The 72,089-nt window shown below is 40.5% G+C and overlaps 1 protein-coding gene and 1 non-coding gene across 7 annotated transcripts; both read right to left on the bottom strand.

Annotated features, from left to right (window-relative positions):
* Positions 1 to 21,541: 21,541 nt before the first annotated feature.
* On the bottom strand, positions 21,542 to 21,613 carry trnag-ucc (transfer RNA glycine (anticodon UCC)). The gene has a single exon. It is a non-coding gene; the product is annotated as a tRNA-Gly (tRNA).
* Positions 21,614 to 41,243: 19,630 nt separating this feature from the next.
* dapk3 (death-associated protein kinase 3) lies at positions 41,244 to 71,685 on the bottom strand. Of its 6 annotated transcripts, none has more exons than XM_069928529.1 (11): positions 71,585 to 71,654; positions 70,657 to 70,766; positions 70,212 to 70,318; positions 63,884 to 64,032; positions 56,063 to 56,423; positions 51,281 to 51,410; positions 49,553 to 49,601; positions 48,705 to 48,731; positions 45,143 to 45,295; positions 44,829 to 44,874; positions 41,244 to 44,142 (listed from the first exon to the last, which is right to left on the bottom strand). In XM_069928529.1, exons 4-11 carry the CDS (start codon positions 63,967 to 63,969, stop codon positions 43,600 to 43,602), a joined length of 1,395 nt encoding a protein of 464 aa, XP_069784630.1. In that variant the 5' UTR covers positions 63,970 to 64,032; positions 70,212 to 70,318; positions 70,657 to 70,766; positions 71,585 to 71,654; the 3' UTR covers positions 41,244 to 43,599. The 6 variants fall into 6 exon arrangements, with proteins under 6 accessions (XP_069784630.1, XP_069784631.1, XP_069784632.1 ...); XM_069928530.1 differs by lacking the exon at positions 71,585 to 71,654 and adding an exon at positions 71,472 to 71,578; XM_069928531.1 differs by lacking the exon at positions 70,657 to 70,766 and having other exon boundaries at positions 71,585 to 71,685.
* Positions 71,686 to 72,089: the final 404 nt, after the last annotated feature.

Here is a 72,089-nt window from a genome sequence, read left to right as displayed (position 1 = left end):
CTCACCCCCTGGAGTATCCTATTCATTCTATTAAACCTGGTGATTGGGTATTTGTTAAAGCTTGGCAAGATAAACAACTAAAACCTGTCTGGGATGGCCCCTACTGTGTACTTTTGATTACAGACACCGCTGTACGAACGAAAGAAAAGGAGCCACATCCAACGAATCAAACGAGCTGCTGAACCACAGACTACAGATCTTGAAAATCCACCCTCCACCTGGCGTGCAGTCCTTCATCCTGACTTGAAAGTTACACTACGCCGGGAAAAAGTCTTGTAATGTTGTTTTTATTATTTATTGTACTGTTTAATTGTTGCCTCCCAAATTCTGGGACATCACTGAAGTATTCAAAATGTATTAAGTCCTCCTGGAATAGGGGCAGCATAGATGGCCAGTATTTTACTTTAGAATGTAGACGGGGCATAGATATAGGGTACGATCATAGTAAGGTAGGGGTTAATATAGATTTCAAATGTGGTCCAGGGGAACAGAACACCTCTCAATATGATGATTTTAATGGTATTTTGGACTCTGCAGATATTAACAAGATCAGTTTTAAACGTTTAGCACAAAGCAGATGTGGGCACAAAGGCAGACAGGATAATTGTCAGGATTGTACATGTGGCAGAGAGAGAGTTGATACATATGCTAATGTTCGCAGGCAGGCTACAACTCACAGATTAAGTTACAAGAAACACCCTTCCCCAACTTGTGCTATTGTAGAGCATCCTTTGGGTTACACAGCCATTTCAATTCTTAAATACCACTACTTTAAGGGGAGTCCCAATGGTAAACAAAATAAACAGCTCCAGAATACTAAAGCTGCTGGGCATTTAAATCGTTTGTTCAGACTCCAGGCGGCTTTGGAGATCGTCGCCGAACGGACGGCGATGGCCCTTAATGTAGGGGCTGAAGAAAGACGGCAGCTACTAGCAACGATTCAACAAAACCGCCTGGCTCTCTATTGCTCGTTGGCTGCTGGAGGCAGCGTCTGTGCGAGACTCAGTACGGACAACAGTCAGGCGGTTAAAGACACTGCTTCAGGACTTCGACAAGAATCTGCCTATGCCTATGTTCAGACTTGGCAACCTTGGACTGATGTGGGATGGACTAGACTTTTTACTGAGAACTGGAGCCTGATACTCACAGCCCTTATAGCAGCAGGACTCACTATTCTGGTCAGTGTGGTGCTCCCCTACCTAAAGGCTGGTATTCATTTCATGATTTTGCGGACCCCTATTTCTATAACCCAAGGGGTGTGTGTTTCCCAAATGGATACTTATGACACTGCAATTCGTTTATTGACCCGCTGGGAGAAAGACCAACTTTAGCAATAGCACAGTTAATTTGACAGATCAGTATCACTGATCTAAAAGAGAAGTGAGGATTGTGAGAGAGGAGTAATCTTGACATGAAAATATGAAAGATGGGGAAACTAGTACAGACACATGGAGTGATGGATTAAACCAGTATGAACAGGCTAAGCATGGAAATTAGGATGCAGGAAACAGAGTCAGCCTATGTAAGATAAGAACCTTCTAGTCCTTTGGACAGGATCAGTGAGCCCACCGTATGAATAAGATAAGGAGAGGCAAGGAATAATAGAATGTAGGAAGTAGAGGGAGTCTGGGTGAGATAAGGGTCTCCTAGCCCTAGACAGAAGTACCAAGTTCTACATATATAATTAGTAAGCCTTACACAGATTTATCAAGTTATCCATATTAAATTAGTAAACCCTAGACAGGATTAGCGAACTCTGCATATGAAGAGACTGTGGCTCTGAGAGTCGGAAAGGTGTGAATGGGGACAAGGGCAAGGTTGTGAACAAGGACAATAAGGATAATGACATGATGAGACACCGACAGGATACCCCTGGTCCTCCAAGTTCACCGAAACTGCACGTAGGCAGGAAGGATTGCCTAATGCCAAACCCATCCAGGAGGCAGAAGAATGTAAGGGGGAGGGTATTCCTATACTGAAATTCACTGTATAAAAGTTGGGTGAGCCCCAGTGTATGTGTGTATTCCCAGGGTAAGGGGAAGCACCCAATTTTGCATTGTTGTAAAATAAATGTTCTTTGTTCTCAATTTTTGACTCGAGTCGAGCAATTTCTGTTAAGGTACTTCTATTTCTAACAATTGGAAAAAATAACATATAATTTCAAAAATAAAGTCACATTATTTGAACAAATTTGGGAACCATACGTGGAATATAACAGAGAGAGCTTGCCTCGGACCTCCACCCCCTAAAATGATAAGAAGAAAAAAAGATTTGATTCAGTGTGTAAAAACAAATGACACATTTTTCTTGTTTATTTTTCATTGTGTGAAGACATTGTTTTATGGTTTTATTCTATTGTATATGTTGAACATTTATTGGTTTTGGAGTGGGAGTGGGAAGGGGGAAAAAAAGAGAGAAAATGCCATTGTGTATATTTAATGATAAATGTTTGTATATATGTTGGTTGATATGGTGTAATGGAAGATTTAAACTGTGTTTTTTACTTCTGCAGCTGCAAGGGCTGAGAACCTGTTTGTTTTTTAGAATCAGCAGACATAATCTAATTTACTAAATATGCCCAGGATGGCATATTTAGTAGACCTAAATTCCACCATGAGGCCCAGGATGCAATTGAATCAGAAGACATTATCTAATTTACACTATGGGGCCCAGGGATGCACATGATCAGTAGACATTATCCAACTTCCACCATGAGGCCCAGAGATGCAGTTTTCTTTTGTTGGTCGCAGACTGTCAGGAGACCTTGAAGATAATTAAATCATTTGTTCAAAAAGATAAGATCTGAAATAAACAACTTTTGGGTAATATAAGCCATGGTCCCACTGCTGAAGTTTGAGACTCTCCAAGAGATGGCAACATCTCTCAGCAAGAAGAAGAACTTCAGGAGTCCAGCTAACGACCCGATCGAGGGAGGTGGAGAAGCTGCTACCAGCACCCTGACAACCTACTACAAGTGTGTAGTCGTTGCCTCGCTTCAGCAGTTGGGACCAGTCCAGGCGTTGATAAGTATAATTGGGAAGGGCTTGCATATTGTAGTGTGAATTCAGCTTTAGATTTAGTAATAAAGACTTGTATAAACAACTGCTCTCGTTGTGTGTGTGTGTCTATTTTCTTTCGATAGCTCAAACACTGTGACCAATCTAAAATGAACAAAATGAGAGGTATAAGTTTACCCAAGACAATTGGCGCAGCGAGCAGATAAATGTTTGTATATATGTTGGTTGATATGGTTCACAGTGTGAAAAATAAAATATTATTTAAAAAAAGAAACTCTTTGATCTCCTCAACAAGTTTTTGAAGGACAAACCTGAAATTAATCTCTTGCTAACAGATGGCAAAGCTTATGTGAGTTACTTAATGGACATTTTTGAGAAACTATATTGAACAAGCAACTCCAAGTAGCCAATATGATGCTCGTTGATGCAAAAAACAAAGATATTTGGATTCATGAAACTTTTGGAATTATGCCAAAGGAATTTCAGTCAATTCTATTGGTTGATAAGTGTGGAGTAACTAATGCTGCTACAAATTTCATTGTTGACCATTTGAAAATGCTGGTTACTGACTTCAATGTAGATTTTGCGATTTAAAGGCAATGGAAATGGATTTTCCCTCTTGGTTAACTCAGCCATTGTTGGTGGACTTATCTGAAGTTCCAGTCCAATACCAAGAGGAGTTATCCAAGTTGCAACATGATGAATCTGTGCAAACTCTGTTCAAAGTGAAAGGAACCATGATGTGGCTGTCTAACGAGATCGAAAAGAAATACCCAAACTCGACTACTTCAGCAAGGGAACTATTGATACATTTTCCATCGCCTAAGTTAGTAGAACATGGCTTCAGTGCTGTTAATGATTTGCTACAGGGTAAGAGAAATTGATTGGAAATTACAAATTGTGGAGATTTAAGGTTGAAACTAACAAAATTAGTCCCTCAAATTAAAAAAAAAATCTGCAGCCAGCACCAGGGGCAAGGTTCCCACTGAAGTGATGAGAATTGTTGAATGTATGTTTGAGATGATTGACATATTGAATACGAAATATGCGTTCCAGTGAATTCCAGACTTTAATTGCATTGAAATACACTTACAGTAAATGATTTAGTTAAAACTTATTTTGAATATATAACTTCTTTCCCCACTAATGGTGGGGCGCATGGTTTTTTTTTGAAAAATTGAAGTGGGGCCTAGGGCAGAAAAGGTTGAGAAGCACTGGTTTAAAGGGAAGAGGCGGAGGAGTGGTTGTTTGCAGAATGAGTGACTGCTTCTAGCAAGACACCTCAACTCATCCTCCGAAGCGTATGCACTCAACATATACAAGACAGAGCAAACCCCATTCTGCTGGAAGAACTTAGCAGGTTGGGCAGAATCAGTGGATGAAAAAGAACAGTCATTTCGTGCCAAGACCTTTTATCACTGACCCGCTGAGTTCCTCTGGCATATTGCATTGGGCCTCAGATTCCAGCATCTGTATCTCTCTGCAAGTCCAAGGTCCTCATCCAAGCTTCCCCCTGCTGTTGTACATTGCCCACCGATAGCAAATGTTTTCTCAATGGCACCCTGGAACACCCATAATCTCTGTGAAGGTGGAGATTTTGAGGGAACTCACTACTGCCTTTTGGTCACCGATCTAGAGAAAAGATGGGAGGGTGCAGAGAAGGTTCAGAAGGATGTTGCTGGGACTAGGAATCCTGAGCTCTGGGTTGAGCAGGCTTGGGCTTTATTCCTTGGAGCAGAGAAGAATGGAGGGTGATCTCATGGAGGGGTACAACATTGAGAGAGGAGGAATGGATCAGGTGAGACTTTGCCCTGAGTCGGAAAATCAGTAACCAGAGGAAATTGGTTTAAGGTAAGGAAAGAGAGAGATTTAACAGAAACTGAGGGGGTAACCTTTTTACGAAGAGGGTGGTTGGTGTGTGGAACAGACTGCTGGAGGAGATGGTTGAGGCAGGTGCTGTTGCAATGTTTAAGAATTGGACAAACACATAGATAGGATGATTTGAGAAGGGATATGGGCTATACGCAGGACTAATGTGGGAGAGACAGTTTGGTTGGTGTGGGCAGAAGGGCCTGTTTCCACGCTGTGTGGGTCTGACCTGCAATATTTCAGTAGAGGTCTTGGATGATCAAGGATAAGGGATGTTTGACAGTCGACTGGGCAGCAGAGATCCCTGACCACTGGTGCATTCTGGAGACGTGGACCACCCGTAGCAGCAATCAAGGCGCGCTCTGCAGAATGCTTCTGATCCATTGAAAGGATCAACGAATTAATGTCAGCATCCAACCTCACTCAGTCCCAAGGACCTTGTTATACTCCACCAGCCAGACATGGCAGGCTACATCATCAACACTCATGAAACAGACACAGTCTGAAGAATAAAGAAGTCAGCCTTTTAGAAAGAACAATTCCAGGCATTGGACTGTAAAGGGATTGGTGCAAGAGATACAGAAAGTAAACAGGGCGACAAGGCAAGGCAAATGGTTATGGTGGTTTTAAATCGACCGGGGGAGGGTTTAATGGAAAATCTCTCAGGCCTTCAGTAAGACTTCACTTGAAGCCCTAGAGACGGTTTAGATCATCACATGTCATGGAGCAATAAGCTGTGTTGAAGAGGGTTGTCCACTAATGAAGTGATTAAGCTTAACTGATATCCGCACTGGCATTACTAGGGGGGTGCGGACTGCACCAGGTAGCACCATCAGAGGGGGTGACACCAAACTGATGGTCTATAAAATTTTTGTGCAGTGTTTCAGCAGAAATTTATTATTTTTTAATAAAAATATCCGTGTAGTTAGGTATAACCATATATAACAATTACAGCACAGAAACAGGCCAGTTCAGTCATTCTAGTTCCACCTAATCCCATTGACCCATAACCTGATCTTAGCCCTCCACACCTCCCTCATCCATATATCTGTTCAATTTTTCCTTAAATATTAAAATCGAGCCCGCATCCCCACCCAAGGCCCACCGGTCCAGGCCAAGGCACGTCGGCTCCCACCGGATAAGTTCCAGATAGCGAAGGAAGGGTTCTCGCATCTGCAGGAGCTGTGGATCATTCGACGGTCTGACAGTCCTTGGGCCTCACCACTCCACATGTTCCCGAAAGCCTCCGGCGGCTGACGCCCCTACAGAGATTATCGACGGCTTAATAATGCAACAGTACCTGACCATTACCCGATCCCTTAAATCCAGGACTTTATGGCCAACCTGCATGGCGCGAGGGTATTGTCCAAGGTCGACCTGATGCGCGGGTATCACCAAATCCCAGTGCACCCCAAGGACACACCCAAAACGGCCATTATCACCCCCTTCGGCTTGTTAGAGTTCCTATGTATGCCGTTCGGGCTCAAGAACGCCACCCAGACCTTCCAACGCCTTATGGACACAATAGGCAGGGATTTGAATTTCGTATTCATTTACCTGAATGACATCCTTGTCGCCAGCAGAGACTGGGCACAACACAAGTCTCACCTGCGCACCCTCTTCTCCCGACTTCAGTCTAACAATCAATCCGGCCAAGTGCCAGTTTGGGAAAGAGTCCATGCAGTTCCTGGGCCATACCATCACGGCCGAAGGAGCCACACCTGCCGCTACGAAGGTCGCTGCAATCAGGGAGTTCCCACGCCCAGACAACCTCAAGGGGCTACAGGAGGGAGGAGTCACGTGATGGAGTAGTGGCCGGACAGTAAACTCCAGCCCTCTCCAGAAAAGTCGGGAAAAACAAGAGAAAATACAAAGGCACAGAAATAAAAGTTAAAGAAAAGTGAGTATAAAGGTGGAAAGAAGATGGCGACAAAAAAAGAAAAATCGAAAGCAACGGTAAGAAGAGAGGAAGAGAAGACAACGGAGGAAGAAGGTGAAGGCCTTACCTGTACGAAGAGGCCCGCTGTGGAGAGAGAAACCCGCTCACTCAGGTCGGTAGATAATGGACTACAAAAATGGCTCGCTGAGCCGAGTAAAAGTGCGCAACCGCGCATGAAAAAAAACACACCGACGGGAGGGGGGACCAGCTGGGGAGTCGATCTCCACAGCCGGCAACGACAGCTGCAGAACACCTGCAGCAAGAAGAGACCACAGAAGACAATGGAAACAAGAAAGAAGAGAAGAAAAAGGCAACAAAGAAACAACAGATGGCCAACCCAGAGGGAGAAGAAGAGGAAGAGTACAGTGAAATAGAAGAAGAAAAGAAAGGCAAGATAAAGGAGGTACTTTCTCTTATTAAAGGATACATGGAGTCATTTAAAGAATGGCAAACACAGGAATTTAATGATTTAAGAAAAAGAATAAACAACACAGACGAGAAAATGAATAAAATAGATATGACCTTAACAGAAATGGGAAAGAAAATGGACAAGATGGAAGAGCGGGCAGTAGCAGCAGAAATGGAGGTAGAAGACTTAAAAAAGAAATTGGAGGAATCTAATAAAAAAGCGATAGAGACACAAGAACTGTTAGCTCAAAAAATAGATATAATGGAAAATTATAACAGAAGAAATAACATAAAGATAGTGGGCCTTAAGGAAGATGAAGAAGGCAAGAATATGAGGGAGTTTATAAAAGATTGGATCCCTAAGACCCTAGGATGTCCAGAACTACAGCAAGAAATGGAAATAGAAAGGGCACATAGAGCATTGGCCTCTAAACCACAACCACAACAAAAACCAAGATCTATTGTAGTAAAATTCCTAAGATATACTACAAGAGAAAAGGTACTGGAGAAGACAATGGAAAAAGTAAGAGAGGGCAACAAACCACTGGAGTATAAAGGGCAAAAAATCTTCATTTATCCAGATATAAGTTTTGAACTCCAAAAGAAGAGAAAGGAGTTCAATACAGCAAAGGCGATTTTATGGAAGAAAGGGTATAAATTTATACTAAAGCATCCAGCGGTATTGAAAATATTTATTCCAGGACAACAGAACAGACTATTCTCGGACCCAGAAGAAGCACGAAAATTTGCAGAACAATTACAAAAATAGACTGAGGGATGAAGACGGGTAATGAGAGTAAAAATGATCACGATTGATATGTATGTGGGTAAAGAGGTATAAGAGTGAATAGATAAAATGTGCATACGTGAAGGTATCTGTACTTAGAGGAAAATATAGATAGTATAGACAAGAATGAATAAGGGAAGGTAATGGAATAGAGAGAATAAGGAGGGAATTAAAAGAGTGACCTTTGTTACATATGAAAAGTGAAATCTTTTCTGGGGTGGCTGGGTGGGGAGAAATAGGGTCACTGCAAAATCAGTTGACGCTTGCGAGTGAATTCTCAAACCCAAATGGAGAGGGGAGATGTGGTTGTCCGACAAGGGATAAAGGACAACTCAGGAGGGGAAGGGGAGATTGGGGATAAAGAAGATATAAATAGGAGAATAAGGAAAACGTTGGATGTTGTAGGAATGTTGTCTTATAAAGAGTTGAAAATAAGAAAACAGAAATGGAAAAGGAGGAAAGGTAATGATGGAGAAACGGAAGGAGAAGATAAACAAAGTATAAAATGGCTACGCTGAACTATATGACTTTAAATATTAATGGAATACATAACCAAATTAAAAGGAAGAAACTACTAAATTTACTAAAAAAGGAAAAAATTGATATAGCATTTGTCCAAGAAACACACTTAACTGAATTGGAGCACAAGAAATTAAAGAGAGATTGGGTAGGACATGTAACAGCAGCATCATATAATTCAAAAGCAAGAGGAGTGGCTATATTAATTAGTAAAAATGTGCCATTTAAAATAGAAGAGGAAATAATAGATCCAGCAGGGAGATATGTTATGATAAAATGTCAGATATATTCGGAGTTTTGGAATCTACATAATGTATATTCACCTAACGAAGAAGATCAAAAGTTTATGCAAGATATCTTTTTGAAGGTAGCTAATACGCAAGGGAACATACTAATAGGAGGGGATTTCAACCTGAATTTGGATCCAAATATGGATAAAACGGGGAAAAAAATTAACAGGAAGAACAAAGTAACCAAATTTATAATTAAATCGATGCAAGAAATGAAACTTTTGGATATATGGAGGAAACAAAACCCAAAAGAAAAGGAATACTCATACTACTCGGCCAGACATAAAACATACTCAAGAATAGACCTATTTTTGTTATCAGCTAGTATGCAGGATAGAGTAAGAAAAACAGAATATAAAGCGAGAATACTATCGGACCATTCACCCTTAATATTGACAGTAAAGCTAGAGGACATCCCTCCAAGAATGTATAGATGGAGATTAAACCCCATGCTACTTAAAAGACAGGATTTTAGAGAATTTATTGAAAAACAATTAAAAATGTATTTTGAAGTAAATACGGAATCAGTGGAAGATAAGTTTATACTATGGGACGCAATGAAAGCATTCATTAGAGGGCAAATAATAAGCTATGTAACCAAGATGAAGAAGGACTATAATCAGGAAACAGAGCAGTTGGAAAGGGAAATAGTAAACATAGAAAAAAAATTAGCAATGAAGGAAGGTACAACTAAATGAAGAGAATTGGCAGATAAAAAAATAAAATATGAAACATTACAAACATATAAGGTAGAGAAGAATATAATGAAGACAAAACAGAAATATTATGAACTAGGGGAAAAAACGCACAAAATCCTAGCATGGCAGCTTAAGACAGAACAAGCTAAGAAAATGGTATTGGCATCAAGGAAAAAAGACAAACAAATTACATATAATCCAAAAGAAATTAAGGAAAACTTTAGAGAGTTCTATGAACAATTATACCGAACTGAAAACGAAGGGAAAGAAGGGAAAATAGAGGAATTTTTGACTAAAATTGAACTACCAAAACTACAAATAGAGGAACAAAATAAATTAACAGAACCATTTGGAATAGTAGAAATACAAGAGATAATTAAAAAATTACCAAATAATAAGACACCAGGAGAGGATGGATTTCCAATAGAATTCTACAAAACATTTAAAGACTTATTAATTCCGCCCCTCCTGGATGTAATCAACCAGATTGATGAAACACAAAGCTTACCAGATTCATGTAAAACAGCAATAATTACAGTAATACTAAAACAAGGGAAAGATCCACTCTTACCAGCATCATATAGACCAATATCTTTGCTAAACACAGACTATAAGATAATAGCTAAACTATTAGCAAACAGATTAGCAGAGCAGGTACCGAAAATGGTAAATTTAGACCAAACTGGATTTATCAAAAAAAGACGCACAACAGACAATATTTGTAAATTTATTAACTTAATTCATGCAGTAGAAGGAAATAAAGCACCTGCAGTAGCAGTTGCTTTAGACGCAGAGAAGGCCTTCGACAGAGTAGAATGGAATTACTTGTTCAAAGTATTGCAAAAATTCAGTTTACCGGAGAAGTATATTAATTGGATTAAAGCATTATATAAGGGACCGTTAGCGAAAGTGACAGTAAATGGACATGTATCAAAGCAATTTAACTTAAGCAGGTCAACGCGGCAGGGATGCCCACTATCACCATTATTGTTTGCGCTAGCTATAGAACCACTAGCAGAATCGATAAGAAGAGATAATAATATAAAAGGAATAAAAATAAAAGACAAGGAATATAAAATCAGTCTGTTTGCGGATGATGTGATAGTGTACTTAACAGAACCAGGACTATCAATAAAAGAACTATATAAGAAATTGAAGGAAGATGGAGAAGTGTCGGGATACAAGATAAACGTAAATAAAAGTGAAGCAATGCCTATGAATAACGCGGATTTCTCAAAATTTAAGGAGGAATCCCCATTCAGATGGCAAACGCAGGCAATAAGATACCTAGGAGTGCAAATAAACAAAAATCTAGGCCAATTATATAAACTCAATTACAATCCACTAATGAAAAAAATTACAGGACGATTTAGAGCATTGGAAAGAGCTACCACTAACACTGATAGGAAGGATAAACTGTATTAAAATGAACATTTTTCCAAGGATACTATACTTATTTCAGGCATTGCCAATACAACTGACAGAAAAATTCTTCAAAGAGTTAAAGAAAATAATAAGGAGATTTTTATGGAGAGGGGGGAAACCGAGGATAGCACTAGATAAATTAACAGAATGGTATAAACAAGGAGGCTTACAATTGCCAAACTTCAAAAATTATTATAGAGCCACACAATTAAGGTACCTATCAGATTTTTATCAAACAAGGGAAAAACCAGACTGGACGAGACTAGAATTAGATAAAATAGGGGAAAAGATACCTGAACACATATTATATAAATGGGACGAAAAATTGGTACAACATAGAACTTCTCCAGTATTACACCATCTCCTCAATATATGGAAGAAGATTCATGTAGAAAGAAATAAAATAAATTACCAAATACCAAAACTAATATTGACGCAAAATAAGCTACTCCCTTTTACAATAGACAACCTTGCCTTTAGAAAATGGGAAAAAAAAGGGATTAAAAGAATAGAAAATTGTTTTTCAGGAAGTAGATTCTTATCCTTTGAACAAATGAGAGATAAGTACAATATAACTGGAGATACAGCGCTGGCATATTACCAACTGAGATCCTACTTGAAAGATAAATTAGGAAGCAACTTGAGTTTACCAGAGGGAAGTAACCTTGAATATGTGATTACAGATACAATGCTAATCAAAAGATTTATAAAAAATATGTATATTAAACTGCAAGAAAAGGAGAATGAGGAAACAAATGGTAAAACTAAACAAAAATGGGAACAAGATTTAAATATAAAGATAAAAAAAGGAAACATGGGAGAAGTTATGCTCTGGAACGATGAGAAATACAATAAATACGAGGCTGCGTATGATACAATATAATTGGTTACACAGACTATACATTACACCGCAAAAGTTAAATAAATGGGACCCAACAGTATCTGATAGATGTTTTCGATGTAAAAAAGAAAGGGGAACAACAATTCATGCAATCTGGACATGTGAGAGAGTAGAAAAATTTTGGGATGATCTCAATCAGATATTAAATAAAATAACAGAAAACAATATACCAAAGAATCCAGAGATCTTTCTCCTAAGTAACATAAAAAATAAAGAATTTGGAATTGACTTGGAAGATGCACAAAAAAGATTTGTCAAGATAGCCCTAGCCGTAGCAAAAAAATGTATTATGTCAACCTGGAAATTGGAAGATAATTTGAAAATACAACAATGGTATATAGAAATGAATAAATGTATTCCATTAGAAAAAATAACATATAGTTTAAGAAATAATATTGAAATATTCGAACAAGTATGGAAGCCTTACATTAAATACAATAGCGAAAACCTACCGGGAACAAACATTACCTAAGTTGATGGAAGGAGAAGAAAAGAAAAGAATGGACTCAGTAGAATTTCTGGTGTATTTTTGTTGAATGACAACATTGTCTAACTGAATTAATGCAACCTAGATTGTATACCTAAAATGGATGAGGGGGGGGGGTGGGGGGGTGGCTTGGGAGGAGGGAGGGGGGAGGGAGAAAAAGTCACTGTAAATGTGTGGAAAAGAAAAAGTGTATATCATGGCTATTGTGATTTATGGTGTGAAAAATAAAAAAGTTTAAAAAAAAAAAGGAAAAAAGACAAACAAATTACATATAATCCAAAAGAAATTAAGGAAAACTTTAGCGAGTTCTATGAACAATTATACCGAACTGAAAACGAAGGGAAAGAAGGGAAAATAGAAGAATTTTTGACTAAAATTGAACTACCAAAACTACAAATAGAGGAACAAAATAAATTAACAGAACCATTTGGAATAGTAGAAATACAAGAGATAATTAAAAAATTACCAAATAATAAGACACCAGGAGAGGATGGATTTCCAATAGAATTCTACAAAACATTTAAAGACTTATTAATACCGCCCCTCCTGGATGTAATCAACCAGATTGATGAAACACAAAGCTTACCAGATTCATGTAAAACAGCAATAATTACAGTAATACTAAAACAAGGGAAAGATCCACTCTTACCAGCATCATATAGACCAATATCTTTGCTAAACACAGACTATAAGATAATAGCTAAACTATTAGCAAACAGATTAGCAGAGCAGGTACCGAAAATGGTAAATTTAGACCAAACTGGATTTATCAAAAAAAGACGCACAACAGACAATATTTGTAAATTTATTAACTTAATTCATGCAATAGAAGGAAATAAAGCACCTGCAGTAGCAGTTGCTTTAGACGCAGAGAAGGCCTTCGACGGAGTAGAATGGAATTATTTGTTCAAAGTATTGCAAAAATTCAGTTTACCGGAGAAGTATATTAATTGGATTAAAGCATTATATAAGGGACCGTTAGCGAAAGTGACAGTAAATGGACATGTATCAAAGCAATTTAACTTAAGCAGGTCAACGCGGCAGGGATGCCCACTATCACCTTTATTGTTTGCGCTAGCTATAGAACCACCAGCAGAATTGATAAGAATAGATAATAATATAAAAGGAATAAAAATAAAAGACAGGGAATATAAAATCAGTCTATTTGCGGATGATGTTATAGTGTACTTAACAGAACCAGAACTATCAATAAAAGAATTATATAAGAAATTGAAGGAATATGGAGAAGTGTCGGGTTACAAGATAAACGTAAATAAAAGTGAAGCAATGCCTATGAATAATGTGGATTTCTCAAAATTTAAGAAGGAATCTCCATTCAGATGGCAAATGCAGGCAATAAGATACCTAGGTGTACAAATAAACAAAAATCTAGGCCAATTATATAAACTCAATTATAATCCACTAATGAAAAAATTACAGGACGATTTGGAGCATTGGAAAGATCTACCACTAACACTGATAGGAAGGATAAACTGTATTAAAATGAACATTTTTCCAAGGATACTATACTTATTTCAGGCATTGCCAATACAACTGACAGAAAAATTCTTCAAAGAGTTAAAGAAAATAATAAGGAAATTTTTATGGGGAGGGGGGAAACCGAGGATAGCACTAGATAAATTGACAGAATGGTATAAACAAGGAGGCTTACAATTGCCAAACTTTAAAAATTATTATAGAGCCGCACAATTAAGATACCTATCAGATTTTTACCAAACAAGGGAAAAGCCAGATTGGACTAGATTAGAACTAGATAAAATAGGGGAAAAGATACCTGAACACATATTATATAAATGGGACGAAAAATTGGTACAACATAGAACTTCTCCAGTATTACATCATCTCCTCAATATTTGGAAGAAGATTCATGTAGAAAGAAATAAAACAAATTATCAATTACCAAAACTAATATTGACGCAAAATACAGATACAATGTTAATCAAAAGATTTATAACAAATATGTATATTAAACTGCAAGAAAAGGAGAATGAGGAAACAAATGGTAAAACTAAACAAAAATGGGAACAAGATTTAAATATAAAGATAAAAAAGGAAACATGGGAGAAGTTATGTTCTGGAACGATGAGAAATACAATAAATACGAGGCTACGTATGATACAATATAATTGGTTACACAGACTATACATTACACCGCAAAAGTTAAATAAATGGGACCCAACAGTATCTGATAGATGTTTTCGATGTAAAAAAGAAATGGGAACAACAATTCATGCAATCTGGACATGTGAGAGAGTAGAAAAATTTTGGGATGATCTCAATCAGATATTAAATAAAATAACAGAAAACAATATACCAAAGAATCCAGAGATCTTTCTCCTAAGTAACATAAAAAACAAAGAATTTGGAATTGATTTGGAGGATGCACAAAAAAGATTTGTTAAGATAGCCCTAGCCGTAGCAAAAAAATGTATTATGTCAACCTGGAAATTGGAAGATAATTTGAAAATACAACAATGGTATATAGAAATGAATAAATGTATTCCATTAGAAAAAATAACATATAGTTTAAGAAATAATATTGAAATATTCGAACAAGTATGGGAGCCTTACATTAAATACAATAGCGAAAACCTACCGGGGACAAACATTACCTAAGTTGATGGAAGGAGAAGGAAAGAAAAGAATGGACTCTGTAGAATTTCTGGTGTATCTTTGTTGAATGACAACATTGTCTGACTGAATTAATGCAACCTAGATTGTACACCTAAAATGGATGAGAGGTGGGGGGGGGTGGGGGGGTGGCTTGGGAGGAGGGAGTGGGGGGGGAGAAAAAGTCACTGTAAATGTGTGAAAAAGAAAAAGTGTATATCATGACTATTGTGATTTATGGTGTGAAAAAAAAATTTTAAAAAAAAAGAAAAAAAAAGGGGGCTACAGGAGTTCGTGGGTATGGTTAATTTCTACAACTGCTTCATTCCAGGTGCTGCTTGCATCATGCAGCCGCTATTCGCCCTCATCGCGCCAAAAAAAAAGACACTCACCTGGACTCCAGAGGCCAGCAGGGCATTCGAAGCCTCGAAAGATGCCCTCGCGAAGGCTACCCTACTTGTCCACCCACACACTGACCTGCATGTGGCGCTTTCCGTCGATGTCTCTGCCACAGCTGTCGGCACCATCCTGGAGCAGCAAGTGAACGGACAGTGGAAACCACTGGCATTCTTTTGCCGAGTTTAGTGCTTTTGATCGTGAGTTGCTGGGCATGTACCTGGCAGTGCGTCATTTACGCTATTTCTTGGAGGGAGGCCTTCCACCATTTTTAGCGACCATAAACCCCTCCTCACTCAGGCACTCACTATGGCAAGAGATCCCTGGTCAGCCCGCCAACACATCACCTCTCCTTAGTGTCAGAATTCATCACCAACATTCGGCACAAGGCGGGGAAAGACAGCATGGTCGCTGACGCACTCTCACGACCGGCCATTTGTGCACTGACACCCGGCCTCGACTTCGACCAGCTCACCCGGGACCAGAAGTCCGATGAGGAGACATGAGCCTTCAGGACTGCCATCATGGGCCTGCGGTTCCAGGTCCTCCCAACTCCTCATGGTGAGGGCACCGTCCTGTGCGATGTCTCCATGGGCACCCCACGACCAGTGGTTCCCCACCAGTGGCGCAGGCAAGTCTTCCACCATAGTCATGACCTTTCCCACCCTTCCATTAGGTCCATGGTCCATATGGTGGCAGAACATTTCGTCTGGCACAGGCTTCGGAAGCAGACTGAAGACTGGGCCAGAACCTGCACCCATTGCCAGCTTTCCAAGGTACACAGGCACACCAGAATGCCTGTATAAGATTTTGAACACTTCCAGGAACAGTTCAGCCACATACATGTGGACATCATCGGACCCTTACCCGTTTCCCGAGGTAACCGTTACCTTTTCACAGTTGTAGACCACACCACTCGTTGCCCCGAGGTGATCCCGATGCCAGATGCCTCCACGGACTCCTGGTCTCGAGCATTCTTGACCAATTGGGTTGCCCGGTTCGGCGTCCTGACCCACCTCACCAGTGATCGGGGTGCCCAGTTCACCTCTGCGCTCTGGGCACAGCTCGCCAACAGGCTGGGGAATCAAGCTACATCACACCACGGCCTACAACCCACAGGCCAATGGACTAGTCAAGCGATTCCACCACCACCTTAAGTCGGCACTTATGGCCCACCTCACCAGCTCCAACTGGGTGGACAAGCTGCCTTGGGTGCTCCTGGGCATCCGCTCAACACCCAAAGTTGACCTACAGGTATCATCAGCCGAGCTGGTCTATGGTCCACTGCGAGCCTTATCCGGTGAGTTCATCAACGCATCTCACAACCCCCAGCAGTCACCGCATGGTCTACTTCCCCACCTCCGGGCCCAGTTGGACTCCTTCACACCCCCACAACTGCCCAGACATGGCACACAGGCCTCTTCCGTCCCCAGTGAGCTGTACTCTGCAGAGTACATTTTTATCAGGCAGAGCCCCTCCACAGCATCTCTACAAAGACCATATGAAGGGCCATACAAAGTCGTCCAACATTCAGGATATACTTTCACACTGGACATCGGTGGTAAGAGGGATCTGTTTTGCGGTGAACAGGTTAAAGTCAGCCCACCTCAACTCCACCAAACCAGTAGTTGTGGCCCATCCCAAGAAGCAAGGCCACCCGGCAAAAAAAGGACATTGGCACCAGTTCTGGGGGGGGGGGCTGTGTGGCAGTACGCCATTAGGCAGGCGAACCAGACCCGCTTGTCATGCACGCGGTGGTGCAACCGGCCAAAATGGTGGGAAAGGAGCGCAGTTTAGAGGCCTCCCATTATCAGGCACTGAGAGGCTGAGACCGAGGGGAAGCCCCTCCCTCAACCAAACAACAAGGCGCCGCGGTGGTGTTAACGGGGTATTGAGAGAACAAATGTGACGATGTACATTGATGAGAATGTAGAGATTTGACTGACATCATGGGTGTAAAATATTTTAATTCTTTTCTTGTATGTAATTTTTTTTCTAGACAAGGTATGTCTAATGACCATGTGTAGATGTGACAAAGTGCCACAAGTGGTGGGAACAATGTAACAATGAATATTAATGACTGACACTATGAGTCTTGGATGGTTTTCTTGCTTGTAAATAATTTATTGTGAATAAAGCATATTTTTTTGGAAAAATATCTGTAACGGAATAAATCATTCAAAAATATTTATATTTAGTTATTTTAAATTATATCTTAATGTGATTATTATGAGCTGTGGCACGAGATTGTGGACCGGTGAATGGTGTATGGGAGTCTGTACAACGTGGGAAAGGTATAAATGTCAGGGTGCGGGGCACAGTGGCCATCTACAGGTTATTGATGGGACTGCAGCAACAATGCATCACCAAGGACTGGATCAAATCCAGACAGATTCCAGCTGCAGCAAAAATCCTCAAGTTGGGATTTAACAGAATTCCCACTGTAGGCCTTGCCAGTGATCACCAGTCGTCGTTGGCAAGTGCTGGTGAAAGGAAAGCTGATGGTTGGCGGAGCCCTGTCCTCCATCACTGCCGACACCCAGCAAACGAACACATTGAAAAATTCCACGTCCCACTGAAGTTGTTGATCTTGGCAATCGGTTCTGGTCATCCCTGCGACTGGCTGGAAACTGGGCTTCTGAGAAATGACAGCGGAGAAACTCCCCAAGGCATCTCCTCCTGCACGATCAGCCCATTCTCTGTTGCGTTTTCTTAAATAACTGCAAGCCTCAGGTCTTCGTTAAGAGGGGCTGGAGGCAGGCGCGATGGTAGCATTTCAGAGGCTTCCAGATAGATGGGAATATGCAGAGAACGGAGGATATGGATCATGCTCAGGCAGAAGGGGTTTAGTTTAATTTGGGCATCATGTCCGGTGACCATGGGCTGAAGGGCCTCTCCTTGCGTTGTACTGTTCACTGGTAGATTGAGCATTGGTCCATTTCAGGCTGAGATATTTGAACCCTACAGCTCCAAGTGCTGGCTCACCTGCGTTAACAAAACCTGGGACTTCAGGGTCCATCTTACAGGATGTCCTGTGTCATGGGTGTCTTCAGCCAGTTGTAATAGTGCTTAACTTCACCCCATTGAACCACAACAAGCCCCCAACCCACCCCCCCCCCCCATCCCTACTGCAGGGGGCGACCTCTGTACCTGGAGAAGAACATGGGAGGACAGGGCAACACCTGATCGGCTGTCAATCAGCCGACCTGAATGGGCCAAGCCCCACCCGGTCGGCTGTCAATCATCCTCCGGGATATAAGCTGGGTCCGGCCCTTCAAAGCCAGTCTCAGAGCTTACAACAGTATTCTCACAGCAGCACTGTGAAGGTTTATGTTGAATAAAGCCTGTAGAACAGACTTTATGTTTTGTGTGTTTGCTTCTGTTCAATAGTGCACTACATGATCCCTTCCCCCCCCCCACCCCCACCCAAAAACATCTGGGAAGAGCAGGGAAACAAATCAAATGAAAGAAATAGATACATAAAATGCATGTGAGAGATAATACAATATAGGAAGTAAAGCTAGTATGAATGAAATAAGGAATACTGCACTGGACTAGAGGAAGTTAAGTAAGTGCTGAGTAGGGATGAATTCCGATAAGAGTGTGAGGAAGGGTTACGCAAGTATAATAGAACAAGGGTCTTATAGCGATAGAAAGAAATAGAAAGTTCTGCATATAGAATTAGTTCCTTGGGGATGAGATGTGTGAATAAGGACAAAGGCAGATTCATGAATAAGGACAATGACATGATGGGACCCAGACAGGATACCCCAAGGTCTTTCAAGTTTACAAGAAACTGCACGTAGGCAGACAGAATTACCAAATGCCTAACCCATCCAGGGGGCAGAAGAATGTTAGTGCGGGGGAGGGTACCTCTACACTGAAATGAACTGTATAAAAGTTGAGTGAGCCCCAGTATGTGTGTGTATTCCCAGGGTAAGGGGAAGCACCCAACTTTGCACTGTTGTACAAATAAATGTTCTTTGTTCTCAATTTTTGTCTCGAGCAAAATCTGCGAAGGTACTTCTGTTTCTCTCATGCAGGACAAACTTAGCATGTTGGTTGGGTGGCCAGAGTCATGGTTAATGTTGAGAGTTATCATTAACAGAGTTAAGCATTTGTTTCAACATCAGAGAAAGATTTCCTTTTACAAAAAATCAATCAGACTGATGAGTTCCCTGTTTCCATCTGAATCACACTTGATGCAGAGACTGGGGACCTGTTCTGGTGGTGCAGTAAGCTCCAGTGGTTCTACTGCCCTCTGCCCGCGTTCACCAGCTCCGCAGGCTGGCAGCCAGTGACTAAACCTCGTACAATTTTTCAGCAGGAAGAGTATCACAGGATCTGCAGGTGCCTGAATCTCGAGCAAGCAAATGAGGACCTGGAGGAAGTGGTCTCCTCGACAATGGAAAGACTGGATGAGGTCTGGGCGATCACTTCGTTGAGCACCTCGGCTCTGTCCGCTGCAATAGCGGCGATCACCAAGTGGCCATCCACTTGAATACCCTGTTCCATTCCCTTGCTCGTCACCTCTATCGTTCATACCATGGTAAAGACAAGATGGCGTTTCTCCAGGACCACAAAACATATTTACATAAATATAAGTTAGAATAGAAGTTAAACGCATTAAAATATTGAGACATACTGTAAAACTTCATGATATACTATCCACATATGTTCTGGGAATTCAGGAGCTTGATGGCTTGGGAGAAAAAAAACTTGCCATGGTACCTCCTATCAGACAGTTTACATGAGGGGTGTGTGGACCCTTCACAATGTTTGCTGCCTTTCGTCTGCATCGAGTGTTGTGATGTCCTTCACGGTAGGAAGAGAGTCCTCAATGATCTTCTCCACTGACTTCACCATAGGGCGATCATAACTGTTTTGGCAAGAGATTAAGTGAAAGGCAACACTTGCACCTGCACAACATTCCCTCAGCCCTGCGGTGAAGTGTCAGGGCCTGCTAGCAGAGCGGATAGCGGCCAAGTTTGCACGACCTCCTCGTGTCAGCACCTCAGACAGTGCGTGGCCCACGGGTGGATGCACCCAATGGAGCTCACCCGTCCATCCAACAACCACCTTCACCGGCCCTTGGACAATCTGACACACAACTGCGCCGGTTCCGAGCTCGTCTTCCTGCTGCGGATTCCCTCCTCCTTTTGGTCTCCGCTCTCCCGTATCAAGCTTGGTCACCCCTGGGGTTTTACCTGATCAGAGATATCCCCTGACATGCCCCCCCCCCCCCTGCTGCTTTGGATGCTGGAATCGGAGGCTAAGCATAATCTGCAGGAGAGACTAAATAATGGGACCGATGCCGGATTGGGGGGGTGGGGTACAGCATAAACTGCCTCCCAGTTGACCCGGCTTCGGATTCCCGAGCATCGCAAAGGAAGAAATGTACAGGGGTTTGCGCGAGTACCCACCCCCCCCCCCCCCCCCACGCGCTGCACCCCGATGCTTTGAGTCATCTCCCCGCAGGGCAGCGTGTTTGGAGCAACCCCCCCCCCCCCACTGCTTCTGATTGACCCGCGGTTGCCACTGTGTGTGCACCGCTTGTCGGCGGACGCACTATAAAATGCAAACGGTCCATCAGGTCGGCCAGCGAGGGTGGGGGGGAAATATTGCAATACCTTCCCTTTGCAAACCCCGGACCTGCCCGCGCCGAGCAGAAGCCTCGGTGGGTGGACAGAACTGGGGCGTGGATAGAGGCGTCTTCCGGTAGATAGAGGCGTCTTCTCTGCTGCTCATACCGCCGGTGGAATAAATGTTTCTATGAAAAAAATGTTTCGGCAGCAACTAGATGGGCTGAAGGGCTTATGTGGTGTAAAATGAAGCGTGGTGAGGGGGGGGGGGTGTTGGCCTGCACCCGACAGTACGGAGGAGTTGCTTGTCTCTAAGTTTAAGGGCGATGGCCCCGATTAAACCACCGCTGTGCCGGTTAACAGGGTGAGATTCGGCTGGTGGGGATGTTACATACTTTGGGCGCTCAGCTTCGGCGAGGGCAGCGTTTACAAGGGGAAGGGCTGAGGTCCTGCTCCCGCCAGCGGTGCGAGCGCACACCCCCACCCGGGGGGACCGGGAGGAAATGAAGCGAAGGTTCATGAAATCATTGTAACACTTGGGTTAAACCCCTGTCTATTTTTTTTCCTTCTTCTATTCCCGATGTAAAACAGTTGCGATGGCCGGGAATCGAACCCGGGTCAACTGCTTGGAAGGCAGCTATGCTCACCACTATACCACCATCGCAGCGCTGAAATGAAGAGTGAATGCACACGTTATATCATACGTTAGAGCAGTAAATGTACCTTTGTATATATCATTTCAGACTTGTTTTAAGCCTATTTCGTTACACCATTTTCTAAAGTAGTGCAACAAAATATGACAGGCACTGGTGGGTGCAGAATGTGACATCACCCTAACTTTTCTTTTGCTCCCATTATTTCTTCAATTTAATGCATTTTTGACTGGTCCCAGGAATTAGGTTGTGAGAGATAATAGATTATAGGAAGTAAAGTTAGTATGAATAAAATAAAGAATAATAGACTAGACTAGAGGAAGTTAAGTAAGTGCTGAATAGGGAATAAAGGTCTTATAGTGATAGACAGAATTAGAAAGTTCTTCATATAGAATTATCCTGGGGGTTGAGATGTGTGAATAAGGACAAAGCCAGATTCATGAATAAGGACAATGACATGATGGGACCCCGACAGGATACCCCATGGTCTTTCAAGTTTACAGAAACTGCACTTAGGCAGACAGAATTACCAAATGGCAAACCAATCCAGGAGGCAGAAGAATGTTAGGGGGGGGGGGGAGGATACCTCTACATTGAAATGAACTGTATAAAAGTTGGGTGAACCCCAGTATGTGTGTGTATTCCCATGGTAAGGGGAAGCACCCAACTTTGCACTGTTGTGCAATAAATGTTCTTTGTTCTCAATTTTTGTCTCGAGTGAAATCTGTGAAGGTACTTCTCTTTCCCACAAGGTGGATTCCTGGGGAGAAGGGATTGATGTCTGAAGATAAGAGTTTGGGGATTTTTTTTCTCCCTGGGGTAATGCAAGGCTAAGGGGCAAACATACAAGAGCGTAGGAAGTCGGCCGTCTGGCCCGTCAAACTTGCTCACGGCAGATCTGTCCCTGGAATCAGCTCCACCCATTCCCCAACAGTAATACAAAAATCCATCTAAGCCGTGTCTTAAAAATATTTCATGAGGCAGCCTCCACTGCATCCCGTCGTGGACTCCTCTACATCAGACACTGGATACAGACTGGGAGATGCTTTCGTTAAGGTCTGACCACTGCAATAACAAGGACCTCCAAGTGGCCAACTATTTTAATTCCACACACTGTCCATCATTTCTATCCATGGCCTCATGCACCGCCAACCCCACAAATTTGGAGGAATAACCACCAATATTCTGCCTTGGCGCTCTCCAGCCAGGCGGCATTAACATCAACTCTTCAGATTTCTATTAAAACCATCCCCAGAGTCTCTCTTCCCTATCCCTCTCCTTCCTGTTCCCCTATCATCTCAGCTTTTTTTTTTCCTTCTTCTACCCTCTCACCTAGATCCCCTTACCTGTTAGCCTGTGCTTTTCTTCCTGCCCCTTCCTAATTCCCTCCTCCCTCCCCCATCTCCACCCCACCTTTTTATTCAGGCTGCTTCTTGTTTAGACTTGGATGAAGGGTTCAGGCCCCAAACATTGTTTATCCTTTACTTCCTACAGATGATGCAGGACCTGCTGAGTTTCACTCGCACTTGGGCAGGAAATTCCACAGATTCATCATTCTCGGGGTAAAGCAGTTCTTCCACACCTCCACCTTAAATGTACTCCACTGAATCTTGAGGCTACATCCCCCAGTTCCAGTCTCACCTATCAGAGGAACTACTTTCCTGCCTCTGTCAGACCTAACCTTTGCATAATTTTCTGTTTCTATGAAATCCTGTCTTATTCTTCACAATTCCAGCAAGTATAGTCCCAGGCAACTCGATCTCTTCTCCCTCATCTCAGAATCAACCTAGTGGAGTGCAAAATCACGAAAGGTAAGGTCAAAGTCTTTTTCCCAGGCTAGGGGTCCAAAACTTGAGGGCAAAGGTTTAAGTTGAGAGGGGAAAGATTGAACACAAAGGTGGTGGTGGAATGATCTGTCAGAAGTGGTAGAGGCAGGGACAATTAACAAAGAATTAGAGCAGTGGTTTTCAAGTTTTTTCTTACATGCCGCTAAGTACTCCCTATGCCATCGGTGCTCTGTGATTCGTAAGGGATTGCTTAAAGTGGTATGTGAGACCACCTGCAAATTGGAGGAACAAAACATCATCTTCTGACCAGATGGCATTAATATAGACTTCTCTGGTTCTCGTTAAAACTCCCTCCTCCCCCTCCCACCCCACTTTCCCTATCACCTTCCTCCCTTTTCCCCGTCTCCTATCACACAAACATGATAAATTCTTACCAAGACCATTAATATATCCAATTAACACCTTGTGTTGGTCTGGATTTCTCCTGCAGCCAGCATTGTCTGAATTCTGAGACCTTCTGCTTCTGGCTCATTTTTCTTATTCCTCGAAGAAGGGCTCAGGTCCGAATTGTCAGCAATATATCTTTGCTTTTTTTGGGACTCAAAAGACCAGCTGAGATCCTCCAGCATTTTCACTACAATCACAGCATCTGCAGACTTGCGCGTTTCACGCAGTGTGGAAGGGAACAGCAGGAGGTGGAGAGTTGCCATCAGCCGCCAGCCTTGTACTGTGGTGGCAGTAGTGGGTTTGGGAAGTGCTGTCAGCATAATCTGTGCTAGAACTTGCAGTGCATTTTATGTATTGCAATGCATTGTAATTTTGGGACTGTCGTGGGAGATGAGAGAGCTGTGCATGTTGGAAACCAGCTTTGGTGAGTGTTTTAAAAGGCAATGGAAGCCAATTTAAGTGTTAAACAGAATGGTGATTGATGGGAGTAAGTACTACTGATAAGCGGTAGTGACAAATGAAAAGGGGGAAGCTTAAATACAGTGGCCAGTGTGTGAATGGCTCAGAGTAGGAAAGGGACTTTGAGGCTTTTACTCACATGAGGCTGAGGAGGAGCTTGTTTCTAGCAAGGCAAGGCCTTTGTATTGAAACAAGGAATAGGTAATGGAGACAGCGCTAGGGCAATGGTATGGTACAATTACAGTAGGTGGGAAATCTTGGATAGCACAATTATTCCTGATGACTACACCTGAAGGAGGTGCATCCTACTGTCGCTCTTGGGAGACCAAATTAGGGAACTGGAGCTGGATGAACTCTGATCATTCAGGAGGAAGAGGCAGTGATAGAGAGGAACTTCAGGGAGACTATTACCCCATAAGTCAGGAGGCAGTAGCTGGGTTAGGAGAGGGAAGGGAAATAAGCAAACAGATGTTACAGAGTCCAGAGGACCCCAAAAACTAGCCGCAATAGACATGCACCACAACACAGAATTACTTAAACTAAAGTGGTTTTTAATTATAATTGAACAAGAAAACAGAATTAAACTTCAACTTATTACTATCGAGGAGTCACGTGATGGAGTAGTGGCCGGACGGTGAACTCCAGCCCTCTCCAGAAAAGTCGGAAAAAACAAAGGAAAACACAAAGGCACAGAAATAAAAGTTAAAGAAAAGTGAGTATAAAGGTGGAAAGAAGATGGCGACAAAAAAAGAAAAATCGAAATCAACGGTAAGAAGAGAGGAAGAGAAGACAACGGAGGAAGAAGGAGAAGGCCTTACCTGTTCGAAGAGGCCCGTGGTGGAGAGAGAAACCCGCTCCCTCAGGTCGATAGAAATTGGACTACAAAAATGGCTCGCTGAGCCGAGTAAAAGTGCGCAACCGCACATGCATGAAAAAAAACACACCGACGGGAGGGGGGACCAGCTGGGGAGTTGATCTCCACAGCCGGCAACGACAGCTGCAGAACACCTGCAGCAAGAAGAGAACACAGAAGACAATGGAAACAAGAAAGAAGAGAAGAAAAGGGCAACAAAGAAACAACAGATGGCCAACTCAGAGGAAGAAGAAGAGGAAGAGGAAGAGTACAGTGAAATAGAAGAAGAAAAGAAAGGCAAGATAAAGGATATACTTTCTCTTATTAAAAAATACATGGAGTCATTTAAAGAATGGCAAACACAGGAATTTAATGATTTAAGAAGAAGAATAAACAATACAGAAGAGAAAATGAATAAAATAGATATGACCTTAACAGAAATGGGAAAGAAAATGGACAAGATGGAAGAGCGGGCAGTAGCAGTAGAAATGGAGGTAGAGGACTTAAAAAAGAAATTGGAGGAATCTAATAAAAAAAGTTATAGAGACACAAGAACTGTTAGCTCAGAAAATAGATATAATGGAAAACTATAACAGAAGAAATAACATAAAGATAGTGGGCCTTAAGGAAGATGAAGAAGGCAAGAATATGAGAGAGTTTATAAAAGATTGGATCCCTAGGATCCTAGGATGTCCAGAACTACAGCAAGAAATGGAAATAGAAAGGGCGCATAGAGCATTGGCTTTTAAACCACAACCACAACAAAAACCAAGATCTATTTTAGTAAAATTCCTAAGATATACTACAAGAGAAAAGGTACTGGAGAAGACAATGGAAAAAGTAAGAGAGGGCAACAAGCCACTGGAGTACAAAGGGCAAAAAATCTTCATTTATCCAGATATAAGTTTTGAACTCCTAAAGAAGAGAAAGGAGTTCAATACAGCAAAGGCGATTTTATGGAAGAAAGGGTATAAATTTATACTAAAGCATCCAGCGGTATTGAAAATATTTATTCCAAGAAAACAAAACAGACTATTCTCGGATCCAGAAGAAGCACGAAAATTTGCAGAACAATTACAAAATAGACTGAGGGATGAAGACGTGTAATGAGAGTAAAAATGATCACGATTGATATGTATGTGGGTAAAGAGGTATAAGAGTGTATATGTATAATGTGCATACGTGAATGTATCTGTATTTAGAGGAAAATATAGATAGTACAGACAAGAATTAATAAGGGAAGGTAATGGAATAGAGGGAATAAGGAGGGAACTAAAAGAGTGACCTTTGTTACATGTGAAAAGTGAAATCTTTTCTGGGGGGGGCTGGGTGGGGGGGAGTTGTGGTCACTGCAAAATCAGTTGACGCTTGCGAGTGGATTCGCAAATCCAAATGGAGAGGGGAGATGTGGTTGTCCGACAAGGGATAAAGGACAACTCAGGAGGGGAAGGGGAGATTGGGGCTAAAGAAGTTATAAATAGGAGAATAAGGAAAATGATTGATGTTTTAGGAATGTTGTCTTATAAAGGGTTTAAAATAAGAAAACAGAAATGGAAAAGGAGGAAAGGTAATGATGGAAAAACGGAAAGGGAAGATAAACAAAGTATAAAATGGCTACGTTGAACTATATGACTTTAAATATTAATGGAATACATAACCAAATTAAAAGGAAGAAATTGCTAAATTTACTGAAAAAATAAAAAATTGATATAGCATTTGTCCAAGAAACACACTTAACTGAATTGGAGCACAAGAAATTAAAGAGAGATTGGGTAGGACATGTAACAGCAGCATCGTATAATTCAAAAGCAAGAGGAGTGGCTATATTAATTAGCAAAAATGTGCCATTTAAAATAGAAGAGGAAATAATAGATCCAGCAGGGAGATATGTAATGATAAAATGTCAGATATATTCGGAGTTTTGGAATCTACTCAATGTATATTCACCTAACGAAGAAGATCAAAAGTTTATGCAAGATATCTTTTTGAAGGTAGCTAATACGCAAGGGAACATACTAATAGGAGGGGATTTCAACCTGAATTTGGATTCAAATATGGATAAAACTGGGAAAAAAATTAACAGAAAGAACAAAGTAACCAAATTTATAATTAAATCAATGCAAGAAATGCAACTTTTGGATATATGGAGGAAACAAAACCCAAAAGAAAAGGAATATTCATATTACTCGGCTAGACATAAAACATACTCAAGAATAGACCTATTTTTGTTATCAGCTAGTATGAAAGATAGAGTAAGAAAAACAGAATATAAAGCTAGAATACTATCGGATCATTCACCCTTAATATTGACAGTAAAGCTAGAGGACATCCCTCCAAGAATGTATAGATGGAGATTAAACCCCATGTTACTTAAAAGGCAGGATTTTAGAGAATTTATTGAAAAACAATTAAAAATGTATTTTGAAATAAATACGGAATCATTGGAAGATAAGTTTATACTATGGGATGCAATTAAAGCATTCATTAGAGGGCAAATAATAAGTTATGTAACCAAGTTGAAGAAGGACTATAATCAGGAAATAGAGCAGTTGGAAAGGGAAATAGTAAATATAGAAAAAAAATTAGCAATGAAGGATGATACAACTAAAAGAAGAGAATTGGCGGATAAAAAAATAAAATATAAAACACTACAAACATATAAGGTAGAGAAGAACATAATGGACAAAACAGAAATATTATGAACTGGGTGAAAAAACGCACAAAATCCAAGCATGGCAGCTTAAGACAGAACAAGCTAAAAAAATGGTATTGGCATCAAGAAAAAAAGACAAACAAATTACATATAATCCAAAAGAAATTAAGAAAAACTTTAGAGAATTCTATGAACAATTATACCGAACTGAAAACGAAGGGAAAGAAGGGAAAATAGAGGAATTTTTGACTAAAATTGAACTACCAAAACTACAAATAGAGGAACAAAATAAATTAACAGAACCATTTGGAACAGTAGAAATACAAGAGATAATTAAAAAATTACCAAATAATAAGACACCAGGAGAGGATGGATTTCCAATAGAATTCTACAAAACATTTAAAGACTTATTAATTCCGCCCCTCCTGGATGTAATCAACCAGATTGATGAAACACAAAGCTTACCAGATTCATGTAAAACAGCAATAATTACAGTAATACTAAAACAAGGGAAAGATCCACTCTCACCAGCGTCATATAGACCAATATCTTTACTAAACACAGATTATAAGATAATAGCTAAACTATTAGCAAACAGATTAGCAGAGCAGGTACCGAAAATGGTAAATTTAGACCAAACTGGATTTATCAAAAAAAGACGCACAACAGACAATATTTGTAAATTTATTAACTTAATTCATGCAGTAGAAGGAAATAAAGCACCTGCAGTAGCAGTTGCTTTAGACGCAGAGAAGGCCTTCGACAGAGTAGAATGGAATTATTTGTTCAAAGTATTGCAAAAATTCAGTTTACCGGAGAAGTATATTAATTGGATTAAAGCATTATATAAGTGACCGTTAGCGAAAGTGACAGTAAATGGACATGTATCAAAGCAATTTAACTTAAGCAGGTCAACGCGGCACCTTTATTGTTTGCGTTAGCTATAGAACCACTAGCAGAATTGATAAGAATAGATAATAATATAAAAGGAATAAAAATAAAAGACAAGGAATATAAAATCAGTCTATTTGCGGATGATGTTATAGTGTACTTAACAGAACCAGAACTATCAATAAAAGAATTATATAAGAAATTGAAGGAATATGGAGAAGTGTCGGGTTACAAGATAAACGTAAATAAAAGTGAAGCAATGCCTATGAATAATGCGGATTTCTCAAAATTTAAGAAGGAATCTCCATTTAGATGGCAAATGCAGGCAATAAGATACCTAGGTGTACAAATAAACAAAAATCTCGGCCAATTATATAAACTCAATTATTATCCACTAATGAAAAAATTACAGGACGATTTAGAGCATTGGAAAGATTTACCACTAACACTAATAGGAAGGATAAACTGTATTAAAATGAACATTTTTCCAAGGATATTATACTTATTTCAGGCATTGCCAATACAACTGACAGAAAAATTCTTCAAAGAGTTAAAGAAAATAATAAGGAAATTTTTATGGAGAGGGGGGAAACCGAGAATAGCACTAGATAAATTAACAGAATGGTATAAACAAGGAGGCTTGCAATTCCCAAACTTTAAAAATTATTATAGAGCCGCACAATTAAGATACCTAACAGATTTTTATCAAACAAGGGAAAAACCAGACTGGACGAGATTAGAATTAGATAAAATAGGGGAAAAGATACCTGAACACATATTATATAAATGGGACGAAAAATTGGTACAACATAGAACTTCTCCAGTATTACATCATCTCCTCAATATTTGGAAGAAGATTCATGTAGAAAGAAATAAAACAAATTATCAATTACCAAAACTAATATTGACGCAAAATAAGTTACTCCCTTTTACAATAGATAACCTTTCCTTTAGAGAATGGGAAAAAAAAGGGATTAAAAGAATAGAAAATTGTTTTTCAGGAAGTAGATTCTTATCCTTTGAACAAATGAGAGATAAGTACAATATAACTCAAGATACAGCGCTGGCATATTACCAATTGAGATCCTACTTGAAAGATAAATTAGGAAGCAGTTTGAGTTTGCCAGAGGGAAGTAACCTTGAATATGTGATTACAGATACAATGTTAATCAAAAGATTTATAACAAATATGTATATTAAACTGCAAGAAAAGGAGAATGAGGAAACAAATGGTAAAACTAAACAAAAATGGGAACAAGATTTAAATATAAAGATAAAAAAGGAAACATGGGAGAAATTATGTTCTGGAACGATGAGAAATACAATAAATACGAGGCTACGTATGATACAATATAACTGGTTACACAGACTATACATTACACCTCAAAAGTTAAATAAATGGGACCCAACAGTATCTGATAGATGTTTTCAATGTAAAAAAGAAATGGGAACAACAATTCATGCAATCTGGACATGTGAGAAAGTAGAAAAATTTTGGGAAGATCTCAATCAGATATTAAATAAAATAACAGAAAACAATATACCAAAGTATCCAGAGATCTTTCTCCTAAGTAACATAAAAAACAAAGCATTTGGAATTGATTTGGAGGATGCACAAAAAAGATTTGTTAAGATAGCTCTAGCCGTAGCAAAAAAAATGTATTATGTCAACCTGGAAATTGGAAGATAATCTGAAAATACAACAATGGTATATAGAAATGAATAAATGTATTCCATTAGAAAAAATTACATATAGTTTAAGAAATAATATTGAAATATTCGAACAAATATGGGAGCCTTACATTAAATACAATAGCGAAAACCTACCAGGGACAATCATTACCTAAGTTGATGGAAGGAGAAGGAAAGAAAAGAATGGACTCAGTAGAATTTCTGGTGTATTTTTGTTGAATGACAACATTGTCTGACTGGTTTAATGTAACCTAGATTGTATACCTTAAATGGATGGGAGGGGGTGGTGGGGGGGGTGGCTTGGGAGGAGGGGGGGGGGGAGAGAAAATGTCACTGTATATGTGTGAAAAGGAAAAAGTGTGTATCATGGCTAATGTGATTTATGGTGTGAAAAATGAAAAATTTAAAAAATAAATATATAAATAAATAGAACTTATTACTATCAACTTACTTAACCTACCTAACCCCCCCTCCATACTAAGCACAGGTGTGTGTAATGTATATTTAAGATTAGAAAAGTTCTTTGGATCACAGTCCAGTCTCACTGGTTGCAGGCAATTCTTGTACTGTGCACAGAAGTTAGCATTAACAAAGTTCACCAGGCTTTGGTGTTTAACAGACAAATGGTTACCTCTCAGGAGTGTTCTTGCTGGTTTTCAGAGAGAGATTCTGCAACTGATTCCTTCTCAATCAGTCTTGCTGACGAAACTTGACCCCTTCAGAGTTCTCCAGATAACCCTCCTTCTCTCAAGTCACCTTTCACGCTGCCAGTCTTCTCCTTTGACCAGGCACCCTTCCAAAGTTTGCCAGCTTTGCCCTTCTGGAACTGATTTCTGTCTTCTCTCTCTGTAGGTTTTTTCAGGTGCATTCTCTGCTAAGAATGCGCCTGAAGGAGCAGAAGTGGCCCTTTAAATTGCCGTTCAGGTGGCAGCTTTTAAAGCACAACACTGGCCACCTGAAAGACACAGCTGCACGGGACCCTCCGGCTCCTGCCCAGTGTCAGCTGTGATCAGCAGCCTGACCCTTTATCGTCTGCTTTCAGCCAGCTGCATTCAGGTGGCTGGGGGAGCCACTGAGCTGATTATCCCTCTCGGAGGAGGATTACGTAGCTCGCCTCAAGAGCACCTCCTGCACATTCAGGTGGCCTCAAAACACCCACATATTGCCTAAACATGCGGCTTTACATGCATGGCAATTGGCCATCTGAAAGTGCCTTGTGTTTCACACCCTCCCTCTCTGAGGGCAAAACTGTTCTCCTCTGCCTGCAAAGATCACTTGTTCTCCCAGGCTGAATGTTGCTACTTTGTTGCTCCTCCTGAAGAAAGCATTCTGCAAAAATTCTGTTTCAAAATGTGTTTGTGCAAGCTGCTCTAACAACTTCTCCCAAGCCCCCTCTGAATACTGTCACACAGAGCAGAGTGGCCCTGTGGCTGTTCCCTCAACAATATGTATACCATTTTGAATACTATGGGGGGGGGGGAACAATCTACGAGGGACAATTTGTAGGGGTCACATCTCTGGCACAGAGACTGACCCATCGGATCAGAAGCCCGGGGTGGGGGGGGGAGAAAGAGAGATTGGGGACTTGTAGGTTAGGCAAATAAATAGGAGGTTCCATAAATAGATCGATGCCTCTGGGTGGTATGTTGCCTCCCAGATGATGCCAGGGCCATCTTGATAGAGTTCCACCATTCTGGAGGGGGAAGGTGAGCAGCCAGATGTCGTGGTCCACATGGGGACCAATAACATAGAGAGGAGTAGGGATGATTCCCTGAAAAGGGGGTATAGGGTGTTAAAACCTCAAGGTGATAATCTCAGGATTGCTGCCCATACCACACACCAGAGAGAGTAAGGATAGGAAGTTGTGGCAGATGAATGTGTGGCTGAAGAGTTGGTGCAGAGGTTCAGATTTGTAGATCGTTGGGATCTTTTCTGGGGAAGGGCTGACCTGCATAAAAGGACAGGCTGTACCTGAACTGGAGAGGGACCAATATCCTGGCAGGCAGGTTTGCTAGAGCTGTTGGTGAGGGAACCAAAATGAGAGTACAGAGAACAGGCCAGAAGGTTAGAAGCATTATGCGAGGTGTTCTGAGTTGGTGAGGAAGGAAAGGCAGGGGACAAAACATAAAGGTAGCACATTAGAGGGTTTGAAATGTGTCTATTTCAACACTAGGAGTGTTAGGAATAAAGGGGATGAATTTAGAACATGGATTAATACATGGAACTACGATGTTGTGGCCATTACTGAAACTTGGCTGGAGGAAGGGCAGAATTGGCTGATGCAGGTACCAGGGTTTTGGTATTTTAAAAATAGGATAGGAGGCAAGTGGGGTGGGGGGGGCAGGGGGTGGTGGCGAAAGTTTCATAACTGGTCAGGGATAGTATCAGTGTAGAGCGTGTCGAAAGAACCAAAGACTTGTTGATCCAAACCAAGGCTTTTATTAACTGAAAGACTGGAGCATATCACAAGTAGGTCGACCAGTAGGTGTGGCTACCCTCTCAGCGAATCACAGTCATCCTACACTACAATCTGTACATATACACATTGGTGATAGAATCTGTACTATCACATAGAGCTATAGAAAGGGAAGTCGCTGCTGAGGGAGTGTCCACTGAGTTTGTGCAGGAAGAAGTTAGAAATAGGAAGGGAGCAATCACTGTGCTGGGAGTAGTCTATAAGCCATCAAATAGCCCCCGGGACACTGACCAACAGATAAGCAGGCAGATTTTGGAAGGGTGCGGGAAATACAAGGTTGTAGTTATGGGAGACTTCAATTTACCTCATATTGACTGGCACTTCCTGACTGCAATGGGACTGAACTTGTCAGGTGAGTTCAAGGATTCCTGACAATATCTGGACCAACTGACGAGAGGAGAGGCCATAAGTCCTGGGTAATGAACAGTGGAGGATTAACTACTAAATGGGCCGCAAAGCTGAGCTTTAGAAAGGCTCCCCCCCTCCTTCCTTGAATAGAATAAAGTGATGTTAAATTACATTAAATAATGTATTAGGGGTCTCCAAAGTGGTTGATAGGACTATCCAAGGGGTCAAAAAATGCTGGGGGGGGGTTTCTGAAACTTTTGGGGTCAAAAGAATTGTTGAGCCAGAGGTCCCCACTCCTTCCAGGCTTAAACCTATTCAGCCTAACAGTTAATCTGCCACTGGTTATGGGCCAGGTGGTTGACCTCTCAGTAGGTGAACCACAACTCCCTGAGCTTTAGCATAGCTATGGATGGGGATTAAAAGCAGCAAAATAGATAAGTGTTTAATTGGGGAAGGGATAATTACGATGGGATGGGGCAGAAGCTAGTGAGTAAGTTGGAAACAGGTGTTCAAAGGTACAGAACTGATATGGAGGAAGTTTAGGGACAACTTGTGCTGAGTTCAGGATGTTCCACTGGGACAGGGAAGAGAAGGTAGGAAGAGGGAACAGTGGTTGACGAAACAAGTGAGTCAAGAAGAAAAGGAAGTATACATTAGATATAGGAAGCAGGAAACAGAAAGGAGCTTAAGAAAGTACATGGGAGAGCTTGAAAGGGGCATGAGAAGGCCTTGGTGTTCTATGAGAATATGAAGAACAGAAGGATGATGAGAATGAAAATGGGCCCACTAAAGGAGGCAATGTGCCTGGAGGTAGACGAGAGTGGGGAGGTCCCAAATGAATACTTTGCTTCAGTATTCACAAGAGAAAAGGACCTGGACATGGCAAGGTCAGAAAAGAACAGGCTTCTGTACTCAACAATCTTGAGATTAAATGAGGAAGTGTTGTTTCTTCTTAAAACCATCAAGATTAATAAGATATACCCCGGGTTGCTGTGGGAAATGAGGGAAGAGATAGGCGGGGCTAATGATTCTCAAGTTCTCTTTGGCCACAGGGGAGATTCTGGAGGATTGGTGAATGGCAAATGTGGACCCCTTGAACTGATAGTGAGGGTGGATAGTTGAGCAGGCTGCTTCCAGGAGGATGGTGAATTTTCTTGAGAGCCACTGGAGATGCACTCACCGAAGCTGATCACATTTCATGACACCTGCCTGATAGTGGAGAGACTTGAAGGTATCAACCATCTTCAATTATACACCCTACAGTTAACCTACTCTCCCACCACCCCTAAAATTGGTCCTCCTTTGTCATACTTGTTCTCTGCACCTTTCCCATTTCCTCCAACGTCTAACCCCAGCTGCCCCATGGCAAATCCATGCTTCTATACACCATCCTGGAGCCTGCATCATTCCAATGAAGCAAGTTCCCAGCTGTACAAGGATCCTCACCAACTCCAGGGGCCACTTTTCTTCAGGTTAATATAGGAATCTAAGATTATTAATCAGATACTTCAGGATCTGTAAAATGGCAGTGCTGGCTCGATGGGCCAAAGGGCCTACTCCAGCTCCTATTGTCTATTGGAAAATATAAAGCTATTAAATAATCTTCAGGTGATAAATATCCATTCTTAATTCAACTCTTCAGTACATGTGCCAGTGAACATCTGGGTGATGTTTAATTTCCAAGTGAAAATGCAGTTCTGTAAAATAGTTTACTTGACCAGAATCTTGACTGTCCATCTCTCTCTCCATGAATGTTGCTTGACCTGCTGAGACCTTCTAGTGTCTGATGGTTTGCTGTAAAATAGTTCACCAAGTTGGGAAGGATCAGAACAGAACATGGAAAGTAATGCTTAGCAACCAAAAAAAAACTGTCACATACTCCAAGGGGAGGATTTGCAAGACATTGTATGACCAAGCTTTGTAGTAAATTGGTGATTGTGCAGATGTCTGGATGCAGAAGCTACAACATTTGCTTTTTGTACAATGATCACCACAGGAGCAATGCAGTTATCTTAGTCTCCATAACCCATCAGAGTGAAACAGCATGGAAACAGACCATTTGACTGTGAGCACACTCTACATTAATACCAACTACCAGCACTTGCCTGTCTTGTACCTGAGTCATTCAAATGCAGCAACTGCTTCCAGGCATCTCTCCAGCAGTGTTACAAGAACAGAAGTTACCCATCTGCCCCATTGAGTACGTTGTCTTTCCAGATCAAGTCTTTCCCTGCTTTTATACCCTACTTTCTTCCTTCTACCTTTTATAAACAATATCACATGGAAATTGCAAGTCTGCAATGATTTTCCCTAAATTGTTTACATGTCAAGAAGATCAATCATTTCAGAAAATTTCCTGGACAGTCCTCTAGTTTTCAACCTTAAGATCAGTCCATCAGGACTTGCAGTTCCACTTACATCCTGTTCTTTTTTTTTAAATACTCTCCAAGACTCTTCTACAAGATCATCCAAAAGCTGTCAAAAGTATATTAGATTCACTCAGTTATGGCTTACTTCATGAATGAGCTCACAAGACCAGCTCCAGGTAAACTTGAGGACAGGTGCAATTTGTGTCCAGCATTTGAAATTATGAAACAGATCAGCTAAGCCAGTGGTTCCCAACCCTGAAAATTTTTAATATGTTCTTGCACCCCTTAAAGTAATAATTTATTTAAGAATAAAGGTGAAGGTGACCAAAACAAATTTGTATAATCAATTTTTAATAATATATAAACAAAAATGAAACATATGGAGGAAAACAATTACAAATTAAAAGTTGCATAAACCCTCCAAAAAAATTTAAATTTTCATCCATGCATGAAATTTTTTAAAAAAATTAAAGAACTAATGTTCAAATGTTCAGAAGCCAATTTAAATTGAATGACTCTTGTTCGTTTATTGCTCGAGTTTTTCAAAACGTGGCACTTTGTTGCTGATAGCAAACCGCATGTCTGCCTGTGCACCCAAGCGATTTCTAGATTTTGTCTTGATTGACAAAAGGGCACTAAATCAGACTCGCACAAGTACATCGTCGCGAAGGGGATGAGCACAGTTGGTGCTTTTTCACAAAGTCTTGGAAACATGTCCATTGCCGAACACCAATATTGTTCCAAAGTTTTGCTTTCAAACTACATTTCAAGAACACGATTTGTGCGCAGTTCAATAAGATCTTCCTTCAGCTCTTCATCATCTGACATATTATCCAAATTGAAGGAGTATGGATTTATAATCCATTCTTCAGAAGTTTTCCAGTTCTCCTCCTCCAAAATATCCATCAAATGACTGATAGTATTTCCAAATGATCCACAATTTCTTCACACACACTTGAAATTAGGGACTCATCGTCATAACCATTTCTTCGAGCGATGAAAAATTTGAAAGATTCCCTCTTTTAACTCGTCGACACCAAAGATGTATCTTTTCTTTGAAAGCATTTAACTTTTCGCAGCATTTCAATATGTTTATGTTTTTCTCTTGAATAGAGACACTCAGGTCATTCGTAATATCACTCAAATAGGCTAGCATTTGGTTGAATCCTTGTGATTCCATTTCTCCGGGCAGATCATAGTCATGTTCCTTCAGAAAAGCTTTGACTTCTTCTCGCAGTTCGAAGAAGTGCGTCAAAGCTCTCCCACGTAACAGCCAGCCGACTTCAGTGTGGAAAACCAAAACTGAATGCTCACTTCCAAAATCTTCACAAAGTGGTGGTTCAGAGCACGACCCCTAATCCAGTTGATGGGTCTTCACAGAAGTGTCAAGGACCTTTTTCAACTTCGGAGACAATGTTTTTGATGCCAAAGCATGTGGATGAAGAAAACAGTGGGTACCTTGCAAGTGCAGAATCTCTTGTTTCATCAGTGCAAAAAATCCTGATTTATTTCCTAGCATAGCAGGGGCACTGTCAGTACATACAGAACCAAGAATTTGGATATCTAAGTCATATTTCACAAAGTCCTTCACACACTGGAAGACATCTTTTCCTTTTGTGGTGGTTTTCAGATATTCACAGAACAGGAAATCTTCCATTATGACACCATCATGGACACACCTCACTAATGCGATGAGTTGACTGCAATTTGCAACATCAGTTGTTTCGTCCAACTGGAGAGATTTTCAAGGGACGAGCCCTGATATCTGCGATAACTTGGTCCAAAATGTCCAAACTCAAATCACCAATTCGACTCTGAATAACATTATTTGATAACGGCACTAATTTAAGCTTGTTTGAGGCTTCTTTTCCCAGAACAATTGTTGCCATTTTTAATCCACACGGTTTTATCACCTCTTCTACAATTGTATGGGGCTTCTTGGATTTGGCTACTTTATACGCCACACGGTATGAAGTCATCAGCTGTGGTTTGTCAGCAAATACAAAACCTAATTTTGGAAGGGCTCCTCGATAATCAAAACGGGGATCTTTTAGTTTTCAATGATTCAACCAACATCATGCCCTGCAACATCTGCTCCACCATGCCAGTTGTTAAAGTGTTCTTGCAGCTTAGATGGCTTCAAATTTGCATTTGAAAAGACAGCATCACAAAGCATGCACTGGGGTTTTTGCAGATCCTTCAGTTGTTCCGGTGCAAGTGAAACCAAACTGCACATAATCATCATTTCATTTCCTTTTCTTTGACATAATGAAGGGTTCATTAATAATTTACATAACACAAATAATATAATGTAATTTGCTACAAAACAAGAAGTTTGGCCCCCCCATTTTAAATATCCCAATTTTAAAAAAGTGATAGGGCAATGCCATTTAAAAGGAAACAGCGCTTTGAAACGCACTAAAATTCATAGAGAATATCATTCTATTGAATAGAGAAAAGATAATTTCCCCATCTTTAATTTGGACTTTTAAAAAAAGTACCCTTAATATAAACAAAAAAACTGAAATGTTATCTCGCACCCCTGGTTGGGAAACCCTGAGCTTAGCAGATGCTGAAACTGCAAACATCTGCAGCGCCCTTTATAATGGGCCATCTTTAAACAGGCACAAGTTTGAAAATCCCACAATAGTGTTTAAAAGCTTTATTACAAATGTTAAAAAACCAGGCCTTGGTCACCTTAAACAGCATGGTTATAAATTACTTTGTTAATAGCAAGATATTAGTGTGTGAAGACCAAATTAGTTACAAATAGCAACTAATGCTCAAAGTAGTTTACATAAAAGTATTGGTAGTTTTCAATACATACACCATATGTATTGCAGTGGTGGGAGTGCAAGAGATGGTCAAATGCATCTGTAAACAGTGGAACCACAGTCATGTTAAGGCAAATACCTGATAATCGATGGTTGTTAATCTCTTCCAATTTGGATAATATTAAAAACAAACTCAAGTTTTCCCCATAGATTTTAAGTGCTCCTTGAAACATTTATTTATGCACACTTTAACCGTAATAAACAAGAACCAATGGTCAGGTGAGAAACCAACTAGCAACAAGCATCCAAACACAAGAGCTCGTCCCAAATTGGCGACTCTGAAAATGCATCTAAATTGGAGAACCTCTTGGGTCTACAAGTTTTAACATGCATCTGCTTCAGAGTATATACTCTTTAAACATTAAATTCCATCTGTATTGAGAACTCAAGAAGTGGAAGGTGCAGCAGCACAGAGTGGCTGAGACCGTCAGAAAGCTGAAGAGATTAAAGAGTACATAGGTTCATTGAAGGTGAAAGCAGGAAAAATGGGACCATAATCACCAACTTTTGCTGTTTTGAAAGGAGTGGGTTCTTCAGTTCAATGTACTGTGGAAGAGTTTAATTATGTGCCCTAATTTGCAAGTAATTTCTCAAAGGCTGATTGGCCCATAAAAAAAGTTGCCCATTTGTTCTTCCTGAATTATGCAAAGGAACAGAAGATAACTGCACAGTGCAGGCCCTTTGGCCCGCAATGCCGTGCCGACCTATAGGTGTCGGAGATTTTGTTCCTCAAAAACGTGTCCAACCCATCAAGGTTATATTCTTCACAACTGGAAGGTGGCCTGTGTGGGCACAAGTCTTACTCTTCAAGGGGATTAATTTTCAATATTTTCACAGCAGGTACAAGACAAATTGGGGGTCAGGGGTGGGGGGATTGTTTAGTGACTGGTGTAAGCCTGTGGGAGCAGGGTCTGAGAGAAATAGAAAAGTTTACAACAGATGTCCCAGAAGAGGATTTCGGGAGAGTTGAGGATTCCATGGGTATGAGGAGGTGAGGAACATTTCTAACCGGTTTGAAAGCTGCCTTTTAGTCAGCGGAAAGGACATTTTTACTCAAATAAACTTCCTTTACTATAAAAGAGCTGTAGGAATGAAGCGTTTTCAATGCAAATGGCAAGTCTCTGTGCCTTCAATCGCTGATGAGTCCGCCATGGAGGACAGTGCAGGTTGAGAAGTAATTCTAAAACATCAATGTAAAATAGGAAAAGGATAACGACTGGACTGGTTACAGAATGCACTTGGCCCCAACGGAGTGAGGTTACACCCGAAACTCAACTTGATTAGAATGGCCAAATCTCTTCACCCTCATCCATACAGTCTCAACATTAAAGGCTTGCCGTACCTGCAGAAAGTATCAAGATTTGTCGTAAAACGTTCCATAACAACTCCATTTTCAAGCTGGGTTTAAATTTATACACAAAAGTATCTTGCCTCCAAATTCAAAACACTTTAAACATACAATGCTCAAATGCAAGTTGATTGACTATTAGCTGTACTCCATTTTATTGCAAAGAAGTTAGCTGAGATGGAATAATCAATAGATCAGAGATCTGAGGCCAAGTTTAGTCACTGTTAAGATTTAGAAAATGAGGCAGCCAATTCCTGCATAGCAAGTTTCCACAGGCAATGTTTTGGCATTGGTTGGGACAAGGTAGAGATGTGCAGAAATTGCTTTCTTCTTCAAAGCACCATGGTAGTCCAATTGATCATTTTCTAATTAATTTCAATCCCTAGTATTCAGAATCAACTAATGATATAAAAAAATCTAAGTAGGGCAAGGCGTTGCCATCTGCCATCTCAATCAACTTAAAAGGGGGATTGGAGGAATACAAGGTTTTATTTTAAACTTAAGAATGTTTAAATTTGCAGCAAAGTTTCCTTGTCAGAGATAGCAATCCCAGTAGCCATCTGCCAAAGCAAGGTTGTTCCCTTCGCTCCTGAAAGTCTAGCATTGAACGCAGGCACGGCAGCTCAAAACAGGTCTGAGCCCAGCCGTGGGCAGACAGGCTATTTGATTTTTTCAGGAAATATTGAAGCCCAGATTTATTTTACAATGGGAGTGGCTAAATAACTGGAGGGTCCTGGAACCCTCGCCTGATTTGGCAAAGGTTTGCTGATGCTAAATCATAAAAAGATGATCAACTTCCTAGAGATCAGAAGTAATCCATTAATAAGGTTCCATTCTCTCTGACTGTGCTCAGGGTCGGGTGGTAGTGGGGGAGGGGGTGGGAGGGATGTGAAATCTCGTGCTCTTTTCCAAGACTGCGTACTCATGTGACTACATTTTACCTGTATGACCAAATTTTTGATATTTTCTAGAAATGTACTATGTATTAAAAACTGGCATGGTCAAGTGATAATTAAAATAATTTAAAGGTGCAATTTGTGCTCAGCTGAACAAACGTAGGGTTTTGTAATCAGTCAACACGTGAACACAAGAATTTCTGTCATTCTGTCAAATGAGCACATATGACATGCTCATTTTGGATTCAGGACACTTCCAGCAACTGTCTCATGCCACATTCAAGATTTCAGCCTTAAAAATCTAGTTGGTTTGAATGTGGAAGGTACAATAATTTAGCTCACTGAACAAGTTAACATTAAATATTTTTCTAGAATAGGAAAATGCAACTCCTGATACTTTTGACCACAGGCCCGAAACTAAACAGTTAAATGCTATCTCTGCATTGCACGTCAAGGCAAAATTACAAGGGAAAGACTAGTTTGCTGACAATGGTAACCCAGATCAATCCTGGACACTAAAGGAAAGAATGCAACTTAAAATCCACTCAATGCAATCAAATTATGTGATTCATTTAGACCAACCACCAATTCTTCAAATTACATTTTATATTTCCACAGCTTGGTATCAAGATGTATTTTACCCAAAAGGGTCAAGATTACTTCATGTTGCATGGATATTCATCTCCACAAATTAAGCACATTAACAAGATTTCCTAACTTGAAATTCTTGGAATTTTCAATGTTTATTATTGCATGGAAAGTAAAGAACTAAATAGTGTTAACTGAACATTGAAACTTAACACAAGGACGAGATGAAATGGAAAGTGCACTGTGCACTCCATTCAAGTTCTTTACGTCACACTGAGAAACAGAGTTAACTTGCCCATAACAAAGTTCAAAGGTTACAATAAATAACACATTTTTTTTTTGTATAGCAAAGACCCCGTGAAATACTTCAGCTGCAAATGCTACAAGGGATCAGAAGGGGAGAGAAGGTGACTGCAGCCAATATTACCCACAGTAGCTTCAAAAAAAATGAATACAGTACCATTGACTGCAGCAGGCCTTCTGGTACATGGCAGTGAAACCTCTGCTATTTACAGGCATTAACTTTCTTATGACAACTTGCACAAAGTTACCATTCAATACAAATCTTCAAACTATTGAGTAAAAATGCACCACAAATTTTCAGACCTGGTGGCAAAAAAAAAATTCTATTTGGGGGCCATTCCCAACACATACAGGAGATACAACCCTGTACTTGACAAATTAGACATTTTGATCCAGAAAACTCATTTTCATGTACCTAGTTTGGCACTAGGGGTGGAGGAGAGGATTGAGATTTAATGGTTTTAGGGAACTCTAGAATGTACACATTACAACTCAAATCTGCAAATAAACAATGAATGGATTTTTTGTTAAAGATACCATTTTCTAATTGGTTTAATTAAAAGGGAATTATTGGATTTGTTCACAGATCGCACTTTGCAAGAGGTAGAATCAAGCTCGACCACTTTTGGAATGTTAGTGTGACAGGACAAATGAAAGCCCTTTCAGCTTGAACTCAAGACATCTGCATGGCTCAGGTTGAGTCTGGCTTCAGACCAATGCCTATATTTTTGTCATACATAACATCAACTGACAGAAAAACAGTGGACTTATTCTCTGCCCAGGCTTCTCAAAACCATCTGACACTAAAACTGGAAACTGTTAATTCAATGTAAACACTTAACAAATGCATTTCCATGATGCCTTTGTGTGGCAATTAAAACAGACCGTTTCATAAATGCAAGTCTATTTCATGTCACTCCTCTTGAATACCAATTCCATGTCTTTGACATTAGAGATTCAGTAGATTTTCCTGCAGGCAATAACAATGGTCCCCAACACCCAAATAAACCCGATCAAGTCAACATCTCAAAGGGAATGAGAAAGAGCTGCCCAGTGGACACCTGAGTTTGGACCTGAACTTACAGTTTAAGACTAAAGCAAAAGACTCCCTCAACATCAATCATCACCTCACTGCAAAGGACAAAGTAGGTTGTTCGTGGAGTTTAATATCATTTCACACATTTGTGCTCTGTGTTCCCAAATCAATTATGCAGTCAACTATTAGTGAGAATTACTGATTAAAGACTTACTCTCCCTTCTAAAACAGTGAACTCAAAGCCGGCGTATAAAACAAAGATAACTAACCTTATTAACAAGGGAATTCTTTCAACAAATATTTGGTCTTTCTAAACACTATTGCAGTCATTAATAGAAATCAATAGATCTTTTCAGAAGGTTTCACAATTTCCCCGGTAAATGTCAACTTGTGTTCATAGAAAATTATACGATTTGTTTTTGATTTCTTGGAAGGATATATTCACAAGACTGAGCTGAGAACAACTCAAGTCACACACTAAAATTAGCTCTTAATCAATACACAACTGTGTTCCCTTCCACAAAAGATTCAAATAAATTTAGCAAAACTGGGGATGAACAATAGTTTTAGTTTTTTGTTGCAAGGTTTGTTCCATAATCTCAGTACTCTAGGGCATTGGGTAATTTTGCAGGTAAGGTGGGAAGGAATTGAATCTTGTCCAAAATAGAACATCTTTCCAAACAAACCATGCCCACTATACCATCCCCTATTGAGGTGCTAAAATAAAGCATGGCCATGTTCTCTGGAATTATGATGGTCAAGAGTGAAGGAAAGTAAATGGGGCTCACTTAGAAGTATGGCAAAGGCAATAGCAGCATGCACTGCTTGTGTGACTCAAAACCCACTGACAGGTCATTATCCTCATGGGATTCAAGGTGGAATTTAATTTACATTTAACAATAAACCAATACTTAGGCTAGAAATAAAGACTGAATCAGTTCCTCAAACATGTCCAATTTGGCAGAGATCCTGTTAATGAACTGGCTCAGAGGATCAAGTTCTTTTTTGGAACGACACCTAGCGCATTCCTCCATGTCGGCCATTGTTACCAAACCCTCCTTGCATTCCCTCCTGCTCGACCGACTTCAGGAGCTCCTCAACCCACTTCAGTTCTGCCGTTAAGGCATCGTAACGATATTCTAGTTTGGTGTATTTCCGCTTTAGGATATTGGTGGACAGCATGGTTGATTTGACTTCATCTTGCGCCTGTTTCCTCAGGGTTTCTGTCTTGCGCAACTCATTTTTAATGTGCCCAAGGTCCTGGCTGATGCTTTCATTCTCTTCCTTGTACCAAGATTCCTTCTCGTCGTAAATGGAAACCAGGGCATCAATGTCCTCCTTGAAGGACTTCTTGTTTCTCACCAGCTCCTGAATGCTTTCTTCTACTGCAGTGATTTCTTCTAGGACTTTGGAGAATCTCTCAAAGTTGACATAGGTGTTGTTTGGAGGCATGCTGGAATGCGATTTGATTGTGTACTCCTTGAGGCGAGTGGTCTTCAGTCTACGGCGCTCTGGCTTCTTCCCATTATCCTCCCGTCTCACATTCCTTCTCTTGATCACCTTTGGAAGGTAAAAAGAAATAAGATGTTAGGAAAGGCAATGCAGCAAACCTACGTCACATGCAGTGCATACTTACACATTTCTAAGTTTCACTATGGCAACCCACCTCCCATCTTGCATCCTTTACAAACGGGCTCCGCTACCCACATCACCTCATTTTGTTCTTGCTGGTCTACTCTGGCTTCAAGTTCTGCAAAGCTTCAATTTCAAACTTCCATCCTTATTTTCAAATCTAGTCATCCCATTTCAATAGCCTCTCCTAGTGCTTGAAACTTACAAAAAAATTTGGTTCTTATACCAGAAATCTGGTCCTGAAAAATTCTGGAATTCTCTCCATACCAGTTAACCCTTTCACAAGTTGCTCCTTTTCAAACTCAAAAGTTTTGGTCAACTTTCTAGCCATCACATTTTCATAAAATAATACAAGGAAGCACTTTAGGAAGATCTACCCTTTTAAACAAAGATAAAAGTTTCAAAATTGGAGCAAACGAGCACCATTAAATGAAGATAAATGGTCCCCCAGGGTGAATTAATTTACCCCAGGCACAGCAGAAAATCTTTTTATTGAGCAATACTCTTCAATGGCCATTTGGGAAGAGCACATCCAAATAGATTACTTCCCAAGTGAATGTCAAACGGTAATTATTGAAATTCTGTACGACAGTGCAAATTATTTTTTAAATTACCTTAATCCATGGATGCTCAAGACTATCGCCAATGGTCATTCTTTTTCTGAAAGAAAGGGAAAGGAGATGAGGCTGTACAAATGTTGCCGGATGATCATGTTCCCATATCCCATCATCTCCTCCATCATTATCAAGTTCCCTTCTACCAGCATTGATTCCCCCAGTAAGGCTGAAATCATCAGGTTGTGGGGATAATCCTAGTCCCCTTTGTCAGCCTGAACACCAGACTATTAAAGAGGTTGACATGAACGAAGTACCCAGCAATTCTAAACATCAACTGCTTGAGCACCTGCAAGGTGACAAACATTTCTTACTTGGGGTCTTTCACCAGAAGCCTGCGGATGAAATCCTTCGCCAGTTCACTAGTGCTGCTAAAATACTCTTCATCAAAGTCGTAGTTCACAGCAGAAATATTTGTTAGGGTTTCTTGCTTGGTCTCACCAAGGAATGGAGAAGCACCACTCAAACTGGAAATTGTGAAGAAACATATTCAATATCAGTACATCATTTCACCAGCTGCCTCTTATGAAGATACCTTTAAGGAAAAATCTTTCAACCAGGATGAAATCAACCAATTTAGCAGGAAGGCCTCAGTCATAATCAATTGGCAAGGCAAATAAATTAGAAATTATATTTCTGATAACGTTTTGAAAAATCTGAAGCATGTGAAAGATCAGTGGAACAAATGCAATGTTGGCCACGTTATCTTACTGCAATGTGAAAGAAAAAAACTATTCCAAGTAGGAAAAATAATACATTAGCTAAATATCAATCAGAATATTATTAAAAATTATTTTGAGATTCAATTACATGGGGTGTCTTGAGAAATGAAGAACAGAAATGATCAAGCAGAAATTATAGAAAATGAGAGTACAAAGAAAAACAAAGGTTTTTTTTTAAAAAACCAGAAGATATTTAGTTAAGCTGATTGACAAAAAAAATTCCAGACAAGATTAGAGAAATATTAGGCAGTTGCTATCAGATTCCATAAACCAATCCAATTCTTACAAGTTTTCAACAAACAATATCTACAATGGAGCAGCCAGATCACCTTACAGTGGAGGTGCATAACCTCTGCAGATGGCCCATCTGTGCAAGTTTCACATTTGTCTCGGCTCAATAACGAGCATTTCCTGGCCAAAAAGTGTGAACACTGAAGTCCTTGAGAATACAAACATAACCAAGCAACAGTAAAACACTGCTAATTAGACAAGGTATGGCTGAGAATGGAACATCATCACCTCCCAAAACAAGGATAAAGGGAGCTGACAGGATTGTCCAAACAAGCGCTTCAAATTTGAAGCAGCTTGAAACCTTCGGCACTGCAGCATCCAAATTTGTTCAAGACTGAACTGGCACAGAGTCTGAAAAAGATTGCAATAGTTTTGAATGGATTTTACAATATAATTCTTATGTTGCACATGAAAATGACAAGAGGTCCAATTACAAACGCCATCGTGTCCACGGTACAGCTGTGAGAGCTTCAAAGTCACATTCAAAGACTCTGGAATTACAATATCAAAAATTGTTAACTACCAAAAATACCTGGGATCTAAAGTTTAAATGTCAGGGTGAGATTAAAAAAAATTCCTGAAATTTAGAACATGAAAGGACAATTAATTGAAAATTTGAGCATACTCAAGCCAAAGATATTAAAGTATTGCTGCTGTCTTTGGATGCAAGGACTTAAAAAGAGCTAGGCCTTTCACAAGCATGCGCTTGTGAGCAAAAATTAGAACACATCCATGTTTCGTCCACTAAATTTTAAAATGAGGATTAGTCAGTTCTGTTCTCCAACGTGTATCAAAGGATACAAGGCACAAATCTGGAATTTGGTCATAGATGCGCCTGACAACAGAGATCCTCTTGTTATCGATCAACTTAATTACCAATTTTTTTTTTCCCTTGTGGAGATGGGAATTTGGCATGCAACTTCAAAGTACTGGCCAGATATCAGATCAGAAAGATTCAGAACGAAAAAGATGGATATGATTTGAAGAATTAGGAACAGAGCAAGAGTTGAAAACGGCAGTCGTTAGCAAATATAAGAATTGGCAACAGGCAGAATAGAATGTGAGCTTTAAGCGTGGAGAAAAAGGGAAGCAGAAGTAACCAAGCAAATGAACCACTGCCATATTAACACTTTAATTTGTACTTGAATCATACAGCGCAGAAATAGGCCGTTTGATCTATACAAACTAATCTCATTTACTATTTCTTGATTGCCAATTCAAAGTGCTCACCTAGATTCCTTAAGTGTGAAGAGCGTATACAGCACAACCGCTCTCTGGATGAAAGAACCCTTTCCTATCCCTCAGTCCAAGGGAGAGGTTTGCGCCATGTCAATTTTGTATCTATCAGGTGGTCTCCCAGCCTCCAAGGAAAATAAAATCTAGACTCTTCTCATAACCAAAACATTTCATCGGAGGCAACGTCCTGGTGAAGTGAAACACGAAAGTCTGCAGACACTGTGACTGCAATCAAAGCACAGATATGCTGGAGGAACTCAGGTGGTCTTGCAACATCCATATATTAATGTCATTTTGGGCCTGAGCCCTTCCTTAAGGAAGGCCGAGTTCCTCCAGTATTTCTGTGTAGTGTCCTGGTGAATCCCATCTGAACCCACTCCAGTGCAATCGTATTCCTTCCAAGACTGTGGCAACCAGAATTGCATACGATATTCCAGCTGTGACCTAGCCAATACTTTAGGCTATGACAATACCTTCCTGCATTTGTATTTTATGCCCTGTTTAATGAAGAAAAGCATCTCAAATGCCTTTTTCACCACTATTTGCTTGTACTGTACCCTTTAGGGGTTTTTGGGCTTGTACACCTTTATTCCTTAGAATAGCCATCCTACCCCAATTAGACAAAAGTTTATCACCTCACTATTTAATTTCCACTTGTTATCACATTGCCTAATTAACCAGCTAATCAACATTATTCTGTAGCTAAAGAGTACAGTCATCGCCACAATTTTCCATTTATCGCCAACCTGCTCATTCCACCCAGATTCACATCCAATTTTGTAAACGACAAGGGTTCGAGCACCAATTGATGTGACACACCACTAGTCACAGGCTTCCAAAGAATCCTCCCGCCTTTAGCCTGCTTCCTATTGAACTTTGGTTCCAGTTCGCCAACTGGCCTGGGCTCTAAATCTTTCCAACCAGCTGGGACCTAGAAAAGTTTGACTGAAGTTCACATAAACCACAGCAACACTTTCATCATCTATTCAAAAGAGCTCAAGTTAGTCCCTACACTTAAACTAATTAGCCACTCCTTCCATTTGTTTGCTGGGACAAAAGGAAGTTGATTTAAGATTACACCACAACCCATGTCATAAATACCAAACCAAATGAATAAAAATAACCCACAGAACAAAACATCCAAATTAGGATTTCTATTTGTATAGAGTTAGCCAACCTCAAACAGAATTAATAACTGGTCACTAAAATTGGCCTGAAGGTAGATTTTTTTTAAAGGAAACCAACAAGGTTTCTCATACCTGGTTTGTATTCAAGGATTCCCATTTAGAATAGACATGGGAACCAGGGTCAAATGGAAGCAAAGAAAATGGGAAAATGTCCAGGAACAGAGAAAGAGAAAAAGAACAAACTCTCACTTCTAAAGTAGAAGCCGATGACCTAAGCACTGGATACAAGGCTGCTGGGGGGGGGGGTGAGGTGAGATATGAAAAAAAAATCATTAACAAGTTGATTGAGTTGCAATCAGTTGCAACTCACCCATGCTCTCAACTAATCGTTTCAATTGCCTGAAAGGAAATTTTAGGAAAGCCAAACAGGAATTAAGGATTTAGTTACATCAGACTTTTTAAGGAGTTGAAGCACAAGATAACAGCACTGATATACTTACAGAATGTAAGTGATAACACCAATGCTCCTGCATGGGAAGAAAAAATATATTGGTTAGATTTAGTACATTCAGTGCAAATCTCAATTAACCTTAACTGATACATGAGATTAATTTAGAAAGAAAAATCAAGACAAATCACTCAGAACAGATAGCATTGTAAGAATTACAGTATTTATTTAGCAGAACAGCAAAATGAGACAATTGGTTCAATAAAGCACAAGAGAATGCTTAAATTGACAATGACATTAAGCAGCTTTTCACTATAAAGTCGATCACGGTTCAACAATTTCTGAAATTGTTGCATCCAGTTTGAAAAATACCAAGTGTCCATGTTATGCAGAGCATTTTCAGAAGTGCTCGTTTTCTCTTGTAGGCCAAAAGAGAATAGCACTGTTGAAAGTTACCCAAGTATAGAGATGATCTGAACCCCTAAGGCAGCATGGTTGGCAAGGCAGTTTGTGCAACACCTTTACAGGGCCAGCGATCTGGGTTCGAATCCCGTGTTATCTAAAAGGAGTTTGTACATTCCCCCCCGTGTCTGCATGGGTTTTCATCAGGAGATCCAATATCCTCCCACCATTCGAAACATACTGGGGTGTAGTTTAATCGGGTGTAAGTTGGGCAGCATGGTCTCATGGGCCAAAATGGCCCGTTACCGTGTTGCATACAATTTTAAAATCTCCAAGTTGGATACCCAGCTGAGACACCAACCCACACACAAAGAATGATTGGTTGCAAGAGCTAGACTGCAGCATAGATTAATGGCTTCAGGAAAGAGAAATACTGAAAGGCAGAAGGATATAATATTTGTTTTTAACCAAAATAGTGTAAGTGTGCAATGAACTTACCACATGTCTGCTTCTAAAGCCAAAGGTTCATAATTGACTATTTCAGGGGCTGAAAAGAAAAGAAAATCGTGCTATTTATCAAGAAACTAATTTAGCGAGATATGACAGGAAGTGAAGGGGGATAAACAAACGATGTAAATTATATTGCCAATATTCAGTAATTTCTTTCAAAAATACATAATAAAAATGCAGTTATTTATCATTTCTCCCTATGAAAGGAGCTAGGAGGATATTTCAGACATTAAAATTGAGATTTATTTTTTTAAAAAGCGTGTGGTGACATGAGCCATTGTAATAGAATTGTAGATAAAGGTAGGAATTCAACTGAATAGGGAAGGGGAATAAAACAGTTTTTCCACACAAACTCCAATAATTGTCAATATTATTATCAATGACATACGCATTAATTACATATCATATGTTAATTCTTTAGTCTGTTTTTAATCCCTTTCTCCCACCCCCAACATTAAACATTCAACACCAAACTAATTATATTTACACACAATGACCAAAACACTCACAACAAAGGTATGAAACTTGTATTTTGGGGATTTAGGAGTTTGTTGTGTCACGGCACCCAACGCATAGGCTGCCTTCCTTTTTCCGTAGCTTTCCCTGGATAGAACAAGTTGGACCCCCTCCTCTCCCTCACCAATGGAGGGGCAAATTGGGAGGGCAGGCCGGCGAGGCACAGACGTTCGCACTACAACTGTGCCCCTAAGCAGTTCAAATAGGACTGACATATCTTCAAGAAAGCACCATATTGTTTCCTTAGGATGTACGTCATTTTCTCCAGGGGAACACAGCTCTGCATTTCTGTTTTCCAATGTTCAATACTCAAGTAGAAGTTGAACTTCCAGGCAACTGCTATGCACTTCTTGGCCACCGCTAACGCGATCATGACAAATTGAATTTGAAATTTGGATAGCTTCAATGCAAGGCTTACATCCAATATGTTTCCCAACAGGGAGGGCTCTGGGTCCTGAGGGAATTCTTTGCCTATTTTTTCCCCCCAGGGCTTGGCCCAATTCCAACCAAGAGAGTCTCACTTTGGCACATGTCCAGGTTGCGTGGACAAAAGTGCCACAATGCCACCTTCCGGTTTAGATCTGTTCAGTTTTTGTGGCGTCAGGTACAACCGGTGCAAAAAATTGTATTGCACCAACCCGTACCGCACATTAATGACTGCAGTCATGCTGATCCGACACAAATCAGTCCAGCACCGTTCATCAATCGATATTCCAAAGTCCGACTCCCACCTTTGCCTTGGCTTATCAAGGCCTGGCTTCGGGCCTTCCGTTTGGAGCAAGAAATGAACTTCTGCCCAATGCACTTTTTCAGAAACGCAGGCGACATCACAGGTGACTGAATGGTGAACAGGCTTGAGGGGGCGAATGGCCTACGAATTCCCAATTCACATGTCTGTTGACTATTCTGATCTAGATCGATCAAAGTAAAGGAGTATAATTTTGTACTCTGGCCACGAACATAGCTCAACTTCACCTGGACAACATAATGAGACAGTGAACTAGGATAACACAACTTGCATCTGAAAACAGTGCCAGCTTCCATGTAGCACGTAGCTGTAATTTACCTCCTCCGTCATCTTCATCATTATTAGAATCTTGGACATTGTAGTCTTCCCCTCAAATAAGACAGTTAAATTACTTTGGCATTGTATTACAATCATTTGGATAGCTAATAGAATCTCAAATAACCAATACTGACCAACAAACTCAGGGGTTCCAAAGATGTTTTTGAATTCATTCCCGTCCTCAATTTTATGTGCAATACCAAAATCGATCAGCTTGATGCGGGGATTGGGAACATTTTTATCCAGAAGCATAATATTTTCAGGCTGGGAAAAAAAGATTTTAAATAAAGTTAAGATCTTTAAGACAGAGTATAAAATATAGTGAGCAAATTTTTACCTGATGAGTAAACTTAGGACGAATCCTAATTTTTTAAAAAAATATTTTATTTGCGATTTTCATAGACTCACAAAGCTCAACAAATTATTCAATCTTTCTGACATTCCTGTGTATATACCGAATCAGTATTTATCCCCTCCCCCATAAAATTATACAGTCAAGTAATTTATGTTAATACAGACATCAATGGGGCTATTGAAACCTACAAAATCCTAAACAGAAAAAAAAACTATGGAAATGAATCCTAATTGATACCATTCGGAATATACTACAATGACATTTTCCAATCTATCCAAAACTTTCTTGGGAAAATCTAATTCTTTCTTTTTAATACAATTGAGGAGGGTGGGAGGTGCAGTTTCAGCCTGAGGGAAGTTCTGAAATACTGCAAGGAAAAATTAGTAGTACAGTGGCAACACAACCAACAATATGCAGAAGATGGAATAACCTCAACTCTCACTGCATTGTTTATCATTCTGATACCAGTTTTATGGAACCCTGCTTAATGAAGGACATTGAAGGGTTGATCAGAAAAAAGGAAATGATGAGTCATAAAGGTTTAGAAGATATAGGAGGAAACAAATTAGGAAGGCAAAAAGAGGCCATGAAATGACCTGCACCGGGAGTATCAAGTACCCAAAACCAATTTGGTATGGTAGAAGATAACCAAGGAAGGAACAAGTCCCCTCAGGGATCAAGTACATAAGCTATGTGTGGAGTTCAGAGGAAGTGAACAGGATAGCAAGTGACTACTTTTCATCAATGTTCAATCAGGAGAAAAACTCAAAGGCTGGAGAGTTAAGGAATGGATATTCTGAGGTTCTGGAGCACATCTGTATCAGGAAGGTGAACGTGCTAGAAATATTGCAGCACATTAGGGTGAATAAATCCTCAAGGCTGGATGGGGGGGGGGGGGATAAGGGATGGAAGGCAGGATATTACCAGGGTTCCAACAGATTTTCACACATTTATCAGCCATGAATGTGGTACCAGAAGACGGGATGATGGTTAAATGTTCTGCCCTTATTTAAAAACCTTGGAAACTACAGGTTGTTAAGTCTTGCATCAGTGATAGGAAGTTGTTCTGAGAGACAAGGTTTAGAATCACTTGGAAAAGCAGGGACTAATTCAGAAAAGTTGGTAGAGTTTTGTGCACAAAACTCACGGCTCACAAACCAGAGTTGCTACTGCAGGAGCATCCCACAGACTGAGAGATTGAGGAATCATTCCAAAATATTTATATTTTAAACTATATTTTTATGTATATATGTGATTATTATGCACTGTGCATTTTGTGTGTATGTGCTTGCACTGTTGTCCAGAGAAATGCTGCTTCATCTGGTTTTACATGTATATAGACTTAAACCTGACCAAGGATATTGATGAAGGCAAGTGAGTAGATGATGGTCTCTATGTATTTGAATGACACTTTAATTAAAAAAAAGTAGGTTGGACAAGAAAGTTAACGTCCACAAGGAATCAGGCTCATTGCTGAAATGGGTCCAAATTGTCTGGGTGAAATGAGGTAGAGGGTAGTAGTAGATAGGTGCTTTCTGAGTGGAAAGCTGTAAAAAGTGGTAAACTGCAGTGAATGGTGCTAGAACCAATACAATATATAAAAATGAATGACTTGTATGAGAGTGTATAGGTTTATTGGTGGAATCATTGGTAATGGAGATTGTGTAAAGGTACAAGACAGATCAGTTGTTGAGTAAAGCAGTAGCAAACAGAATTTAATCCAGACAAGTGTATGGTTATGTGCTTTGGGAAATCAAATTCTAGAAGAGCATACAAAATGGTAGGACCCTAAGGAACACTGATGTACAGATGGACATTGCGTTGCAAGTGCATAGCTCACTGAAGGTGGCAAGATGTTTGGCATGCTTGCTTTCATAGGCCAAGGCAATGAGTACAAATTGGAATGGCACATCACAAAAGATACCCCATCGCCCTGGGCACAACCTCTTCTCACTGCTCCCTTTAGGCAGAAGGTACAGAAGCCTGAAGTGCAGCACCTCTAGGTCCAAGACCTTCCCTGACTACCCCAATCGTCGAGTACTCCAGGACTACCAAACGTTGCCTGCACGACTGGAGCTTCATTTCTTTTCTTGCACTAACTGCAATTAAATATCTATACAAGTATAGATGTTGGTGCTGCGCAATTGCTCAGGAAAAGGAGGCGCAAAGCATTCCGTCTGTCCAATAGCCTACAGGTCACCGTTGGGCAAGGTGTAGTACCTGTTTAGCCTCCCAATCAGGGTCACGTGAAGCCATGAATTGCAGATGGTGGATGGTTTTTACAAGCAGATTCTACAAATTGGAATTTATGATTGTAAAATTAAAAATGCTGGGCAGATGAATCTGTTGATCGAAGGCCAGGGTTACCCGTCCAGTATGGTCACTGCAACTAAAGGCGGCAACGGGAAACCACCAGTATTTTTCCCTTGTATAATCATGAACTCAACATCGACTACGGTCTCAGCTGAAAGATGGAGCCTTCACCGAAGGAGAACGGGAGAGCCAATTCAGAGGGTCAGAGATTATAACGGATGGAGAGACATGATCACCTACGCCGAACTGCAAGGCTCCTGAATGATACAGCCATATCCTGTTTTACAAAAACTCACTTTTACGAAGAAACCTGTGTTCACTATCGAAAAGAAATTTGAATGGGTTTTCACTTTTATGAAAACAGCCTTCAATAGTAGTGAATGGGTCTTCGCTTTATGCCATTTTAGCTTACGATAGGTTTCATATGAACGCTCTACTTTCTTAAAGCAGGGTATATCTGAACTGATATTCATTATCCCTTTGCCTTGTTACATTGTGGTCATTTATACTGTGGTAGATGATGCAAGTTGTGTGGCTGGAGCAAATAAGAATTTCAGTACCTCTGAAAATCTTTCTTGGTATACGTAAGAAATATTGGTTAGATTGTTCTAGTCGCCACACTACATGAAGAGTGTAGAAGAGATTCACCAGGATATTGCTTAGAATAGAGGGCTGCAGCAATAAGGAGTGGTCGGATAGACTAGGTTTATTCTCACTGAAATGTAAGAGGCTGCAAGTTGACCCAATATCGGTTTATAACATTATTAGGGGCACAGATAAACAGAGACTCAAGGGCAGGTTTAAGATTTAGGGAGAAATTCAAGGAGATCTGGAGAACAAGATTATCCACAGATTAGGAGGTAGTGGGCACATATTATTACAATGTTTAAAAGGCATTAGAGAAGTACTTGGATAGGGAAGGAACAGAGTATAAAATGGTACATTTCCTTTCTAGATCAGCAGCCCCCTTTTAACTATTCCTGGCTGATTTTTTCCCATTCCTAATGTACTCATTTCAAATGAAATTCACTGGTTGCTTTATTGGCTTCAAATTCCTGAGTCTGAATTCACATTTCAGGCCTTTGGGTACGAGTCACTTAACAGTTCAATTATCAAGTAATAGAACGTCAGACAAAGCAGAATTTCCTCAACTCTGACAGCTTCGACAGATTCTGACAGGTTCTCACGTCCAACTTTGGACTCTCTGTCTACCACTTTTAACAAAGTCCTTGAAGACCTCAAGTGCCTGCTTTGAAGAGTAATAAAATAGTGTTCTCTTGCAATTATCCTCTTTTGACCTTTACTCACGAGGTCTTTTCTAAGGATAGAAAGGCAAAAGATCATTTAATCCCTGAAAGAGGACAAGAGGCTGGGGAAATCTCCATCCAGTTTTAATTAAGACAGCTTCACAGGACAAATGGAACTTACAATCCTGCTTCAGTTGAGAGATCCAATTCAATTTGCTGAAATTATTGTCAGAAAGTAGTAATTGAGTCCAAAAATAAAGGTTCAGAGGATTTAGTCAGTTACAGGAAGCTGGTGACATGATACAGATAACGCTCAACACGTGAACATTTCAAGATGTTCCTTCATCAAGATTTATTGGTAGGCAGATGATCATTTCAAAGTGTGTAGGTTCCATGGCTTCAACAATGTGTGGCATGAACCAAAAGGGAACAACACGTGGGGTGCAAAAGCAAAATACCACAGATGCTGGAAATGTGAAATCAAATTTATTGGAGTAGGCTGCATCTGTAAAGAGAGACAAAATATTTACATTTCAGATTGACGTTTTTCCAAAAATCAAGGAAAAAAATAGATAAAGGGGAGCAGTGAAAAGTCATCTGCTAGAGCGGGGACCAGAAAAGATTGAATGACACAAGTAGGTAAATGTAGCAAATAACCAGAGTTTAAGTGAATGAGAGGAAATTAAAATTGAAATGAGAAAATGAAAACACTGAATACAAGACTGGATTTGTAGATTATGTGAAATTGTGGAGTTTATAGTCCTGAAGATTTTTATATGCCAAGTCACAAGAGTCATGACTGCTTTAAGTTTCCATTGGAGACAAGATCAGATGTGGAGAGCTCTGAATGGGACGGAGAATTTAAGTGACATGCAAAGCTTAGGATTACCTTGTGGAAATGGTTAACTGAGAAGCAGATTGTAAGATTGGAACTTCAAAGCCGATCAGTTACGCGGAACCTACGCATCTTATCCAATGTCACAGAGACCTGTAGACTGTACCTTCAGATCAAAGTGAGCAATCTTTTTAGAGTGCAGGTAGTGTACACCATCCAAAATCTGTTTGAGAAATTCAGTCGCCTCCTCCTCAGTCAATGATTCTTTCTCAGCCAGGAAATCAAACAACTCCCCTCCCGATACCAGCTCAAGGATGAGAATGACGTCAGTCTTGTTCTCAAATATATCGTGCAAAGTGATGATGTTGGGGTGCTGGATTTCCCTCAGAATGTTTACTTCCCGCTCGATCTCCTCAAGGCTCACCCCTCGGCGACTGGAAGACAGGCGGCGTTTTTTGATGAACTTGGCCGCATACTCGATATCGGTGCTTTTCTCGCGGCATTTCCTCACAATGGCAAACTGGCCACTAAGGGAACAAATGCAGAGGTGGTGACTAAGCTGAAAAAGGACGAAAACACAACAATTCAGAGTATTCCATAACTAGCAGGAATCACTGGAAATATGCAATACGCCCATCAATACCAGCAACAGTACAATAGACTAAAGTGCTGGAGAAACTCAGCTGGTCACACAGCATGATCAGGAAGAAAAGCAATCAATGTTCTTGGCCCTTCTTCAGGAGTTCTCCATTTTCTCTTTAGAGGAAACCGGTGTATTGCCAACATTTTATATTTCCTGTGCAGCTTAATTGACCCTATATTCCAATTTGAAGGCACACACATACTCTCCAAGAACGTTAAATCATACAAAAGTTAATTTTTAAAAACATTTCCATTATTCCTCTCAGATTCCACCACTCAGGGCAACTTGCCGTGGCCAATTAACCTACCAATCTACGTATCTTTAGGATGCAGAAGGAAACTTTCATGGTCACAGAGAGACAGTGCAAAGTTCATACTCCATCCTCGATCAGGATTGAACCCAGCTCATTGGCACTGAGGGGTAGCGAGGGCATTTGCACTCCCAGACTTATGGCTTTATTTTGGCAAGACAGGTATGGAGAGTTACTGATTTACTTATTTCACGGGGAAAAAAAAATCCACACACAAATGCTGGATAAACTCAGCAGGTCAAACCGTGCCTTTATGTAGCAACGGTGAAGATACATCACCAAGGGCTCAAGCGCGAAACGTTGGTGATGTATCTTCACCTTTGCTACATAAGGCATGGTTTGACCTGCTGAGTTTATCCACTTAACCACGGTGTCAATAGAATCCTGTGTTTTTCCCCTAATTATTTCAGGGGTGTAGATTTTACTGACACGATTGGCATTCCCAATTATCCTCCAGTAACTAGCAATTCAGGTGAAATAACCCAGTGTTGATCAGTAGGGCATTTCAGAACTTGCACCAAGCAACAACGAGGGAAGCCATATATCAACATCAGGATCATGTGCTAATTGGATAAAACTCCAAGCGCTGATGCTCTCATGTGCCACCTGCTCGCCCTCCTTGCTAATGGAGGTCCAACAGCACCATGGAATCATACAGACCATTTTATACAACCTGCTCACTCCAACACAAATATCCCCCACTCTTGCCCCATATCCCTCTAAACCAGTGGTTCCCAACCTTTTTCTTTCCACTCACATACCACTTTAAGTATTCCCTATGCCATAGGTGCTCTGTGATTAGTAAGGGATTGTTTAAGGTGGTATGTGATGGAAAGAAAAAGGTTGAAAACCACTGTTTTAATTGTACCTAACTGACTTGTTATGTGCATGGGTTCAGAACTCCAAAAGAAATGGGCCATTGACAATTTTTCTCAAGGAAAATATTTCAGTAACAATTGGGTTTAGAGCAATCCCTTTCTAATCACAGAGCACCAATAGCATTGGGATTACTTAAAGTGGTTTGTGAGTGGAAAGAAAAAGGTTGGGAACCACTGCTCTAAACCTATCCATGTAGCCATCCAATTTTTTCTTAAAAGTTGCAAAGGGCAAAACTCTCCCCACTACTGAGTACATCCACAGGGAACGCTGCCGTTGGAGAGCAGCAGCGGTCATCCAAGGCCCACAGCACCCAGCACACACACTGTTCTTGTTGCTAGCATCAGGAAAGAGGTAGAGGTACCACAAGACTCAGCAACAGCTGCTACCCCTCCACCATTTGATACCTCAACAACAAACTCAGGGACTCATTTAAGGACTCTTACTTGTGCACTTAATTGATTTTCTTTCATCCTCTCTGTATTGCAGTTTCTTTACCTGTTTACAGTTCTTTTATTTGTTTACATTGTATACAGTTTATTTTTTGCACTTCCATTTAGGGGCAATTCTGCCACACCCACAGAAAAAAAGGACTCTCAGGCTTGTATGTGATAGCATGTATGTACTCTGACAATATGAATCTGAGTACCTGCCTCAACCACCTCTTTCAGCAGCTTGTTCTATTCACCCACAACCTTTTGTGGAGAAAGGTCTAGTTGCATTTTGTAAGTGAGACTCACTCAACCAGGGAGCTCCAGGGAAAGTTTAGGCCACTAGACAAGGGCATTAATCAATCTTGGGTGGGATTCAGCTTTTGAACGTGCATTCTAAGCAAGTTCACCATATTCCATCATGCTCCCAACTAAGCTTGTTGAAAGTAAGATGCTCTGGGGTGGCCCTAGCCACAGAGAAGCCTCTGACCTGTGCTGGTAGTTTAGGTAATCATGTCGCTCGCCCAATAAGGACAGTACAGTTAGCATAGCTGTTAGTGCAACGCCATTGCAACACCAGCGACCCGGGTTTAAAACCGGCTCTGACTGTTAGGAGTTTGTGATCTGCGTGGGTTTCCTCCCACCCTTCGAAACGTCCAGGCTTTGTAGGTTAATTGGTGTATTTGGGTGGCACAAGCTGGCGGGCCAGAAGGGCCTGTTACCATGCTATAATTCTAAAATTTACTCTGGGTCATTGATACAGGGCTCCCTTGGCAAAGACAAGTTCAAGTACTTTTATTGCCCATGATTACTCATTTGCCATGTGCTACAAACACAGCCTATCTGCTGGATCCTTCACAACCTCACTTGTTCCGTCAGTACATAAGTACTCTAGTGCATAGTGTACTACAATTAATGCCGCTTCCATTTTTTAAACCGACATATAGAGCATCAATCATCAACAGGAGAATTCTTTGGTCTGATTCCTTGAAATCCTGACCAATTTCCTGACAACTTGTTAGGCAAGAGACCAGATTTTTTTTTTAAAATTTCAGGATGGGTAATGGAAGTGACTACCAATAGGAAACAGTGTTACCCTCATTAGTGAACATGGCCAGATGTTAGCATTGTGTGACAAAAATCACTTTCCAACCCAAACAAGTGCACCAAATGTGTCCATGATTGCTTTACGAAATGTGGACTTCCAAATGGAATAAAGCTTTTGCAATTGAGAACAAAACTCATTTCTAACATGAAGACAATGTGACTAAGCATCTAGTCAGTGATGTGCTGCGGGTCTCAAGATTGACCAAATACAACCACATGGTCATTACTAGAATCACGACCAAGGACCAAAAATAAACCAATCGAATAGGCACCAGAATTCGCCCCCAATCGAATAGGCACCAGAATTCGCCCCCAATCGAATAGGCACCAGAATTCGCCCCCAATCGAATAGGCACCAGAATTCGCCCCCAATCGAATAGGCACCAGAATTCGCCCCCAATCGAATAGGCACCAGAATTCGCCCCCAATCGAATAGGCACCAGAATTCGCCCCCAATCGAATAGGCACCAGAATTCGCCCCCAATCGAATAGGCACCAGAATTCGCCCCCAATCGAATAGGCACCAGAATTCGCCCCCAATCGAATAGGCACCAGAATTCGCCCCCAATCGAATAGGCACCAGAATTCGCCCCCAATCGAATAGGCACCAGAATTCGCCCCCAATCGAATAGGCACCAGAATTCGCCCCCAATCGAATAGGCACCAGAATTCGCCCCCAATCGAATAGGCACCAGAATTCGCCCCCAATCGAATAGGCACCAGAATTCGCCCCCAATCGAATAGGCACCAGAATTCGCCCCCAATCGAATAGGCACCAGAATTCGCCCCCAATCGAATAGGCACCAGAATTCGCCCCCAATCGAATAGGCACCAGAATTCGCCCCCAATCGAATAGGCACCAGAATTCGCCCCCAATCGAATAGGCACCAGAATTCGCCCCCAATCGAATAGGCACCAGAATTCGCCCCCAATCGAATAGGCACCAGAATTCGCCCCCAATCGAATAGGCACCAGAATTCGCCCCCAATCGAATAGGCACCAGAATTCGCCCCCAATCGAATAGGCACCAGAATTCGCCCCCAATCGAATAGGCACCAGAATTCGCCCCCAATCGAATAGGCACCAGAATTCGCCCCCAATCGAATAGGCACCAGAATTCGCCCCCAATCGAATAGGCACCAGAATTCGCCCCCAATCGAATAGGCACCAGAATTCGCCCCCAATCGAATAGGCACCAGAATTCGCCCCCAATCGAATAGGCACCAGAATTCGCCCCCAATCGAATAGGCACCAGAATTCGCCCCCAATCGAATAGGCACCAGAATTCGCCCCCAATCGAATAGGCACCAGAATTCGCCCCCAATCGAATAGGTACCAGAATTAGCCCCCAATCGAATAGGTACCAGAATTAGCCCCCAATCGAATAGGTACCAGAATTATCCCCCAATCGAATAGGTACCAGAATTAGCCCCCAATCGAATAGGTACCAGAATTAGCCCCCAATCGAATAGGCACCAGAATTCGCCCCCAATCGAATAGGCACCAGAATTAGCCCCCAATCGAATAGGCACCAGAATTAGCCCCCAATCGAATAGGTACCAGAATTAGCCCCCAATCGAATAGGTACCAGAATTAGCCCCCAATCGAATATATTTAAACCACAGGATTACAAGATTAAGAATGTGGCAAAATACTATTCTTCTATCTCAATACCCTAGTGTATCTTCGGGATGCCAATTGTTGAGGTGCCATCGGTTTTCCAAATCCAATTTAGCAAAGTGGTAATACCCCTCATTGTGTCAGGTGACACATGGAACCCCCCCCCCCCCCTCCCTTTAAGGATTTTGACACAAAGGCATCAAACATGACCATGATCTTGAGAATTTTACTTCGAGAGAAAAAAAAAATCACACCCATTCTTTGGAAGCAGGAGTCAGATACACTTTCCCCAACAAGGAGGTGGCATTGACATTCCAAGAACTTATGAAAGAAATCAACACCAAAACTGCAAATTAGAGAAGTAGCATTTTTCTGTTCATCTGTTATATTTTTTGAAAAAAAACCTGATAATAAAATCATGCAGATTAAAAGATACTAAGGGACACAAAACAAAAACTAAAGATTTCCCAGCTTAAATTTTAAAGGCTGCAGAGTTGCAAACTGCTGCCACTCAGCATTCCCATGGGCTTCGCGACATGCCAATACCCAGAAGCAAAACGTATAACATTCCATGTTAAGATAGTGAAGAAATGTTCTGGTTTTAATCTGCAATTTGAAAATGCTTTAGTTCCAAAAACATTCACCGCATGCAAAGATCCTCAGTCTGTTATGTAAATAATCAAGTATGAGTAAATACTTATCCTTATACAGGCAAAGTTCTGGACTTTAGTCTAAATGATTGTGACTCACTGACTGAGAATGTCTCAAATATTTCACTAATCTTACATTCAGCTTGCATGAAAGATACTTTAATTGTAATGCCTGCTCTTGAGGATTTAATATCAAATTACTTCCACTTCCCAAGAGTTTCACTGGAATATTATCCAACAAAATTTGAGATCAAGCAACTGAGATACTGGGCCAGGCGAGCAAAACCTCAGGAGATGAAGGTAGAAAGTGAATTCTAAAGCTCAGAGATAACAACATCCCTGACCTAAACTTTAATAAGCACAGATATTACGAAGACAAAAAGGAGGAAGGAAGGGAGGGATTTGAAAATTAGAGTAAGAGTTTTTTTTAAACTAAGATTTTACAAACAGGAGCTCATTTCATCAGAAAATGCAAGGATTATATAAATAAATAAATTGAATGTCAGGATGGAAGCAGATACAATTTGGGTTTAACCCATTTAGAGGATACCCAGGGATGATAAAATATATACCTGGATTTTGGCAACAGATGAGCTGAGGCAAGGAGAGAGTTGGCCAAGGTTTAAAAATGTGTAAATAACAAGAATGAGAGATTTTACTATCTCTTGTTCATCTTGGAGCTTTGTGCCACACCAAAGCTGTGCTCAGCCTACTTCAGGCTCGGCTACCAGAGGAAAGGAGGGAATATGGCCTAGTGCACACTTCCAGTCACAGACCATACTCAATTCTCACCAAGAGAACCGACAGATTATTAGCTTACATGGAAATTGACAGTGATTCGGATGAAGTTGTCAAAAATAGTGACAAAATTAGAATCATGCAAATTCAGAAAAGAAGCTGTGCCCTTTATAGTCTTCTGACATGATGTAGTTTCCTAGATTGTCAAAGTATTACTAATGTTTTTTTTCTAAACAATTTGAGAAGGTGACAATGAGCAAAAGGGTGACAGCATGACGCCTCTAGCTTCCTGTTGGGCTGTCTGAAGCAACAAAAGAGTACAAAGCATTGCCAAAACCAAAGAACCAAGTCATTAAACACCGACTGCTCTCAAAAGTGGGAGAATCTGCTTTTGGAGAAAGGAAGATTTCCACAACTAGAACATTTAAAATTCCAAAGGAAATGATACAGAACATCCAATGAATTTTTTTTTTAATTCAAATGAAGATCTGGCCAGTGATTCAACTTGGTATTCAGAAATGTTTTCATTCTTGGCAATATTTATTAAAGGGAAAATCTGCTCAAAAGTGCATGTGACAAACATTAAAGCAAACTATTATGCAAAAAAACAAAATTGAAAGTGCACAAATACTCATGTCACATAGCATCTGATCGAGGCAACAAAAAAAAGTTAAATTATTCAGGTAAAGGAAAGTTAACTGACCTGAAACATTACCCATGTCTTATGCCACAGATGCTGTTTGAACAATACAAGTTTCTGATTAAGAGATTAAATCATTGATCGTTATTCACTCTTTGGATTCCACGCAATAATACCGCGATTAATTGTGCAAGTAAGTGACCACCAAATTATTTGTTCTAGGGCTAAATATTGACCAGGAAATCCAATGCATGATGTATCATGCTTTGGAAGCTTCTACATCCATCTGAAAAGTCAATTCAATCTCCAGTATAACAGCCCTCCTTTATCATTGTATTCAAGTATTAACTCCAATGGGAATTGAACCAAAACCGTTCAATTTAGGAAGATTCCTACCACCAAATCAAAGCAGAAATCTTGACAGAGTCAACAGTATAATGTCGAGAGTCAGAAATAGCATACTTTTAGTGTCACGCACACATTAACACAAGAGATCAACTTAAAGTATCAAAAAGATAGTCTATAAATCAAAAAACTTCTCTACCTCACATTATTAACCAGCCGACTAAGATACCTTGCTTAACTACCCTAAGCAAGTACGACTGTGGGCTTTTTTTTTAAGCTTCAGAGGAGAAAATGTCCTAACAAAGGTGCATTCAATTGTGCCCTCGAGTCAGTCGCGTATTGACCTCTCCTGTACTGGCATACTCTGAGCTGATCAATATCCTCATGAAGCACAAACTATTTTCAGATTGTGGGAAAAAAAAGGTGCATTAAAGACCAGTCAGTACACATTTCTGATGTGGGAAGAGAAGAACAAGGGAAAACCGATCTTGATCTCAAATGTACAAATTTTTTCTGTATCTGGCTTGTCTGAAATTGGGTGGAATAAAAAAATTAGGATAATTTCAAGAGAAAGCATTGTAGCTACACAAGGCCAGAAAGAAAGTAAAGGCGGCCATGAAATCTCACCTCCCCAGCTCTTCACCCATCTCGTAATATTTCTCCACGTTATCTTGCTTGAAAACTGCCATTGTGCAGGTCAGGCCCAATGTCATTATCCACGAGAATTATCGGTGGGAGATGACGTTGCCTGAGGAAATCTTTCACATTTCAAAAGTCTGGAATGCAAAATATGGATTAAAAATTTTAAACAATGAAAATAAACATTCAGAACAGTTTAAATCTTACTGAAAAATTAAAAGCATTGCTTTCAAATTAAAACAAGAATTTCTAAAATTTTGTTAGTGTCAAAGTGTTGACTTTTTTCTTCTATTGCCATTCCAATCAGTGCACAGTAATTATGGTATAGTTACACATAAAATTCCCAGTGCTCCAACAATTCTATTCTTGTGAGGAACAGATGGCTGCAATAAAAGCAGAGTAATTGCTTCAAAAAGAGTCAAAATCACAGCTCAAAAACAGGCCCTTTGACCCACACTATTCATGCTGACCATTCTTTACCCATCTACTGTATACACCTTCCATTAACCATCATTTGGTCTGTAGCTTTTTATGCCTTGGCAATTCAAGTGCTTGCTTATCCAATGACAGAGTCTCTGTCTTCACCATCCCCCGAGGCCATGCAATCCAGATTACAACCATCCTCTGCGGTAAAAAAAATGGATCCTCCTTAGATCCTCTCCAAATTTTTTCAGATTTCATATTTATTATCAGAGTACATACATCACATACAACCCTGAGATTCTTTTATTGCAGGCAAGGCAGAATTACCACTTATTGGCAGTACAAAAAAAACTGACTCAATGTACACATGTAAATAAATAAACAAACAAATTCTGTGCTGTCTGTAACGTTTGTACATTCTCGCTGGGTCTGCGTGGGTTTCTTCCCATCTTCCAAAATGTACCGGGGGTCCAATTGGGTGTAATTGTCCAGTACAGGCTTGTGGGTCTAAAGGGCCTTTTACCATGCTGTGTGTTCGAATTTAAAATGTTGGTAATGAAAATCCCCCCAAAAAAGCAGAAAAGTATTGGAAATAAATAGGTCAGGCAGCATTTGGAGAACAATGTTATATTTCTGATATTTAGCTGTTCATATGAAGTATGCTTCAGTAAGATTTGGGATGTGGAAAAAGAAAGAATAAATGATAGGTGAAGGGCAAGAGATCAAATAGCTAAAAGATTGATGGTAAAAATGCCAAAAGGACTAGTACAGTATTTATGACCAAAACCACTTATAATCTAACCCTAACCAAGTGTTCAGTGCAGTAGGTAACAGTTGCCTAATTGAAAGTTTCAGGAAGGGAACGTCATCTTTCAGTTTAGCAACATCTCAAATCCTGTTCAGATCAGAGCATTCACAACCCTAATATTCTCCACTCTCTAAACTTGACAATTCTGGCCCTTTGGGCATACCCATTTTGCCGTGGCCCACCTTCACCAGTTGTGGCATCAACGATCAAGGCCTTTCACTTCAGAATTTCCTTCAATTTTTCTGCACATCACTCCATCCCATTCCACTATTTCCCAATTGCAATTGTGGTTCAATGCAACATTTTGCCTGATTACTCCCATGAGAAACATCTTACTCCATGAAAGGTTTCATACAACTTTATTCTTTTTAAAAAAATCTGGACAAACAGCAGACCCACAAGTCCATGCAGCCCAATTTACACCCAATTAACCTGCAGCCCCGGTACGATTCGAATGGTGGGAGGAAACTGGAGCCCCCAATTCCCTTGCAGACATGGGGAAAACATACAAACTACCGACAGGCAATGCGGGATTCAAACCAGTCCCTATCGCTAGTGCTGTAAAAGGCGTTGCGCTAATCACTATGCCAACCATGGCACCTGTTACTTGGTCATTAATATAGATGGACGTGCTCCTTGATTCCAACACCTCCCTTGATTTTGTCTCTCATCAGTCAATATCCTTGTCTAACATCCAATACTGGATTTTCAATAACAAAATCGAACACTTAATTCAGCATTCTCAAGACTCAAGTTCTTGACTAGATTTTCTTGATAACTTGGATGTTATTCTATTTATATTCCAATACACACAGTGAGTGGAAGGGAGCAGAGCTAGCATTAACCAGCATTTGGCCTGTAGCCTTTTATGCCTTGGCAGTTCAAGTGCTTATTTATACAATTAAGCGGCATCAGGTCATCAGTTTTACTGTATAATGGGGTAAAACAGTTATTGTCTAAAACAGTACAAAATAGGCTCACAGGCTCAGTGCATCTATGCTAAACAATGTGCCCACTTGCCTGCATTAGGCCCATAGCCCCTCCATTCCCTTCATCCATGTAGTAACCTTTTTAAAAATCACCTGCCTCCACCACTTTGACTGCCACCTCATTCCATATTGCTACCACCCTCAGAGAGAAGTACTTGTCCCCGCCCCAGTCACTTCCTTTAACTCAGAATTACGACCTCTTCTTTTAGAATCTCCCACTCTCAGAAACAGACTGTCACTATTCACCCTATCTATGCCGCTCATCATTTTATAAACCTCAATAAGATCCACTCTCAGCCACCTGCGCTCCAAGGAAAACTGGCCTGGCTTTTACAGTCTCTCACAATAACAAGTTTCCTAATTATGGCAAAAACATCAAACCTCTGTGCTCTTTCATACTTCCTATAGCTTGGTTTTTGGTCTTCAGTCCTCAAGCACATGAACTAAACTGTTCAAAGATTCACATTGCTGCACTGCACTACACATCCATATCACCAGTGTCAACAAGCACCGAGTTATATTCATCCATCCCTGCCTTGATTGACCACAATACTTCTTGGCAAGGCAACTGTTCCATTTTAAGATTTTTTAAATTTTGTTTTCAAATTCCATTCACAGTATTTCCTGTCTAACTTTCTTCTGTCTTTAAACCTTCTGCGATATTTCCATAGTTTTAATTTTATTCAACCTCAAAGTTAAATTCCTCCATCAATTACCACATATTCAAAAACTATCGAACTGTTTAGAATCTGGTTGGTAAACCTCTCTGCTTCTCTTCAACTGTTTACTCTTTCACACGCTCCTTAAAAATTATTTTTCCAAACTTGGTGAAGTCAGGAGTGGGTCATTATCAGACTTTTTTTTTTAAAAAAAATAAGTACTCCTCAGATGCCTTGAAGCTTATTTTTAAATGGATCTAGCAGAATAGCCTATTGCATATTATGGTACTTCACAGTCACATCCAGTGTATCTGACGCAAAAACTTTCAATGTTTAATAATCATTTAAAGAGATGGAATTCTCAGGGCATAAAGATAATCCAGAACTGTTTTGAAGAAGGCCAATTTCTTTCTTTTATTCAATTGAGGGAGAAATTTGATATATCTGTAAATTCTGTGTTTGTGTATTATCAACTCAGAGCTTTGATAAAAGATAATTATGGTAAAGAGATGAATTTACCCATGATGATGAAATTTGAGTCTTTGATTTCTTTTGTACCCAAGGTTATATTTCAGATATGTACCAATTATTACTGGATAGTATGGATAAACTGGAATGGGAAAAATCTAGGCTTAAATGGGAAAGTGATTTAACCTATATTTTTCTGGAAGATAATTGGGAGGTTATGTGTTCTGATAGTGTAACTAAAGTGACGAATGTACGTTATGGAATGGTTAATTATAATTTTTTTTACATCAGTTATATTTGACTCCAGAGAAATTGAAAAAATATGGATTTAGTCATTCAGATTCTCGTTTTAGATGTGGACTATGTACTGGAACTTTTTTTTTTACATGCTGTTTGGTCTTGTTTTAAAGTACAACCATTTTGGGAAGGAATTAGGTTGGTTTTCAAAAAATTATTTTAGATTAAATTACCGTTAGACCCGTCAATCTTTTTGTTGGGATACATGGTTTCTTTGAAAGGACTAGGGTTGGATCAATTTCAAATTGCACTTGTACGTCTAGTGTTATCTGTGGCACGAAAATGTGTAGCTAGTACTTGGAATGATAATGTAGAGATTACTATAATACGCTGCCATAATAAATTGAGAAAATTGTATTATGGAAAATATTACATGTAATCTGCACGAAAATTATTCATTTTTGTTAAAATGTGGTCTTCCTATTTGGAAGATATGAATTTAGAAATACTTTGAAATATTCTTTATAATCACTGTATTATTTCTATATTTGGCTCGCCTTAAGGGGCTGGCTGATGGGGTGTGAGGGGTTTTTGATTTTTGGGTTTTTTTTGTTTCTTTTATATATATATAAATATATATATATATAATATATATAGGCGCAGCCTCCTTTGAAGAAGACCGCAGAGCCCACCTCACTGACAAAAGGCAAAGGAGGAAAAACCCAACACCCAACCCCAACCAACCAATTTTCCCTTGCAACCGCTGCAATCGTGTCTGCCTGTCCCGCATCGGACTGGTCAGCCACAAACGAGCCTGCAGCTGACGTGGACTTTTTACCCCCTCCATAAATCTTCGTCCGCGAAGCCAAGCCAAAGATATATATTTTATATATATATATATATATTTTATATATATATATATATATATATATATATACACACACACAAAATTGTTTTTTTATTCTGTTATGCGTGAATGTAAGTTGTCTAAATTCTTTTAAATAAAGTTTTCAAAAAAAAGCAAAAACTTGTGTTTAGAGATAAAAACAATTAAAATGTTTAAAAAAAAAACCAAAATTCAATTACAAACAAAGCAAGGACCACATACCCACACGAACATTAATCATATGCATACGCGCCTGGACTAATCTGCTTGGACTGATAGAAGGAAAACCATAGACAATGCAGGTGCAGTTAGATGATATGATGCTCGAACCAATGCCTGAAGAGGGTGCACAAAATCAGTGAACCGGTGCGGACTTGAAAGTCCAACATGGCCTGTTTCCGCTCCGTAAATGGTTATATGGTTATAAGCCGAATGCTCTTCGACAGATTGAATTATAGTGTTCGAAAGCAAATCCAACACATCAGAGCATCCCTTTGAATAGAAGCTTCCTTCTCCTCCACCCAATAGAAATTAATAAGAACGCTCAGTGAACAATATTCCTCTCTACAGCTTCAATAAACACTCTTTACAAAGACATTCCCTGAAAACCAATGACCCACAATATCCTTATGTTAACCAATGACACAGAATATAGGGTGGCACATTTAGTATAGCAGATGGCGCAATGCTCTTACAGCGCCAGTGACACAGGTTAAAATCTGGAAGAAATGTGCATGTTATCCTCATGTCTGCATGGAGTTTTCCCCTGCATTCAGGTTTCCTCCCTCTATTCAATACAGGAATTGTAGGTTAATCGGGGAATTTGGCGCCACAGACTCATTTTTCACTTCTTCACGAAGAGAGTGCTGGGAATGTGGAGCGAGCGGCCAGCTAAATTGGTAAATGCAGGCTTAATTTTGATATTGAAGAAAGATTTGGACAGGTACACGGACGGGAGAGTTACGGAGGGATATGGACTGGGTGGAAATTCAATGGGACAAGTCAGAAAAATAGTTTGCCAGAGTCGAGAGGGCCCATTTCTGTGATGTAGTGTTTGAATTCCTGAACTATTTAATAAGTGAAATTAAACTCATTCTTCCAGAGGCATTTACACAAAATCAGTTTTTATACACTACATCAAGTGATTTTTAATGCAGTCAACTGCTATTACCCACTCTCACTTCTGAAAGTTCTGCAATTTTCATTCTATCACGTGCTTATAAGTATCCTAAAATGCAATGAAAACATGCAATGGATTGTAGATGTGCCATTTAATGATCATGCTTTCAGATCTGCTCCGACATCATATTCCAACTCGTTCTGAAATCGATTTCATTTTAAATAACTCATTTGTAGAGAATGTTCAGAGTAAACACACATTCCACAGTAGGATCACAACACCACATTCCATAACCAAAATGGAAAGCAACTTGCTCAAAACAGCATCTTCACATTTTAAGATGAAGATGTACTTGACTGCACACCGACAACGTCAGGTTCTAACATCCGCAATCTTATTTTGAAGGTTGTGAATGCTTTTGTTTTAAATTACTGCAGTAAGTTAAAATAGGCCGACCAAGTCACTTGGGTCAATGATAACAGTGCAGAATGCAAATGCAAATGAAACGATGTGCGACAGACGTCTCTCATCATTTGCCAAATGGCAAGTTTAATTATATTATTATGGGTATTTCAAACCCTCATATGCACCGGTTACAATTATTTTGGCCAGACAGTGCTAGAAGGCTAACTAAATTAGCCCGATAAAAAAATTTAAAGACAGATTTTTAACCTGAAAATCAAGCCACTGTAATCTAGGCAGATAGAGGACACCTTAAATTCTCACCTTCCAACAGTCCTGGTAACATTCCAGCAAAAAACTGCACACAAAAGGGTTTTTTTTTTAAACAGTTACCATCAAGGAGAGAGAGAGTTGGTCTGAGACGACACTACCTGAAATTCAAAAGAATAAGAGGGGATCTTACAGAAACATATCAAATTATGAAAGGCATAGATAAGATGTTTCCAGAACTATGGGATGTAGCCTTAAGATTTTGGCAAGGGATGAGGAGGAACTGCTTATCTCTCAGAGGGCAATGAATTCACTGCCCATTACCTCAGTAAATAATATTGAAGACAAGGTTGAAGATATTTTTACATACATAGGGGAATGAAGGGATATGGGGAAAAGGCAGGTGGGTGGAAATAAGCCATGATCGAATTGAATGACAGGCCAGATGGTTTAATCCTGCTCCTACTTCTTATGAGCTCCTGAAGAAGAATATACTTACTCAGAAAAGTTCTTTGCTACATCAGTTTTTATTTTACAAAGGTGTTGTAATGTCTCCAACAATTTTGGCTGGAAAGGCTTCTCCCCTCTTCAAAGAAGCCATTTTAGACACTTCAATAATTCATGAACAAAATAGCAAGATTAAAACAGAATATTTAACTGCACAAACCATGGATTAATAAATGTGGGAATTAGTTCTGCTTTTATAATATTGCTCTGGTTTGTAAACCAATTATATTCCCTCAACATTCTCAGACAGATTGTAACAACAGCAAAGTATGGCTGCAACTATATAACACCCTTCATTCTTAATAAACTGCACGAAAAAACACCAGAAGCAGAAACACACATCACATTTAGTAAATATTAGACATGCACGAGGATGGGGGACAGAGGAGCCGCGGGAGGGAAACAGGGTTGTGGGGGGGAGATGGGGTCCCCCGGGGGTGGCTGTGTGGGGGGGGGGGGAAAGAGAGAGACGGGGGTGGCTGTGTGTGGGGGGAGGAGAGACGGGGACCGGGGAGGGGAGACGGGGACCGGGGAGGGGAGACGGGGACCGGGGAGGGGAGACGGGGACCGGGGAGGGGAGACGGGGACCGGGGAGGGTGGGATGGGGGGAGAGACGGGGCCGGGGAGGGGGGGGGGGGGAGAGAGAGACGGGGCCGGGGAGAGACGGGGCCGGGGAGAGACGGGATGGGGGAGAGACGGGATGGGGGAGAGACGGGATGGGGGAGAGACGACTCAGACCCAGGCTCCGCCACATTTCCCACCGCGCCTCCACTTTCATTGTTCGCCTGAAGGAGAGGCCGACATTACCGGGGAAGGACCCGGCAACAGAGGGTCCCCGCCGTCTGCCCGTCCCCCTGCGGCTCAGCTCCCGATCCGCGTTTGACCCGAGACAGAGGGAATCAACGCCGGCACCCACTCACCATCGCCTGGACCCCCCGACCCGCCAGAACATCCGGAGGAATGACGTCACTCGTGTGGATCCCGCCCTCTCTTCCCATGATCATTCCTACGGGCTACGTCAATCAACTCATCTGCGTGAATTTGCATGATGTAATGCGGTGACCTGCGACCAGCCTCTTTCTGCGCTTTCTATAGGTCTAAGCGCACGTCAATCATCAAGCGAACGAACGTAAATGGTTAGTTGATGGTGGGCCCTCCCTCCTTTCCAAGTGACGGAGGGAGGACAAGGCAGCTCCTTGATTGGACAGCCATCATGTTTCATCGTTGCTTGGAGCCAGCAATCCAACTGGGCAGAGATGTCAATCAAATCTGCTGCGTTGTGCAGTGGGTTATTGTCCTGAACATGTCACGAAATTCATTATTTTGTGGCAGCAACACGGTGGAAACATTTATATAAATCAGCTTACAAAATAAATTAAAATAGTGCAAGAGAAAAGAAAAGGTCAAAGGAAGGCAATGTCTGGG

The sequence above is a fragment of the Narcine bancroftii genome, chromosome 3 (genome assembly GCF_036971445.1).
Source record: "Narcine bancroftii isolate sNarBan1 chromosome 3, sNarBan1.hap1, whole genome shotgun sequence".
In the NCBI taxonomy this organism is placed as follows: Eukaryota; Metazoa; Chordata; class Chondrichthyes; order Torpediniformes; family Narcinidae; genus Narcine; species Narcine bancroftii.
This window is presented reverse-complemented; position numbering and strand designations above follow the sequence as displayed.

Excerpts from the sequence above, each read along its gene's own strand:
- dapk3 (XM_069928531.1), bottom strand. The coding sequence starts at position 63,969 with ATGACATTGGGCCTGACCTGCACAATGGCAGTTTTCAAGCAAGATAAC. Across the intron at positions 56,424-63,883 it reads ATGGGTGAAGAGCTGGGGAG|TGGCCAGTTTGCCATTGTGA; the intron begins GTGAGATTTCAT and ends TTGTTCCCTTAG. Across the intron at positions 44,875-45,142 it reads CTTCTGGTGAAAGACCCCAA|AAAAAGAATGACCATTGGCG; the intron begins GTAAGAAATGTT and ends CCTTTCTTTCAG.